Source organism: Conger conger, chromosome 6 (genome assembly GCF_963514075.1).
Source record: "Conger conger chromosome 6, fConCon1.1, whole genome shotgun sequence".
In the NCBI taxonomy this organism is placed as follows: Eukaryota; Metazoa; Chordata; class Actinopteri; order Anguilliformes; family Congridae; genus Conger; species Conger conger.
The window spans coordinates 9046030-9118118 of NC_083765.1; the positions used below are offsets into that span (position 1 = coordinate 9046030).

A 72089-nucleotide genomic window follows, 5' to 3' on the forward strand; every position below is an offset into this window, starting at 1 on the left:
GTGTACTTTACTTTACCCTGGTGCATCTAACCGTCAGGTATGTGGGCTTTATACATTGTTGGCATTTGGCAGACGCTCTTATCCAGAGCAACGTACAGTTGATTAGACTAAGCAGGAGACAATCCTACCCTGGAGCAATGCAGGGTTAAGGGCCTTGCTCAAGGGCCCAACAGCTGTGCGGATCTTATTGTGGCTACACCGGGATTAGAACCACCCACCTTGCGTGTCCCAGTCATTTACCTTAACCACTACGCTACAGGCCGCCCCTTTATCAAACAAAGCCATGCTTATGTGTGGCACGTTCAAGTTTTAAACACTGAGGAAAGCATGTTGTAGCTGAAGAGTTTGCTCTAGTTCTCACGCATACTTTCTCATTTCGTAATATACATTTTTGCTTGGCATTGTCCAATTTCATTCATGTAAAGAACGCTCGGCGCCTGTTATTATCAGCTTTGGCCAGACGCAACCTGCGGCAGCCTTTATTGATTGAGTGCAACAACAATCCCATTTTCCTCATGCTCAAGCTTTACAAATACACCACCCCCGAAGCGTCACTTCAAGGGGACTAGCGGGGCTCTCAAGGCATGCTGGTAATTGACCTTTGACTCATCTTATTAATCAGCTCCCATCAGGGGCGGTCTTCCTCCATTCTGAAACGCGAAAGCTCGCATTTTGCCGATTGGCCAACTTTTCCGGTTCCCATGCGTTGGCGCTGGCTTTAAATGCGATTTTCACGGCTGAGGGTGGGCGGGGCCTCTCAGAGCTCTTGCAGGGTTGTGGGCTGAGCATGAGGGCATCATTCACCACAGGCAGTTGGAATTTCTGGGAACCGAATAAAGAGCTTACAGTCTAAGCTCTAAGAATGGCACCAATATCAGCGCTCCTAAAATGGCCCTGATGTCAGGAAGGGTCCCAGCTATTCTGTAGTGTTACAGCCGGGCTTTCAACCTGTTCTGATCCAGGGACCCCAGCCCAGACTCAAAGGTAAAAAGTGTTATGTTCAAAAAAAGGCTTAATAAAGATGGCTGACTGGGCTGAGGGGTGGGGGGGGAGAGAGATGGAGGTAGTGGATTGGCGGTGCGGGGTTGCAATCACAGACTGAGGGTAGGGAGGTAGCGATTGCAAACCCCCCACAGTACCTTGACGGATCCGCGGATGGAAACCCAGATGCTACACTAAGATGAATAAACGCCCTGTCTGGCTGCGTGGCGACTGCTGAAAGAAGGTCTTCTGGGGTAACGCTCCCAGGAAGTGCCTTCTAGGAAAGAAAAGCAGATTGGACTGATTACCCTGAATTGTTCACAGTGCATAAACACAATAAGGCATTTCTGGCTAAGGCTGAAAAGCTGTTTTGTCAAGAAAATGTACAAAGAAAAATAAAAAATTAAACCGCAGTCTCAAACTGTAAGGGTTTGTAAGGATACCATTAGGATTAAAGTCTGTCCTTAACACTGGCAGACATGCTATGTGGCAGTAGTTTTGTTGGTCATGGCAGCCAAGCTATGTGGCAGTAGCTTCCTTGGTCATGGCATTCATGCTATGTGGCAGTAGTTTTCTTGGTCATCTAAAATGCCAGTAAACTGAACATGAAAAAAAGGAAAAGATAAAAGAAATAAAGAAATAAAACACCATGCGTTGCTCCCTGGCCCAAAATGAAAACTCAGAAAAGCAAATTTCTCATTGGAGCATTGGAGAATTAGAAAAAGAATTGGAGAAAAATCAGGCTATATTAGCCTGTTTTTCCAGCTAACACTGGTTTGCATCTTGCTGTGTAGCCTCTGTATTATGTTTGTGAAGTCCTCTGAGGACCATCATCATTGACACATACCAGTGTATTTCAGATCCGTCGGACGGGTGTTTGGGTGTTTGTGTTTTTCTTCACCATGGTGAAAATTCTTCAGTCAACAATAGAGGCCTGCCTGGACCTACCTTTGCAATTACTGAGCTCACCAGGGCTCTATTTCATCTTGATGATGTTCCAAATTGTTCATTTTGGGAAGCATATTGTTTGACTTTTTCTCATTTCTCAGCCTCATAATGATAACTGTCATTGGCACAACACTGGTCCTCACACGGACAAACGCAAATAACAGGCAATATTGAAATTAAATTAAAGGTGACTGTCTGCACTTTAAACTCACTGTTTAATTTCACATCCAGTGTGGAGTACAGAGTCAAAAGAACATTAACTGTACCACTGTCAAAATTCTTATGGACTGGAAAGTTAGCTTTCATGAACCAAAGTTATTGGTGGAGTAAGAATGAGCTATCAACTGTTGTTGTGTTTTAGCCTATAGTTATCTATGTTGTCTCTCCCACAGCACAACACAATGATTGGTTCAAATCAGTGAGCCACTGAAAATATCCATCCATCCATCCATTATCTTAACCCGCTTATCCTGAACAGGGTCGCAGGATACATTGGGCGAAAGGCAGGAATAAACCCTGGACAGGTCGCCAGTCCATCGCAGGGCACACACACCATTCACTCACACACTCATACCTATGGGCAATTTAGACTCTCCAATCAGCCTAACCTGCATGTCTTTGGACTGTGGGAGGAAACCGGAGTACCCGGAGAAAACCCACGCAGACACGGGGAGAACATGCAAACTCCACACAGAGAGGCCCCGGCCGACGGGGATTCGAACCCAGGACCTCCTTGCTGTGAGGCGGCAGTGCTACCCACTGCGCCATCCGTGCCGCCCACTGAAAATATATATATATATATATATATCTCTTTTGACCTCATTACAAACAGCTGTTGCTTTATTGAATTCCACAACAGCACAAACTTGGAGGAGGTACAGAAGAACAGGAACCTTCAGGGAATGCACAGAAAAATGCTTTAAGAACTCCCTCAGGTCTGTGCCAGCCGCTGATCTCAGTAACAAGGTCGGATTCAAGGACGCCAGTGGAAAGAAGATCCAAGCAATGTGTTCAAGTGTCTAGGAAGGCATGCGGGAAGGTTACTTCGCTATCCCAAGTGTGAAAGAGCACTGTGGGAGCCTGAAGGGAGAAAATAGAGGAGCCATTTTGAGTTGCAAGGGCAGCAGTGCAACCTGACGAAAGTGAGACAAATGTAGCGGGGGAAGATGAAATTAAAGCAGAAAGGCATGCGCAGTGTGGCAGCGCACTGGAAGCCCAGAGAAGGTGTGGCAGCACACTGTAAGCCCAGAGAAGGTGTGGCAGCGCACTGGAAGCCCAGAGAAGGTGTGGCAGCGCAGTGTGGCAGCGCACTGTAAGCCCAGAGAAGTGTTTCTCATGCTGCTGTCCTCACAGGAAACTGTCTTTTCTGAGCCTGCTGGAGGACAAGCAGTGGAGCAGACTGCCGACTGTCAGCTGCAGCACTACCCCAGATAATACCTACACACACACACACACACACACACATGCGCGCACAAACACACACACACACACACACACACACACACAAACGCACGCGCACACACATGTGCGCACACACAAACACATACACACACACACGCACATACACACACACACACGCACACACATGCGCACACACATTCACACACACACGTGACTGTCTGCTGCAGCACTACCCCAGATAACATGACATGGGTTTCTCCAGTCTGAATCTGAGGCCCCAACATGAACACAGGCACACACACATGTGCGCGCACACATATGCACACCCACGCACACACACATGCATGTGCACACACACACACATTCACACACATGTGCACACGCATATACACCATATCGTCATCATATCTTATGATGGTCTTTCATACCTATAGTTGTGGGTATGGTTGTTTAGGTCTGCCCCAAGGGGGTAAACGCACAAGGGTTCGATTCAAACAGACTAAACGAGGCAGGTGCAAAAGTGCCCTTAAATCACTTCACACAGTGTTTGTGTGTGCATGCATGTGTGTCTGTGTGCACACACAAACGCTGTGTATGTTTTTTTGTGGTTTTTGTGAACCTACCTGGATGACTCTCAGCACCCACAAGGCCACCCGGGGGCTGATTAAACAGCCAGACTGAGAGACTCAGACCTGGAGTGCGGCCAGGATGCTCTGGAAAACCCCCTGCTCTTTTTTACGAGCGCCGTGGTGTCTGTCAACCACAACGAACGGGTTTAAGGTCTCATCGGACACGAAGCGTTGAGCGCACGCGGTCTTCACAGACAGAACGGGTAGCAGCAGCACCGCCCGAACCACCTCCACGCCTCAAACCTAAAAAGCGCTCGACGTTCACCCCCTCTTTCTCCCCCTGTCAGGAAAGCGGGGCCTCTGGTGAAAGCCTGCCCTGGGCGGCTCTGACATTTCAGGCGTGAGATGGATGAGCTATGAATTATAGATCGGAGGGAAGGCAGGGATTCATATAAACAACTTTGGCAGAATGCAGCTGATGGGCCACACTGGACCCAACAGTCCCTCACCACCAGCACATCTGATGGTCATTTCCCCCATTAAACCCTCCTGTACATCTGATGGTCATTTCCCCCATTAAACCCTCCTGTACACCTGATGGTCATTTCCCCCATTAAACCCTCCTGTACATCTGATGGTCATTTCCCCCATTAAACCCTCCTGTACATCTGCCGTCCATTACACTGGCCTGTCATTCAATCCTGACAGGGGTCAAAAACCACTGAACAACTTTCTATTAGGAGACAAAATAAAGCCCATGATGAAAGTGAAACAGGAAGGGGACACGAAAGCAAGCACAACGGTCACCGACTTTTCAGTTCTGCAGACAGTGTGGACAACTTGTTGTAACAGATTCTGACTGAACTGAGCTTTGATTTCATAAACAGATCTAAGACAACCATAATGAACACAGGTGGAAGCATATCTACATATCCCAAAATAAAATATTGTCCATTGAGAAAATGGAGGAGGCGTTCCTCAGCCAAGTGCTTTTTAACTGATTTATTTACTCTGTAAATAAGGGAACTGCACTAGACTACTATTTAAATGCTTTTTTTATGAGGAAACAATTAAAGATCCATTGACCATTCTTCAGATACTAAATGCACAATCTTGTGTCATTTTGTGGGATCAAAAATGTAGTTTTTCAAGCTGTACTGAACAAAAATGGAAACCAAATTCAGGCTTTATATTTTATTTTTATTTTTAGTGTCAACAGTTGTGTGAATTGTATTTACAACAACAAAAACAGGAAAGATGGAATACAGATGTGCAGACGTGATAGCTGAAATGAAAAACAAATGCATCAAAAACAGACTGTATCATAGCAGCACGACTGAGAGCACTTTTGCGTTTTGGCTCAAAATGGATTGCACTGCGTGACTTACGAAGGCCCCCGTGGTGAGACCACTGTTTGTAAATGCGCTGTTGGGCGCTAGGAGACCATGTGACGGTTCTAGTTAGCACGGCAGCAACGTGTGGGCACAACCGTCTCCTTGTGCAAACAGTTTACCGAAAGGTCAGCTTGCATTAGCGTTGGTCATAAAAGCGCAGCGTTGGGTGACCTGGCCGCGCACGGCACAGTGTTTAGGACAGACCGGCAGCTGCTCTGCGCGCAGAAGAGGCGGCGGTGTCACGACGTTCGCTTCCCCCTCGAGGAGGCTGTCACGCCACTTAGCATGTGCAGGTGCTGGCACCGTAACAGGCACGCTGATAAATGTATTCATTTTTTTGGCAAAACATAGTTAATTAAGCAGTAAAGGCCAGGTAACAGCGCTCCACCTTTTAACCTTTCAGACTTGTTTACCAATGACTCAGTGTTCACAACAGCCACCAGACATCACGTCCGATCAACACACAGAAAAACAGAAAAAAAAACCTCATACAAGACAACACAAAATCCCAAATGTTTAACATGGCAAACAAAACAGACAGCCAAAACAACCAGTGCTTATTTCCAAAAACAAGGCACAAACCTCTGCTCTGGATATCACTGTTTGCAGCCTCGCTAATCATCTACAAACACGTCCCGGATAATTTTCACATTCATTTCTATGGCTGATTCACAACCTTACAGTCTTACACTGCATAACTTTCTGCAGTTCCTGTCTTTCTGCAAAAGGTGACAAAATGGCTCCCATAAAAGATTTGACGGAAGTTCTGGGTTTGAACTGTTGTCTCATGACCAACGCAGGACTGCAAGGACCAAAATAAACCATGACCAAAATTCACACTTCTGTCATGCGTGCCAGAATCCCAAACCATCCAAACGCAGTCACATTTTCTTCCCCATGGCCAAAAGTGATGGCCACTAAAACCATTCCACCGCACAGCAACCCACATACGCCAGGGCCAATGCACAGCAAACCAAGCTGTCGGCACCCTTCAATTAAAGCCACCTGAGGAAAGCAAACAAACAACGTGCCCCGTGCCTGTCATGATTAGCCCATTGAGTCGTCCTGGAAGGATGAGCGGTGGCATCCAGGGGGCCCTCGGGCTGCGACACGCTAACAGGCGGGTGTGGACGTTCTCCTTACCTGAGCAGATCAGTTTCATCAACATGTGCTCCCTGCCGCAGTCCTTCCTATAGTAGCATTTCAGCCAGTTGACCAGGCAGTGGCCGAACTTCAGCTCCTCCTTCCCGCACAGCAGTGCCAGCTCATCTGCGAGGGGTGAGGGGCGGACAGAGGGATGAGGGTGACAGCCGGAGGGCGGGGCCGCCCGCAGACCAGCGACCCTTCCGCTTGGACAGGCGTTCATTGGCCGCCCCCAGCACGTCGCTCGATGTGGGGGCGCTGGGGTCGAGTGCGGGTCACCGCGGTCGTTTTTCACACGCGTGCGCACCAGACCGGGGGCCGCGGTCTGCCCGCAAGCACTGGCCGCGACAAAATGCTGAACATCATCACCTATTTCAATTTTGAGCGAGGGGAGCGTTCCCCTCGGCCATAGTTCCAATACAACTCATCCCTTAATATTGGCTGTGAGTGCTTCATCCCCAATGTTCCTTCAATTTACTCAGTGAACATATGCTCTGTGAAGACCGATAACTGTTATCTGATAACATTTATGCAGGCAAATGTTTTTTCTTATATATAGCCATATACACAGTATGCACACACAAGCAGATCTACCAATATTGAATTGCAAGTTTTTTTTAAGTTTTCATGTAGACACACACCTCAGATGATGTCTGTGCCACACATATTCCTGCGTTAACACTGCCATTCACTGTGCAGAACTGTTTTTGCTATTTTGGGCTATTCCAATTATAAAGGAGATACTGCTTTTATGCTACCGACTGTTATTTTCAAATGTAACGGCGCGTTAAACAGAAGCAGAAAACAGACGGATTACTCACAAGCTTCCGAGTCGTTCCTGCCAACTTCGATCGGGTTGGAGGTGCCGGGGACCAGGGGTGTGTGCAGAAGAAAAGCTGGAAAGGGACGTAGGAAAAGGATAAATTAATCACGTTTGTGCTCCCGACAGCCGTGCTCTGTTGTGGCGATTTTAGCTCGCCGTCTCCCGACGGCACTGTGAGGTTGGGGTTGCGTTTCTGCAAGCGCCCAATGAAGCGAGTGCACAGATTGGACGATGCTTTCCATTTGACCAAGGCGACAGCCTATCTTGCTTTATTGCCGAGAGAATGTGGACTGTAATGTTCCTGACAGTAAAAGGGCGATGCGAGGCTTTCGATCACAGTAGGCAGCCATGTGCACTGCATGTGTCCAGTCCACAGAGTGAAACAGTGGACAGGACAGGACATCCAGAAAACTATCCATATTCAACCCGAGTGATGCAACAACGACCACCTGTGTACTGTGAACGTCGTGGAGGGTTAGGTGTGTGTGTGTGTGTGTGTGTGTGTGTGTGTGTGTTTGTGTTTTACTTCGGCATGGAGGTAAAATAAATAAATACCTACATAAATGAATAATAATAATAATAATAATAATAATAATAATTTCATTTTCAGTGTCATTTTGGGAAGGAAAGCATATGAATAATATTTGCAATTATTTAGCAAATAAGAAGTGACCTGTATATAGTGGAAGCTGTGGGAAACGTAATTCATGTACAGGCCTAATATTGCGTGGCCTGTGTGGCCTATGTGTCAGGCATGCACTGTGAAGGGTTATAACCGATCGAATGGATTCATATTGTAAAATTGTATCGCTTGTAATTCACTTCACGTTGAAGGGTTCCCCCCGTGGGAACAGTACATTCCCTGTTCTGCGACAGTGAAATCGATCCACTTCGGGGCACTTTATAATTCTGACGTTTCTTGCCTGTTGCAATTAAATTCACTTAAATCTGCGCACCACTCCAAACCGGTCGCGCTACTCCTATACGTGACGCACAAGAACAAACCTGCACACATGAATACAGCGTGGGTTTGGAGAGCAATGTCGTTCTTTTGAAGCACCTACTGTAAGAACTTAAGAGTCCCGTTTCCTTATACTGTAAACTGGTACGGTACAGTTCCGTGCGCATGCTGCCACTGTCCCGAGCGATCTCAAAATCATAAACGAGCCGTGAGCTAGACATTTTAGGCAGCGGTTTCGTGATTTCAATACCAACATACACACTAAGTCGTGTTTGTAACTAAATAAAGTAACCACTGGAATTAATAGGTAACGTTGCACTACGTCATTGACTAGTAGCCTACATACAGTATCGTTAAAGCTTGCACGTGCATGTGTACGGCCAGGAAAGCCCGAATAGCCAGCCTACTCAACATGTGGACCCACTTAGCCTGCACCATCACAATCTAGAAGACGAAACGCTTTAAGAAGGTTAACTAAATGAGGATGATTTTGGTATGAATTCATCTCTGGTTTCAAATACTGGCTGAGCAACAAGACTAACACTTTAACTCTGGCCATTGGCTATACGAGCTACAGTGCAAGCATAGCCTACATAGTATGTACAAATGACCATATATGCAGCCATTCACAAAAAAACTGAGAAATGGTACGTACCCCTCAGGAGGCGTAATGTTATCCCCATGCGAGTCAGGTGTGCTCTTGTCCTTCAGATTTCATCGACAGACTAACTGATGTAGATGCTAAATCATTTTCGTACAAATCATGCTACATTTCACCCAGATGCATTCCGTATTCACGGAGGTTATTCGTTGTACAGACAAGGCATACGAAATAGAAGACCTAAATTGATGCTGCTGCGTTCTGCTGCAGTAGCCCTCGTACACCTTTCGTGAAGCCAGCTCGATTCTCAAGAACCAGTGCCTTAGGACAGCGAGCTAATGCAGTTCTTTCACGGCAAATAGGCGAGATAAACTCTCCCCCGAACGAAGTCTTTTCCACGTACTTTTGATTCGTTCGGACGACATTCAACGACGTTTAAGTTCTTTCCTTTCTAAATATCCCAGTTCCATATTCTGGTCCATAGTGTTCCCCCGCGTGTAATCGCGTCAGTGAAATCCCTTGTCCGTAGATCGCAGAGCTTCTCTGTCCTCCTCGTTGGGAGATCACAGTCTTTCATTCAGCTGACAGGCAAGCTGTCATGTGCTAGGTCCCGCCGTTTGTTTACACTAGCCAAGTAATGACACAACGGTACAACGCTTACTGAGGAAAAACGAGCACACCTTGAGGAACGGATTTTCTCCACCGTCTTTCATTCCCCTGCTATATTTTCTGTATCGAAACAAACGGAATAGCCTATAATAATTCGCTCGAAGACAGCTTGCTTGATATATGTTATGTGGTGCATTAAACTATTCGGCGATAAGGCCATTTTCTGTGATTTAAGGTATATTAGCGCATCATGGCAATAGTGTGCTGTTTGCAAATGATGTGGGGAGCGCGTAGAATGGAGCTCCGTTTCACATTTTGTCAACAGGAGACAAAATCACAACAAAATGACAACGAGTACAAGTCTTGCAGTTAACATATTTAGAGATTAAAAGCTGTTTAACAAACCCACAAAACTGTTGGTTCTTACTTGGACGTAATTTGTTGGTGAAGGTTTGGTTGATGTGTCTATCCTAACATTTGGAACAAGATAAATACGGAAAATGGCATTAGTTATAGCTCTATGCAATGGCAATAGTGAATTATGTAATGACTGAATAATTGAACAGATAATTAAGAATACATTTGTTAAATAATTTGCTATTGCATTTGATGCAATTCCCTGTCATTATTTGACACAGTGGCCTACCTCTTGGTATAGGCCTACTTCAGAGATATTATGAAATGTTATTCGCATCACAGAGAAGACATGTAATTATTGTAACAGAAATTAGTACGGAAGTGAAATGCAATGAAGTTGACCAAGAAAAGTAGGCCCATTTTAATTAATTGACTAATTTGTCTTTATTACTAATTTGTCTGAATTGACTTATTTTGTATCATATAAGCTTATACAAGTTTATGTTAATTGTAAGGTTGATGCCCCGACAGTGTTAAAAAGCTTGCAAAATTACTTTTTTGTCTGAAACTATTTTTTGATTGTATATAATTACAAATAAATAGTAGAAACACTGAAAAACAACAACAATAATAATAATAATAATAATAATAATAATAATAATAATAATAATAATAACGTTTATGTGCCATTTTTGTCACCACGAATCAAATATGAAGGTCGTGGCGCCTCCTGCTGGTCATGTGACGTAATTGTATAAGTATCTGCCAATAACGTATTACGATTTGTTTCTCCCTTTCAATGTAGTCCTTTTCATTAAGCTACCTTTTCATTTGGTTTCTTTCTAGATTTAAAAAACTTCATAAAATCGCATTTGAAACACAAATAATATACAAACAGTGTTAAAACGTGTCTTTCTGAGAGGTGTATGTAAGTGATTCTACCTGCAAAGTAATCCCAATGTTCTAAATGATTCTGCTTTGTATCATTATCGGTAATATCGGAGGCACTGTGGTATTCTTAAAATCATGAATACATTTGATTAAGATAATTATCATCAAGAGGTAAGTCCTCTCTTGATCATTGATTGGCACCTCTGAATTTGTCAGTACTATAAGATCTGTGCATAAGATTACACAGTACGTAAAATAACACATAACCATACATTTATGTTTGAAAAACATTAAAATCAGCGATATGGTGATGATGATTATTATTATTATTATTATTATTATTATTATTATTATTATTAGTAGTAGTAGTAGTAGTAGCAGTAGTAGTAGTAGTAGTTGTAGTAGTAGTAGCAGTAGCAGTAGCAGTAGTAGCATCTCAGCTAAACATTCCCTGTAGAAATGACTTTGATAAGACCCACAAACACACACGAACACACCGTCCCCTTGAGAACTGTAGGTGACAGGTGCTTTGTGAAACTTGTCACAGTGTCCACCCAAGGAAGAGCTTTAATTAACGCTGGTAAATTCAGTGCAGAGAGATAAGATCAATGGCAGGTCACTGTAATGACCCTGTCTGTTTGTAAGTGGAAATTCACCTTACTAGCAGAGCTAGTTGTATTGTGATCATTGGCAGACACGACAAGGAACCTCTGCCATGAATTCTGCTCGACATGCTGTCAAAAATATAATCAGAACCTGTGATCTTGAAGCTGGAAATAAATTTTAAACATACAATAGGTAAGATTTTTGTATTAAAACATTGTTACAAGACCATCCCTTCCTATCATTGAAAAAGGCTCACTGACATGTTGACTCACCCTCTGCCTGTGTTTATAGTCCTTAAATTCGGGTTTCAAAATAAGCAGTTGATGGGCCAGCACTCTGTACCAAAACATTGTGTAGCTGTAATAATTCAAGCTTGTTGGTTGAAAATTGTTTTTGATTGCCACAGCCGATGGTGTTTCAACGTCAGCGAGTTCACAGAGAAGGGGCGGGATAAACAGTGTTGTGGTTTGAGCGTGTTTGTTGCTGCAATTCCTCTCTTGACCGTTAGTAGCCTGAAATTACCCATTGTACCTTTCAGGTGTGTGTGTGTTTGTGTGTCTGCATCTGTGTGTGTCCATGGGTCATTGTGCATGTGTGTGTGTGTCCATGATCATGTTTTTACTGTAATGTAGAAGGCCATGACATATGACGTGAGTCTTTCACTTGGAAGCTGCTGTCTGCATACATGTTCACGTGGCATTCGCCTCGCCTGTGCTGTAGGTTCCGGCATTCCTGGCTCAAGGGACAGCTCTTTCACTTTCAGCGTTTAATTCCTTTCTCAGTTCACCTATGTTCTATTCTGTTCACAAAAACCATGCTGCAGTAGTGCAACACCTCAGGTTTTGTAGTATATTTCCCTTTAAGATGTAAGGTCACGAATATGTGATTATTTGCTGAACATTAATAATGCTGATGTATTAACCGGCGCTGGTATTTGCAGGCTATAGAGTTCTAGAACACTGACTGAGAATTTTGCAAAAGCATTCAAAAAATTCCAAAAAAACGACTCTTCTAAGGGTTAAGGCCACTGTCATTTGCTGCCTCATCTAATGACCTGGTTCAAGGAGACTGACGTGATGTGTGTTAATGTCTGACGGCTTTAGACAGCTGGAGTGTTATAAATATGTTAGAAAAACACGGACTGTGAATGTGCTTCGGGGGGACAACAGCAGCGTCCCGACTCAGATTCAAACCCAGGACCATCTGGGCAAGAGTCTCCAGCCAGGGAGGACACTGCAGTCAGTGATGGCATAACAAAATTATGAGGTCTTGTGAGCAGAACAGGCCGGAATAACCTCCTTTCAATAAGCGCACGGAAGTCTGTGCAGTCATAATGTGATGTGATGACGCTATGTTATTGACTTTTACATTAACCTGTGGTTATGAGCTGTGAAAAATAACTCAGCCTGGACTATAAAAAAACTCACTCTCTCGACACAGAACAAGCAAACCTGTCTATGTCATGTGTCTCAAACAGCGATACACTCTGCAGATTCGTGGTGCACAATGAAACTGCAGTATGGACAAGACGGATTAACAACATACAGGCAGGGGGTGCGGTGGTACGATGACCCAACAAAACAGGAACGCAAAGGTGACCCAGGGCTCTGGCAGCGCCTGCATGCACGCGGTCCATAGGCCAGAACGGGACGGGGCAGGTTCGGATCGGCCCAGCCGAAAGGGGAAGAGGACCCGAGGAGGACGGAGAGGAAGACGATGGAGGAGTGACAGCGAGATGAAGGGGGGGCCTCATCTGACACAGCACACACACACACACACCCACACGCACACAGCACACACACACACGCACACGCACACGCGCACGCACAAGCACACGCACACACACACACACACACACACACACACACACACACACACACACACGCACAGAGCAAAGACTCACCTGACACAGCACACACACACAGAGCAAAGCCTCACCTGACACAGCACACACGCACACAGAGCAAAGCCTCACCTGACACAGCACACACACACAGAGCAAAGCCTCACCTGACACAGCACACACGCACACACACACACGCACAGAGCAAAGCCTTACCTGACACAGCCACACACACACAGAGCAAAGCCTCACCTGACACAGCACACACGCACACACACACACGCACAGAGCAAAGCCTTACCTGACACAGCACACACGCACACACACACACGCACAGAGCAAAGCCTCACCTGACGCAGCCACACACACACAGAGCAAAGCATCACCTGACACAGCACAGACACACAGAGCAAAGCCTCACCTGAAACAGCACACACACACACACACACACGCACAGAGCAAAGCCTCACCTGACACAGCACAGACACACAGAGCAAAGCATCACCTGACACAGCACAGACACACAGAGCAAAGCCTCACCTGACACAGCACAGACACACAGAGCAAAGCCTCACCGGACACAGCACAGACACACAGAGCAAAGCCTCACCTGACACAGCACAGACACACAGAGCAAAGCCTCACCGGACACAGCACAGACACACAGAGCAAAGCCTCACCTGACACAGCACAGACACACAGAGCAAAGCATCACCTGACACAGCACAGACACACAGAGCAAAGCCTCACCTGACACAGCACAGACACACAGAGCAAAGCATCACCTGACACAGCACAGACACACAGAGCAAAGCCTCACCGGACACAGCACACACGCGCACAGAGCAAAGCCTCACCGGACACAGCACACACGCACAGAGCAAAGCAAACAAGACAGCCACCCGTGTTTCCCGTAGCAGGCTGCCGTGGTGATATTAACATCATGCAGTGAGACTGCACAATGGTGACAGGAGCATGAGATGACCAAGCACGGCAATGCGCTCCTTTTGTGGAGAAAAACTCTCATTTTGGAAGCATGTGTGTGTGTGTTTGTGTGCATATATATGCAAAGGAGATGCCATGACAGAAAGTTTTGTATGTATGAATATTAGATGAAAGGCAGTTAAAGGTGTATGTGACAGTGAATGTGAGTTTGGGCTCGAAAGTGTTTGTGTTAATTTATTTTCAATGTATATATGTGTGTGTGTGTGTGTGTGTGTGTGTGTGTGTGCTTTCTTGTGTGTGTGTGTGTGTGTGTGTGTGGGTGTTGGAGGAGAGAGGAGCATGACCACTATCATATGGCCCTTTAGTTTCAACTCTGTGCATGGGTCATTGGATTACTCTGGAAAGGAGAGAAACATAAAATCTTTTTCTTTCAAAGTCACTCAGATTCCTTATATAGAAAATGTGACAAATTATATTCCGCATTGGAGTGGATTTTGTGTGGGCATGCACCTGTGTGTGTCTGCTTGTATGTGTGTGTGTGTGCGTGTGTGTGTGTGTGTGTGTGTGTGTGTGTGAGTGAGTGTGTGTGTGTCCACATGCATGAATTTCTTCATGCGTGCATGCATGTTTTCTTTAGGTAATATGCCTTCTGGCACATTAATTGTAATCAAAGGTGAGAAGAAGCCCTCTCATCTCTCCCAAGATGAAAACCTCAAATCAAAACCTCACAAAGCACGGCCATATATGGAGAGACAACAGAGACAAGCATCTCTCCCATCGCCTTTATTCAAAAACATATACCTGTGCCGGCAAACAAGTGTCTCCAAGGGTCTGCGCATCAAGGTACATAACTTTTAGGAACAAGTACCCAAGTTCCTCTAGTATGTTGGTCATGTTTGTATGTGTCATTTGTGAAAGCAAATGTAAGTAATTGAGGGACTGAGAGAGGGGTGGTAAGGTGGTGAGGGAGTGGGAGAGAGGGGGGGCTGCGCGGGCTGGGAGACCTTCACTTGTCATTTGCTCTTGTCGCCACCTCTTTGGAGAGATTAAATCAAATCAATCCTGTCAAATGGCCGTTTGCTGGCTGCTAATAATTGACAAGAACAAAAGGGGATTTTCGGTTGGCAGCACACACACGCACACACACACACACACACACACACAGACACCACATCATGTTTGTTACACAGCAGAATTGTTACTTTGTGTAAACGAGAGTGTACAGTCTGTCTGTCCTCTGATTTTATGTCACTGTATTCAGACAGGTGGAAGCAGAGTGCGTCACAGGGGGTCACAGTATAGAAAGTGCCATGGTGGTGAATCTAACCCCTGATATCTATAGGAGATTCATATATGGGTTCAGTGGGATTGGGGGGCTCATATATGATCTGAGTGGGATTGAGGAATTTGTACTAGTACCATATATGGAATAGTACATTACATGTTATTTAGCTAACAGACTGTGACACATGGCCATCCAGATGGTTTACTGTTAAATCAATCATAGTGGAGTAAATTCTGGTCTGATACATTTGGCTATATATATATATATTTTTTTTAAATTCCTTATAACATATAAATCTGATGATGATGATATTATTATTATTATTATTATTATTATTATTATTAATATTATTATTATTATTATTATTATTTATTTTATTTTATTTTATTATTATTCCTTGAATTAAACACTCGAAGCGCTTTACAGTCATGAAGGGGAAACTTGCCTCAAACACACCACTGTGTAGTTCACACCTGGTGACATACGACAGACATTTTGCAGAAGCTTTTCTTCTTAGCCATGTTTTAATGCAATTTAACATTTATATAGGTCGTCAAAAGATAATAAGCAGCAAGCATATTGCTAAAAGTAGAGGAAAAACAGCAAATCCAGCGGATGAGAACGGCTGCTTGCGAAGTGAAACCTTCGTATTTCCACCCCGGTTCTTCAATTAAAAACAGTCGTCGATTTGGACATTGTGTAAGTGTTCACACCACGAGGTGGCGTAGTTTGTTGATGAGGCATCTTGACAGTCAAACTGAAATAGCAGCAGTAAAGCCGCGTCTAAGCGAGTCCCTCTGCGGTCTGCTTGTGGTGGCGGGCGACGCCACTGGAGCTCGCAACGGCGCGAGGTGTTAACTCAATCCACACGCCGCGCCTGTGCCATGGAGATTAGCGCTGCCACACGGCGCGCGCGGAACGTGTCGAAGAAACGAGAAGCGTTCGGTGCTGTATAGCCTCCTACTTATTATATTCACAATCCCATTAACAGAACCGCAAACATAACCTAAACAGCTGTACGTTTGTGTGGCAATCACAGGCACAAAGAGAATTTGCCCCATATTAGCTGGCGACAGTCTGTGCAGTGTCTATGAATCGGCTGCGAGTAATTGGCAACAGTGGCTTAACTGCTTGCAGCTTGATTGTCTCGAAATACCCAGTCCAGTTGCAACATTCTATTTTGGTGTAATTTACTGTAAATTATTATATAATGTATTTGTAAAATATTTGTTGTTCTCAGTTAAAAAAACAAATTGACTGAATATTGCACTGTGAAATGCTACAGTAAATGCAGTACTAGGGCATATGCCAAGCTACTTGTATGTGGCCTGCAGTTTAGAACAGATATGAGGTAAATCTATCATTTCTATTGTATTATCATTCATATATGTGTGCATCAGCATTTCAGGCCAAAATGTAACATAATAAAACATATTCTCCCCTGCCTCCTGCTGGCTTTGTGTACAGAACTGGACTAACTGAACTAACATACTTGAACTATTTTGGCAGATCAGTCTGGAAAAAGGATGTTTTCTTTTAACACTGTTTATTTTTTATTCTGGATGTCACTGTTTATGCCGGGATAATTGTTTCTAAGCAGTTTATATTGCAGTTTACATTGTTGGACGTCTGCCTCACCTATTTCCAAATACACGTTCAATGTTATTTATTATTATTTTACAGGATTACTATTCCTTCAAAAATGCATTGTATTTTCTAAAGACTGTTCCATGTAATAAGTATTGTTTTTAATAACTGTATAACAACATGGCTATGGCAACAAGTTATATAAACATGGCTGCAAAAATAAATAACCACAATAAAGAAGACAAACTTAAAGCTGTCATTACTAAAAAAAAAAAAAAGTTAATTGATTACTATCACTAAAATCAGGACTGCCAAGCCCCTTTCTTAGAGATCTACCCTCCTGTAGGTTTTCAACCCAACCCTAACAAAGCACACCTCATTCAACATCTAAAGATCTTATTTAGCTGTTCATTCATTGAATCAGGTGCACCAGATTAGGGATGAAATGAAAAAGAAGGAAAAGAAGATAGTACTCCAGGAAAAGGCAGCTCTGGTTATCATGATAGAAATTATACCAAATTTTGTGCTGTTAGGCTGGGATAAAAAAGCATGAGCGTTAAGCCAGGAAATGTTTGCATCTCAGCCAAACAATTTAGTTAGTTTGTTATTACAGATTATTAGTCAGATTACAAATTCTACATACCAAAACATGTTTTCGCCTGAAGTCAAGTAAAAATAATTCATTTTCAATGATGAATTTATCAAACAAGCATACAAAAGTACCATACTGAAACATATCAGGGAATCATATCACATCAAAGAGAACACATTGTAAAAGCATTGTAAAATAATTTACTTTCATAGCCAATGTTAGCAAGTTAAAAAGCCATTAGATTAATGAGGTAACACAGCCAATAGAATTCCATTATGACTGCAATGGATACCTATGATAATTCACACATTTTGTTTTCACCACAAGGCACACATTTAAAAACATGTCGTTTTACACAAATAAACAAATAAAATGCTGAAAACTAAAGAAGACATACTTCCTAGATCACATTAGGGATTTCCAAGTGGCACCCAGGGACCAGCTTCTGAGAGTTGCTGTCTGCATCACAGACCCGAATTAGCATCTCTCAGCGCAGGAAGTCATATTGGCTCCTCGGGGGGAGCAGTTAAGGACACGCAGAGGCCGAGTTCCCCCCGAAAGCTGCATGAAGATAACGTGGGGAAAGCCATATGAGCTCCTGCTGCTTTCTCCTTTACCCTGTCCGTCTGGGACAGGGACCCAAATGCACCACCTGCTCACCGAATGAGACACGAGTCATACGCTGCCTCGACGCAGGGCGTGAAGCGATGCTCATGGGACCCAGTGCCTCAGAACGGGAGTTGTGGGTTCTGAGAGGCGTGCGGGTCAGCTGGGAGCGGCTGTTTACTCAGACCGGACCGGCGGACATGACATCATTCCCTCAGTAACTGCCCTCGTTATCTCCATTTTTCAGTGCCCTGGGGTGCCAACTGCAGTCAGCGAGACCTTTTTCCTCATTCTCAAGCTTTCGGCCTTGTAAAAGGGCGTTGATGAGCAGTTAGAGTGTCATGCTCTCAGGTGAAATACCCTGCTCAGGTTCAGCACCAGTACTCAAGCCAGAGACCACTGAGCTACAACTTCAGCACAACAAGTGAGTCGCAACAAGGGAGTGCTGAGATATCAACAAGGACCAGGCTTCTACAATGATCATAGACTTACCTTGCTGTAGCTACAAATTGCATTTTCCATCAGACTCCAGTAAAGATGTTTCTGACAGGCTATACCAAAAAACAAAACAAAACAAAACAAAAAACCAGCAAGAACACTGGTTTGATTACAGAAGTACAATTTCTGTGGATAGCAGGTCACACGCGTGGAAAATTCTACGAAATTAAGAAACTATACAGGTGTGATACAGGTATGGTTGGAGTCTAACTCCGTGAATGGAGTCCACTGAAATATTTTGCAGTATGAAATCAAGTTCAAGTCAGTGCCAGTCCCAGCCTTAAAGGGCCCTTGAATAAGATTTTTGGGCTCAACTAAACAGAATGAATAATAAATACACTGTATTGTCAAATACTTAGGGGGCTCCTGATGGTCTTGAGCCCTTGAGAACGTGCTTATTGTCAGTTATTGCATCAGACAGGCTCTGTTTCAAGTTCATTCACAAGTGAAGTGCCCAAAAGGACACTAAACCGTTTGACGTGATGCCAAGTGGATGTGATTTTTTTGTCATGATGAGCTTTGTTTTGCTGTTCATTATCATACTATTGAAGTAGTACACAAAAAAAAGAAACAGTATGTCACTTATAACCAAACCAAAAGGCAAATAAGGTTATGAACACAAAAACTGTCAAAGACAGAAATATGTGGAACAGAAGTAAAATGATCTGCTAGATATTTTTCAGATTAATTGTTTTTTTCTGACAAATAAAGCGATGATCTGGGCCATATACATAGTATTGCTGATGGTAGTAAGAACTATAGGCTATGAGAACTGGGAACGTTTGAAAAGACAGCACTTTAGTTTCACAGCAGTAACTAAAACTGCTCGTGTTGAGATTCTAGTTTGAATGGCACCACACAGCAGAAGAATCAGGACATTATTGATGCCAGCTCTTTACTCATTAATCGGGGGCGACATGGCTCAGGCAGTAAGAGCAGTTGTCTGGCAGTCGGAGGGTTGCCGGTTCGATCCTCCGGCCGGGCTGTGTCGAAGTGTCCCTGAGCAAGACACCTAACCCCCAAGTGCTCCTGGCGAGCTGGCTGGCGCCTTGCATGGCAGCCAATCGCCGTCGGTGTGTGAGTGTGTGTGAGTGTGTGTGAGTGTGTGTGAATGGGTGAATGAGAAGCATCAATTGTACCGCGCTTTGGATAAAGGGGCTATATAAATGCCAACCATTTACCATTTATTTTATTTCTGGGCGGCCTGTAGCGTAGTGTTTAAGGTAAATGACTGGGACACCCAAGGTCAGTGGTTCTAATCCCGGTGTAGCCACAATGAGATCCGCACAGCAAGGCCCTTAACCCTGCATTGCTCCAGGGGAGAATTGTCTCCAGCTTAGTCTAATCAACTGTACGTCAACTGTAATGTAATTACTACATTTCAAATACGATTTAGATACTCAATGTTTTGAGAACATTTTGTGAATTGCAAGCACAGCAAACGAAAACATTTTAACCTAAAATCAAAATCTTTGACACTAATGAAGAATTTTGATTCCTGAACATTTTCAATAATTTCAGGTGTGTTGTTACGTTATTTTGTGTCAGATTAAGATTTCCAGTGTTTAGTTAGGGACACCACATGATAGCATTAGGAATTATTTGTCAATGACTGCAATAAATACTCATAAAGTTTTGTATTCCCATTAAGTGTAAAGTTGACTTTATTATAATCATATAAAACTGTCAATTTTAAAAAACATTTTGTTACACAATAAAAACACTAGGAAAAAAGGTCTTGTCTTGTGAAAATCCTCACAGATGAAGGCACATTTTGATCACCCTTAAGAAATACTTCAGATTCATTCAGATTGTATCCAAGTGTCTCTTCACACTGCCCAATACTGACATCTACTGGAATATATACACATACACAGGCACACATACCTTCCACATATTACAAAATGTTTTTCCCCTAACAAGTCACTTCATACAGCAGACACAATTCAAAATTTTCAAGTATTTGCCACTTGAATACACACAAAAAGGAATGTTACCGTTGAGAAGCAGGCACGTTTTCTATGTACAGAGTGTGGACCAATGGTGTAAAGTGATATTTGCAGTACTCACACATCACAGTGGCCATTACAGCATTTCAGTACAAATACACATAACAGTCAACAACAGAGTTAAGATCATCTCAATATTCAACGGGGAATGTAGTATGGGTGATTGCGTCATAAGAAATTGGCTGTTTGGAATGGTCACCCTCCAGATTATCAATATTTCCGAGCACCATCAGCTTTTGGGTAACTGTGTCATTTTCAACATAGTGCCATCATTAGGACACAGTCTTGGAATGTAATAGCACTGGTATGTCCCCAATAAGTGATTAGATGAACCATACACTATATTAGGAGAACAATACATTTTGTTGGCATCAGGACAGTATTGTGAGCACACCACCAATCACCTGTCCCATTGTGCTGTCGCAATTTAAGACTAAAAAGCATTTCTGGTGATAATGACACATTTAGAAGTATGTGGAAAAGTAGTAAGATAAAGCCATGCCACCAAACAAATATTTTACAAGTCGAGGAGTATATCAAACACACATACAGACAGAGGCACATATTGCAGATTGTCCTAAAATATACCGTTGGTAAAGGCCTTGCAATGTTACATTTCACTCCACAATGCTCTTTCTACACAGTACGTTTCATCCCCCGCCAGGAAAACAGGAAAAGACCCACAATGTGGTGCGTAGTTTAAAAGATAACAGGCCAGGACGAAGGTTTCCTTAAACACAGATGTACAGGAAGTTGGTTCCAGAGCTTTGTTTGGATATTTGGGAAGGGGGCTAGAGGATGGGAGTCTAGGTCTTGGTCTACAGTATATGGTCTGAGAAGGAATTCTTTAAAATAGCTTCCACATATTGTATGAACTGTTTATAAGGCTTGTCTCCAAGCGGGCAAACCATTGGTAAAGGGAAAACTACACACACAATTCATAAAAGTGAAATGTGAATTTATGTTTGTTCAGCTTTGATTAATTTAGAACTTGGAAAGAGAGAGAGGGAGATGGAGAGAGAGAGAGAGAGAGAGAGAGAGAGAGAGAGAGTAAAGGCTAGAGGGAGGGAAGGAGGGACACATTATGAACAAAAGGCAAAGACGGGCACATACTGGAAGAACAGAGGTGAAGAGGTTCATTTCACTGCAGCCGCTGTACAGAATAACATATGATGGGAGAGAAGGAGCTTGTGAGTGAGTGGAGAGTGTTCAGGCTCAGAGCATAAACACTGCAGAATAACTCCCTTTATCCACATCGGAGGGCATAGAACCAAAGGCTCCTGCCAGAGAATCACTCCTCATTCTCTGCACCCACTCATTCAGGCATACATTTGGCGCAAAACTACAGCTTTGTAAATTAACCGGAATTAACTGCGTGCCTGTATTACTGCAATCATTTTCACTGGAAACATTTCAAATTTGTAAAGTATAAAGCATAGATATGTGTTATTGTGTCCCTGATAGAATAGAAAAGTGAACTTAATAATAATGTACATCAGTAGTGGGGTGTGTGTGTGTGTGTGTGTGTGTGGGGGGGGTGGGGGGTGGGGGGGTGGGGGTGGTGTCTTCAATCAAACCAAATCAAAGCCTTTGAGGACAACAGTTCTGTTCACTGATTTAAAAAAAGGAGTCTATAGCTCATTTCATGATCAAATATGATAATTTTATATTTCAAGCTGTTAGTAAAAGTTGTAGACTTTTGCAAATGCAAAATGGGGATACTTATTCCCCTGAGTCAAAATAAAACAATTATTATTTTTTACTCCAATTGTGGTCTGTGTTGGAGTCAAATTTAAGAATGATCATTTTGCTGTTTTTGCATGTTGGGTTCCAGTTGGAATATAACACTAGTGCAGTTCGTTTTATGACATTCCTTTTATCTACAGCCTTAACAATATGTGATGATTCATTCAAATAAAATTGCTCTTCTGAAAGGTTAAAGTTATTCAGAACACAGTTCAGTCGCATATGGACTTCTCTGCTACTTGGTGTTTCCTGAGTTGGCTGTCGTGGTTTGTTATGATGGTCCATAGGGACAGAGGATTTATCCTCCCAAGTTATGTGTTGATGAGTCCTGTCAAATAAAATTTGGATTGACTCTAAGTCTTTCAATACCATGCTGCCACTGTTTCCTGCCAAGATCCCTTGCCTATTGTGTAACCTTCCTGCTGAACTGAAGAACTGATTTTGGTCATCAAACATACAATTCTGAATACAAAGTCACTCCTAAACAATGACAATTAACAATGAGTGGGTCCTATAGTTTTTTCATAAAATCATCTCCGTGTCAATGCAGTCCTTCAAAGGCAACAACAAAACACACCTTTTTGCTTTCACTTCACAGTAGTTTTGAGAAACCATAAATACAAAATACATGATGAAACCTTATTCTCAGGAGTAAAAAAAACAAACAAAATCCATCCATTACTTGTGTATGAAAGAAGGTCATAAAAAGAGGAGTCATCTTTTAGAAGATGAGTTGCTTATGATCCTGCCTGTGGTCTTCACAGACAGCATGTGCACTTAGAAAAGTGTGAAATAACAAACAGCCATCGACTGAATCATGGCAAACACATCTACACCGCAATTATGACAAAATGCCAAAGGGAATATGATTTCAAAACATCTCAGGAACAATTCAGACTCTTTCTTTTCTTTTGGAATGACAGCCACGGCTGATAGGAATGTTGAACATATGGTAGCTACTCCCTTGACGGAATAATTTTTTTGGTGGAAGCCTCTTCGTGGCCTTGCCCCAGAAGAACGAGGCAGATCAGTGAGCGGAAGGGGCGGGGGCTCCGCCGCGCTCTGCCGCACATGCTCAGTACGGGTAGCCGTCGTCCGCCCCGTCCACACCGTACAGCTCGGCCAGGGTCCTGAAGCGCGGGCCCCAGTCGTTGATGAAGTCGTAGTCGAGGCTGGAGTCGTCGGAGGACGTGACCAGCGAGCTGAGGCTGCTGGCCAGCGACTCGGCGCCCTCGTACCCGTAGATGTGCAGGGTGTCGTAGGGGACGCCGTCCCTGTCGTGGTCGGCCTCGTCCTTCCTCACCTCGATCATCACCGCCATGTCGGCGCGGCCCGCCATGTCGGGCGCGGGGCCGAGCGGGGGCTTCTTCACCACGGCGTAGAGGCCCGGCGTCTGCAGGGGCCCGCCCTCGTTCCGCGCGGACGTCAGGATGGACACGTCGTAGCCGTTGGTGTCCATCTCTCCCCCGCCCTCCTCGTCGTAGGTCACCAGCTGCTCGTGGATCTCCCCGCTGCTCTTTCCCAGGACCACCATGTTGTCCTTCTGACACCGCCTCCTCAGGACGATGAGGATCACGATGACTGACAGACAGAAGACAACAGAGGTTCAGCCGGGACCTACCGAATGCCCTCATCGCGTGGATGAGTTAAATAGATCTTAAATTCACACTGCAAGTTTGATTTTATAGTGACCTCTGATAATGTTTGCTTTTGATATGTTGTCTTTTTTGTTTATGCTCATTCCACACTTTACTTTTTCCTAATTGCAATCAACAGTACTAGTGCTGCCATCTCTACAGCCAATAATGGGAGAGCATTCACAATCACATCGCTTCTTACCATGCCCCAGCCAGCTTAAGCAAGCACACAATGTCCTGCTGACTGACCGACCTTCAGGGGTTACTAGTGATGTCTCATGAGATCATAGAGTCATGAGATGTGGACCCTGGCTAACAAAACCTCCCCCTGGGGATTCCAGACCATGGGGCCCAACCCAACCCTGAACCACCCAGCTTCATTTGCTTGGTTTCGATAGAGAACGAGAGAGAAAGATAGTGAGAGAGATGGTGAAAGAGAGAGAGAGAGAGAGATGGTGCAAAGTAACATCATTTCCTGCCTTTTGTCTGCTCTCAGAGATTCCCTTAAACAGAAGACTCACCCAGAATGGTGAGGATGCAGAGCAGGATGGCGATGAGGGCGCTGATGCTGACGCCCGTCTGGATGATAGGGGCGGTGCAGCCCTCCTTGGACATGTCCGGGCCGCAGCGACACATCCGGATGACCAAGGTGGTGGTGCTGCTACGGGGGGGATGGCCCACGTCTTTCGCCACCACCTCCAGCAGGTACTCCCTGTTCTCGTCCGCCTCGAAGTTCCCCTGCTTCACCACGATGCTGGCCGTGCTGTCTGGGGCGTAGACGTGGGAGGGCATGGTGAGCACATCAACACTGATACTATTACATTACATTGCATTCGGCAGACGCTCTTATCCAGAGCGACGTACAGCTGATTAGACTAAGCAGGAGACAATCATGGAGCAATGCAGGGCTGTGCTAACGGCTGGGCATTACATTTACATTTTAGTCATTTGGCAGATGCTTTTAATCCAAAGCGATTTACAACTGCATAGGTTCTTCCGCAGGTTAAAACATCAAATGCATAACCAGTAAAATCACATGAAGGGCTGGTCTAAACAAAATCAGGAGGGAGGACTAAGGTATAGTTTGAAAATACCTGATACCCTGCCTCTCTGGGCTATTTCTGTCAATACTAGTGAACTACTCATGAGACCATAAGGCAGTGGGAAGAAGCCTAAAACGGGTCCTTCACGGAATGACGATGGGAAGCGGTGTTCCTTGATCAAGCTCAGCCGGGAATTTTCATTTGCATAAATCCCGTTAGTAAACTATTCAGTGCTTCGTTTTAAAAATAAACTCTCCCAAGTCTGCACCCTCTCCTCTTGTCAAAAGCTAAACAAGAGGTCTCAATGGCTTTATGATACAGAACTAGAGTGGGCATAACCACAGAGCCTAATCAGCGATAAAAGGGTGTTTTTAAATTACCATTACATTAAGGAATCACACTGATGTTTTCCTTCATGTTCTGCTCATTAATTTGTTTCTCACTCACCCTCATCCCGAGTGAAATGCACAGCGGTATGAGTTACAGTGTGGAATACTAATAGAAGATGAGAATGTGCGACAAACAAGAAATATATCACGCAACGCAGAGCAATTTTCTGCAGTTGTAAACATAAATCCCTTAAGCGTGACATCCCGGAGATGAATAAGAATTTCTAAGAAGTTGCTTGACGTTGGTTATCATTTTCATTTGGAAAGTGAGCCCCATCACATGCAACGGTCAAAAGAGCCCAAAGTTAATATGAAGACTGGTCAATGAACTGACCGTCTCTCAGTCTCTCGGACCGCCACCTCTTTATTTTCAACGGGATTTGCGACTGAGAATTGAAAAAAACAAAATAACACTGTCACTGGAATTTGTTCACGTTACGCTGCTTGTTTGCATGACGTAACAATACCCGGTCTCGAGGGCTTTCATTCTTTGCTGTTTGTTTTTGCGATTAGCTCCTGGTGATGTCATTGTTGTTTTTGCGATTAGCTCCTGGTGATGTCCTGTTGGCAATGCTACTATTGAAACAACTGCACTGGCAACTGGCAAAACTCTATGGTAGATTATAATAGAGGAGTGGCGTGTTCAATAAGCTTCCCACTGTTGTTCTGGCCTGTTGAACCTGAAATGGAGGATCCCTACCTAGGCTGATTATGCATGGGGGTGGAGTTTGCTGAGAGCAGGAGCTGTATGGAATTGCTCCCTTGCCACACGCAGCTGAGAGCATCACTGTCAAACTACAAATGCACAATGAAGGTCTGTTGGTTTTAAAAAGCTTGTACGTCATGAATATTTCAGTCCCTCGTGTGGTTTGTTGGCGTTCGCCTTTCTGCTCGACTAGATAAAGGACGCCCTGCCGTCTGCTTGCTTCCGAGTGCGGCTCGTGAAATCACTGGAGAAGAGCCCGCTCCTCCCCCCACCCGTTCTACCGTCTAACAAATCGAGACTTACATCCACATTCCAGTGTGCTTGAATTTACGGCAAGGTAAGACAACCTCAAAGACTCATTCATTTATATTTTGCTGTAGGATTGCCCCATTCCTGGCCCAGTAACTTACTTCCATTATTGATGAGTGAAAAGTTGGAGCTCTCTTTGGCGAGGGTGAAATAAAACTCCTGTGCGTGTTCATCTTTGTCAACAGCTCCGATTGTCTGCACAACCTGCAAAGGAGGGATGTCAGTTATATTTCATTTTCAGAGGAGAGATGTCAGTTATATTTCATTTTATTCATGCCTGACAACCCCAAGATAAATTCCACATTTTCAACAATTGGCACACATTGCCAGATAAGAAATTACTCAAATTAAGTAGAACAAATCAACTTTACCATGCCAGCTGCTGCATTGTGGCAAACAAAAATGTTTGTGGCATTTGTTAGCTCTGGCTCGTTATCATTTACGTCAACAACCACCAGGTTCACGGTTGCATGGGATTTCAGACCTAAAATAGAGGAGAATATGGGAGGACACAGTGTTTTAGCATCGTCCTCAACATAAGAATGTTCTCTCAGCACTTCAGTCAGCCATGCAAAGTCTTGGTACAATAATGAATAAATTACACCATCTAGCCATTTGTACCTTGGGATCCAATCTCCATAGCAGTCACATAGAAGGTGTGTATGGGAATGAGCTCCCGGTCCAATGTCCTGTCTGTATACATATCACCAGTATGCACATCGATTCTGACTGGGCAGTTTGGGTCATCAATGGAGTATCTGTGGAATTTGATGGGTAAAATGGGAAATACTGAATGCTACAAAAAAAATCTCAAATTAATATGAATTATACCCCTGCGTATAGTACATTAGTCCAGGAATGTAGAGGACTACAGCCACAAGGAAAGTGGGTCCGGACAGAAGTGTTGGGCTTGTTACAACAAAAAGAAAAAAGCTAAGCAGTTTTAATGTTGGAAACAATTTAAAAAATAAAATTACATTCTTTTGCAGAACAAAAATTAGATAGATTCCTAGACAGGTACAGTAAATATGTGAGTAAATATGGTCAACAACATTACACATAGTGTGGTATGCCTTAGGAATCAATGAAATAGCCTCACAAAGTTAAAAAAGATACAGTAGTATCCAATTTTAGGAAACGTCTTCTACATAGTGCCAGCTATTACCAAGCCACTTGCTTTTGCCAAAAAGTGTCAACCAGGATCAGACCTGGATCTGATACTATCAGCAATCTAACTATCTTTAAAGAAAAAAAGGATTTTGAAATCCAAAAACTTACAAAAGGCAAATTTACAAATTCTGTGTATGTCCAAAAAAAAAAGTCTCAAAAAAAGTACCAGTCAAGATTCTTATTTATATGAATATACAGTTTCTTACTGTACTTTGAGCTGAGCTGCATCAGGGTCTCTGGCCGAGACCTGTCCCACTTTGGAGCTGGGCGCGGCATCTTCGCGGAGGCTGAAGTTGTAGACGCCCTGGGTGAAGAGCGGGGGCTCGTCGACGTCCAGCACTTGGATGAAAATGGTGGCTCTTGTGTTCTCCAGTCTGCCGCTGTTATCCGGCGGAGTCACCAGGTTGACCTCCCGCATTTGCACCTCACACGTGTACTTGGTTGTTTTCTCAAAATCGAGGCCCTTTCATGGTAAACGGATGAACAGGGATGAGAGTCACGTACAGTTTTCTCAAGAATTAATTCAGTGCAATAGTTTCTTCAGTCAAATTTTTGATTACATATATTAACTAGCTCTCTTGAAAACACTTGGACCAGTCTTCATTCTGACAACCATTGTTTTTAAGCCTGCCAGGACTCATTAGAATTTTTCAATATGATTTCAAATGGACCTCTCAAATCGAGTTTGTTGTCAAGATACCATTTGGCCTTTTTTGACATTCTCTGTATCTGGCCTGCGATGAATCTTTTGCGACACCTGATTGGCCACACGTCCCATGCATTCCCCACCTAATTTCACTGCTTGTGTCATCACACGAGAGGCAAATGTAGCTGTCAGGAGACCTGCCGAGTTAAATAAATGCATATTTGCTGAACCACCTAGTACTAAGCCTGTTGCTCCAGGAACAGGAGTTGTGCCTGACGTGAGTTGAAGCTGGAAAAGGTTTTTGGTCTCTGTACCTGTTTGAGACTGAGGACAGCGTCCCTTCTTGGGTTCTGCTCCAGCCGAAACATGCTGCTGCAAGCGTCAGGCTTCATGCTGAAGGACGGGTCTTTGTTCTGCGTCTCGTCCTGGTCTTCCACTTCCATGACACCAACTTTGAAAGCCGGCTTTTCATTTTCCTTCACGTCAAAATTAAACGTGCCTGCGGAACGGAACACATTTGATCACACAACACTTTCCCGCTGTGAACCCCACTGCTGACTGCAGAGAATGTAGACGTCCGCGGTTCTCTTCCAGCAGCTGCTTATTTTCACACTGCAGGCAGAGGCTAAGCTTGCAGAGCGGAGTGGAGTCAGAAGACCTTTCATTTGTGGTCCACAGGCGACCGATTGACCTGTGGCAATTGCATGATAGCGATGGACACAGATGCCTAAGCAGCTGAACCCTTCCATAACCTGGGCAGTGCAATCGCTTTTGCGCATCGCCCTTTGGAGTTATCGGGCAGTCAGCACTGGCACGGTCTAAATTAGAACACACAGCCCTTTAAAACCTGCAAAAACCTACAATACCACAACCATTTATCTGGAAGGCTTAGCATGTAAAACAATGTCAAATGAGCATGGTAATATCATTACTAATTGTAAAAATATGCACTAAAATGCACTCTATCTTAATCGTGTGTTAAAGGTACAATGGATAAGAGTTTAATAGTAAAACATTGTTACGAAACCATTGTAAATCCCTTCCTATCGTTGAAAAAGGCTCGCTGACATGTTGACTCACCCACTGCCTGTGTTTATCCTTTAATTCAGGTTTCAAAATATACAGTTCACAGACCGACACTCCGTACCATAACATTGAACAGCTGTGCAATAATTCAAGCTCATTGGTTCACAGAGAAGGGGTGGGATAAGCAGTGTTTGTGGTTCGAGGGTTTGTTGCTGCAATTCCTCTCTTGACCGTTAGGAGTCCAAAATTACCAATTGTACCTTTAAGTATTGTGCTATCATAGCAGCATACTACTACAGATAGATAGATAGATTGATAGATACTTTATTCATCCCGAGGGAAATTTTAGTACATCCATACTACAAGCTGTACTGTACATGTTATATTTTCATACAAGATTGTTGTCAGTAACCAGTGTATGGGGAAAGTTGGAAGTGAAGGACGACCCCACTACCACAATCCTGCTTGCAGTATGTACAGGTAATCCATATGCAGGTAATCCTGTTGACTCATCATAAATCCCTGAACCCACTGAGGATTAAAGGTTCCTGTGGTGTAAAGCTGTTCCGTATACTGTGCTCTGTATTCATACGTTGGAAAATAAATTCTGTATTGTGTACATTTCCTGCATTTGGATTTTGAGGAAAGCTCCACGTTTAATAATGCAATGTCAAAATAAGACCTTCAAGCAGAATGATGACTCAACAGAGCTTTGCTCGTGATAACTGGTGGTAATTGGTTTCATCAAAGATTTAAAAAATGAAAGAATAATTTTAAACTGCAGATAAAGCCCCTCTACTCCTGAGGGTTGCTCCTCTCCTCAGACAGGTATGGGGGGCTTGTAAATTGGTTCAGTGTACCATTCCTAAATGGCACTTCAATTATTATTTAGCCTGATGAACAGACTCTCAGCAGCCAGAACGACTCCCTACCTTCTTTAAAGGACGCCGTGTTGTCGTTGATATCGCCCACGTTGATGGTGACGATCGTGGTGGCAGAGTTACCCAGCACCACGCTTGGCATGTCCTTTGCATGTACCAAAATGGTGTACGTGCTTTGCTTCTCACGGTCCAGGTAATTCACTTTTGTTGTGATGCTCCCTGTAACAGACCGATGTCATAAACGACAGAAGCCAGGGCAGCAACTCAAACTGATGTCTGTGAAGGACAGAATTCCTCCCAATGCTCAGATCAGACTTGGGTCAAATATGTAATTGTTTTGGATTAAAATACATCTTGCCTGGTGCAAATGATCCAACCAAAAGGACTAGAAGGTAGGAATTGCACTTTTTGAGAGTATTACACCAGACAAGCACAGCAAGGCATAGGCAAGTATTTGAATTCAAAACAATTACGTGTTTGACGCAGGTCTGGTTCAGTTTGCTGTAATCTGTGTTACCCATGCTGTTGATGCTGAAGAGATCGGTTCCATTGAGCAGCCGGTAAGCAACTTGTCCGTTGGAAGTGGTTGGATCATCAGCATCAGTGGCAGTGACTTTCAATACTTCTGTCCCTGTAGGGTGGAGAAATAAATTATATCCTGCCATCTGTAAATATAGGACCAGGTGGGTATCCAATCTATGTTCAATGTAGACCAGAGCCTTAAGCCAGGTTAAATATTTACATGCATTATACAGTACCACCTGACTGTATACCCATTCTATACTGTATCTGGGCATAATTAGGGTGTAATGTACAGATTGCTCCCCATGTTAATGCGAATTAGAATAGTTATGTATAAATGGCATTGCGCACATACTAAATTGAGTTTTGTATGGAGAATCTCCATTCAAAATGTAATTTAGTCTAGGACTAGGTTCACCGGAACCTGTTTTTGTGAAACTGGCCTACAGTGTCTTAGTTTGATATAGGTTTCATAATGTGCTGGCATTTAAGCCACAGTCTTGCTGGAATCTCTTTCAGCACCATATCCAAATGTACCTTTAGGTGACCTCTCAGCAATAGATCCTGTGTAGTTTTTTGGAAACTGCGGGCTGTTGTCATTGATGTCAAGGACGCGAATGGTAAACACATCATTTTCTTCGATGGGTTGTTTGGTGTTGATGTCGATCAGGGACGCTGACAGTATGTAAGAGCTCTTTTCCTCTCGGTCGAGCTTCTCGTAGGCCAGAATGTCTCCATGTTGGTCCACCCTGAAAATGGTGTTGACGCCTTCTCCTTCAATGACAAACACTGTGTTCTTGTTGGCCTTGGTGGAATTTAGCTGGGAAGTAAAATTATTCAGGTGGATCAGGTCATGAAGGTAAGGGAATCCACACATTGCCCATTCATAGGCACATTTTAAGCTAGAAGCGAGTCGTGATTACAAGTGAGATGAAAAGGAACTACAACAAGAAGATGAAGAAACAAGTGCAAGATAAAAGTGGTAGAAGATCAAAAAGCGCTCCGTAATTGGCAGTAGCCCTGCAGAGGAGTATGGTGTTAAAGCTAGTTAGCTAGTTACGGTGGAGTCTGAAGAGAGAAAACGGGCAGTGACCGAGCGGTCTATGGAGCGCACGACCGATACCTTTCCCACGTAGAAGGGCAAGGGGCTGGCCTTCTCCTCCTCCACGTACAGAGACTTCCACAGCCACTCCCTCTTCTGTCTCACCAGCGCTGGCCCTGTGGCCGCACTGTCTGCCATGGCCGTCGCTACGGTCAGGGTGAAGGCCCACATCCACGTCCACGTCCACAGCGCCGTCATCTGCCCCTCTGCAGCCCTTCCCATTCTCCAAACTGCACAGAGAGGACATTTCCATATGCTGTCAACTTATCGGCATATAGGATGATATCTGCAGACAGTACACTAGTAGATTGTTAACTGTGGTTAAAATGGCGTTGCGGCAAAATGGTGCTCGTCTTATGCTAGTTATCATGAGCCGAACGCGTTCTTGACAGAAAACTTCACTGCCGGAGGTAAAAAAAGGTAAGTGAGTAATGTTTTCCCACTGTGCTGCTATTTTCTTTTTCATAAAAAGGGAAGGGGCGCTCAGGAAATGGGGACAGTTATAGCCGAGACCCATTGTGTCTGTTCCCCTCTGACCAGCTCCCAGCATTATGAAGACTGACCATTGTGTATGACCTGCTATTCACATGACTAATGGGAATGATTTAGAGGTACATGTTCTACCTTGATTTGATGCTTGGCTTGCCTTTAATTGTTGTGTGGTGTGCTGCTCTGTTTCTATTTTGTGATTCTTACACAATGCTGGTGAAAACCTGGGGCCTTTTTTGGGAGGGGGGCTTTTTATCTGAACCCCCGGTGGCTGAATGTCTGTGCTGTTGGTGGAAATATTGAATCTATACCCTATACACTACTTGGACAATCAATACATTTGTATGATTTTATATGGCCAGTCCAGGAGCTATGTACACTATAGTTTAAGTGCATAATACTGAATCAAAACGGCTGCATGTGTACAGTATGAACTCCCTCTTTCAATTGGGGTAACTGCCAAAATCTGCATGGTATAGCAATCTTTAAAGCCTATTTCAGTATGTACTGAATAGTCAATGATCATTTAGAAAATTGTGGCAGTGTAAGACACATTACTATTGACATAAAAGCAGGATTTGAAAGAAAAAACATCTTAATACTGTAGATTGCCATGAAAGGGCTCCTTTCAAGCTAACATGGACCAGAAGAAGATAATAATAAGTTGGATTGCAATGTCTAGACCTTCCCTAAGTGGTTAATCTCAGCTACAAAAACAGTGCAACATTCAGACTGTTTTTATTTGAAATTTAAATTGCTCCTTTCCCACTCCTTGGCAACAATCGTTTATTGTCGTCCACTGAAATAACAGGAAGGAGGAATTGGCAGGGAGCACATTTACAATCAAGGATCTGGCATGTCCGTCCTGGGTCATTGTCCTCTCACCTCTTTCCTTAAAGTGCGACTTCCGAGGTAAGAAAAAAGTCAAGAGAATAATATTTTGAAAAAGAAATATTCTCTGTTGTGGGTCATTGGCAAATGCTCTATATTGTAGTATCTGACAGCATTGCATTTGTCATTCTGTACAATGCTAACCATCTGGAAACCGTTCCTTTGTTAAAAATTCTCTATAGACTTGCTGCTATATTAATACTTTCTTATTCACAGATGCCTTGTGAAGGTATGTGTAATGTAAAATGATTTATATCATTCTATTAAAAGAAAGGATTCCTGATATTATTGGGGTTGTGTCATTATTGGTCAAAAAACCAAAAACAAACAAACAACGTTCTTATTGGCATGATGGAAAGATTTCTGCCAATGTGATGATGCAGCAGATACGGACCAGAGAGGTGATGCATTTTTTTAGTGCTGTGCTACTAATAATACAAATGAAGTTAAAACGTCATGTTGAAAAAGTTGCCTAATCATCAGCCTCTTTTATTGTTTTTTATTTTATAATTTTACAGAGACCCAGTAGCTCTCTAGATATTGGCTTTATAATAATGTAAGCACAATATTTTGTTTAACTTCTTCCATGATTGTGCAAGCTTGGTGGCATCCTTGCTATAAACCAGAAGGGGAGTACCAGCATCGCTCATATGGATAAACAAATATTGGTTATTGATATTGGCCTCCGAATTTCACACTCCTAACCAACTCCTAAAGTATTAACATGCTTTTGTCAAAGTCTGGGGTTCCAGGTATTGTAGGTACTGTTTGATATAACTTGAACAATCTTTCAACTGATAAAAAACCTCCACTGGTTAACCTCAGTCTTGTATCTACCTTATGTACAGCCTTCATATTAGGGATTACCAGATGTGAAAGTCAGATTGACTTTTTCAGTAGATATAGGGCTTTACTTTGAGATCACCCCAGAACAATCCAGGGTCTTCCGAACATCGAGTATAAACTTTTCATAGAGATATGACCATATCCAAACCGAGTCATGGTTTTCCGCACAAGCCAAAACAGATATTAATCAGGCCCCAGGAGTGCAACAGCTTTTTTGGATGCCAATAAATGAGCTACAGTTTTTTTTTTTCAGAATGACTATATTTCTGGAGCTGTGTAGGCGACACATATCTGCAGGATCGAGATGGGGAGTGGGGTCTCTTATCAGAGAGCGGAAGTGTAAACACAATGCCACTGGGAAATACAGCGCATGCTTCTGATGCGGGGTCATCATTAAGCTAATGCAGCTGTTTGATCACACCCTTCCTGCTATTGAATTCCACCTCCCAGCTCCTTTTCCCCCTCACTCCTATAACCATACAAGGACAAGGGTCGCCACAGAGCAAAGTAGTACGTAAGCTTGTGAAGAATGGATATCCTTCAAAGTGAAAAATCGAAACAAAACAACCAAAACAAAATGGCTGCCCTTCTTTTTAGGGAAAATTTTACAGGAAAGACAGGAAGAAAAAACAAATAATCCTGAGTGTGGTTCAACGTTTGTCTGAATCCAGTCCATATTGATTGGCTCTGTTGTCTGTTAATCTCACATTTATGTGGACCGTGTCCAGATTCAGAGAAGTGTTTTCGTGTAACACCACAGGAATGTGAACATGACTAGACTTTCACTGCTAATCGCTTCCTACTGGAAGCAGGTGGCTTTGAAAACTACACTGTATAGCCGTTGATCGTAAACTCTTCATGGTACAAGACCAATGTGATTAGAATGCTTCTAATGTTCTCAAAAACATCCTAATGCTAATGTAACAAGTACCACTGGTAATTCAGAGCAGTGTGATTCCAGAACACTGACCTAGGCTAAAAATAAAAACAAAAACATCCAAAAAAATGTATAAATTGAATTTCCTCTGGTTTACTCAGTAATATAATATTATCTGTGTGTTATTTTGACAGTATAAGAGATTTGAATTGGGATGGGATGACCCAGGCGGAAAGTCCAGAGGTCAGAAAGTCCTTCCCTGCTTTTCTTCCAGCTGATTTCACTAATTAGCTCAACATCCTGGCTGGAGAATTGTGCTAATTATCAAAACCAGGTGATTGGAACAAATTACTAGGGAGTATATTTACTTTCTGAACCTGGATTTACCACCTGTGCCAAAGACATTTTGGTGTTAAAGCCTGTGTAATTAATATTAACACTCGAAATGGGTTAAATGCATGCTCATGTTTAGGCTGACATTTACTAATTTACTCAAATGTGTATTCGGAGGACAGTGGTCCACCCAAACTAACAATAAGCATATATCCTATAATATCCTAATATATTTTTAGGCTTATTTACATTTGTTAACAAGCGGCCCAAATGTCAAGAGTATTCATTTTATGGCAAATAATCTGATTACTAATGCTTTATTAAACATTTATAACAGAACCATTTCATAGTGTGACCAAAATAAACAAATATTGTACAGTTCCAAAAGATTGGATCATGTAAATTGACTAGGCCATAAGAGAGGTCAAGAAAGGTCACAAAATCTGTGTTTAAAATAATACATTTATATGTATTCAAGTTGGATGCACAATGAACGCACTGGTGAACAAATCCAATTAGTTCACTTTGTAATTCAATTATATTTCCAGCCCTCCCTTGTGCCTTTGTACCTGTGGCTATACATTTGCTGCCACGCATCTAAAACCTCATTTTGCCTGCTTCTGTCATTATCACAGAAACAAATCTTGTTGCTGAGGGGAAACACTGGAATATTTAGGATTATGTACAGCGGTGTGGCGTGAATTATCTTTTGAAAAAAACAAATGTACAAATGTCATCATTGAACATGGGTCCTGGAGAAAGTACTCATTACAGTAGACATGAGTAATGATCTGAATGAAATCTGACAATTTTGGTCTTTTTTACCTCTAAATATTTAAAGGTACAATTGGTAATTTCGGACTTCTAAAGGCCAAGAGAGGAATAGCAGCAACAAACACCTTTGAACCACAACACTGTTTATCCCTCCTCCTTCTCTGTAAATGCCATTGGCTGTGGCAATTAGAACCAATTGTCAACCAATGAGCTTGAATTATTGTACATTTATACAATGTTTTGGTACAGAGTGTTGGGCTGTCAACTGTATATTTTGAAACCCGAATTTAAGGACTATAAACACAGGCAGAGGGCGAGTCAACATGTCAGTGAGCCTTTTTCAATGATAGGAAGGGATTTACAATGGTCTTGTAACAATGTTTTAACACAAAAATATTTCATATTGTATCTTTCATTCTAATTTCTTTGAATATATATTGTATTGCCAGTAAATTTTCATGATAGATTTCTTCACAATATTAATCCCTAACTGCTTTTATGGATATTTGTAATATGAGGATCTTTCCTGAAAAAATGTATAGACATTTGTAGAAAGGTTAAATTATGATCGTACATGTACAGGGGAAAGACCAGTTTAATTTCTCCTAGGATGTGTAGCCTAGAAAGCACCTCTTCCAGATCAAAACCATATGCAAAGCATTTCTAATCCCTATCCTTGACAGGGTGGAGAACATTGCTAAACATCATTGGTGGAAACCTATGAGATTATTTGCAACTGTAAGGCACTATGGAGGCACAGTGATAGTGAAATGATGTTTGAACTTTCTATTTAGCCTGGCTATCATGCCAGACTGTAATGCCACACTGAGGAAGGTGGGGTGACCAATCAAAATAGGGAAAGGATCTATCAATTCAATTAAACCAAATACATACTCCAAAGCAATCGCTTTGTCTCCTGAAAACTGGTACGCGGAAAGAACAGGGCATCTGAGGTTGACATGGCTTCTGACATTATGGCAAGGCCAGCTGAGTCACAGAAACCTGATCCAAACTCTGCATGTACATCTCAGATTAGACTACGGTCAAAATTCACTCACGTCTTTTCTCTTTAGCTGCAATGGGGTTTTAGTTTATATGTAACACCATCATGTCTTTTTCCAATCATTTTTATTACCACCAAATTATTTAGTACACAGCAAAGGCAGCAATTGTTTGAAGCCTTAATTAAAGATCTATAAATGATTTAAGTGAGAAGAAAATAGTAATGTAAACATCATTCAGATGCATGTTTAATACTAAAAATAAAATAAAGTTTTTCCAAACACCTGATAGACATGCAGCATGAGAGTTAATGGTTTATTGGAATATTTCCTCTGGAATGTTCAGAGGTATCTATGGTGATTCTATGGTGATCAAAAAAAAGACTTTAACTGAATTAATAAAATAAAAGCCACATTTTAAAAGCCTGTGTGTTCATGTACGTCTACCAAAGGTTCACATTCAAACATTTATAACACAGTTTCTTACGCAATGAGAATGTCATGATCTGATTATATAAAGATGCAGAATGACACGTAATTTTTTGAAGTACTAATTTGTAAAAATCGTGTGCTTAAAAAAGTGTACGCCGCCCTGACATATTGAAGATCTCCAGCAGAGGCTGACCGCCCTTCTGTTTGAGCAGAGTTAGACAGCTTAAGATCAACCTGCCACAATTATATAACCTGGCAGATGTGTTGGAGGCATTAGGAGGAGAAAAAGAAGCAGAAGTTCAAAGATATTTAAATTGCACCCGCAAATTCTGAAATACAGATCTGCCTTATGAACCGATGCCCTCAGGATATACGGAAATTCAAGAAAATTGAAATTTCACCTCAACCTCCGAATCAAAATTAATGAAAGATTTAGAGATTGACTCAGAAAAACCTCCCAAAAAATAAAGGTTAAATCAGTTATCAATCTAGCACTTATTCCCAAGCTTTCAAATTAAACAGTGCTCAGCCACTCGTTAAAAAACACACATCATTAAATGAAGAGGTTGTGAGTTCAAACGTTTGGCGGGCAAAACAATCTAATGACTTTATTTTCTTACCTACAGCAGTTGTGGATATGGATCCCCTTGTTATTTAGTCCAGAGCGTCAGAGAAAATCTGAGATAAATCCTTGATGGGGGAATATTGCAATCAGCCGCAGCTCAGTGTTTGCACTGGCAACCCCAAAACCTCTATGAACCTGTCTGAGCCTAGAGCAGTGCAGTCAGGATTTCCACAGACCATCGAGATTGAGAGATCAGCCCCCCGCCCCCAGCCCCCCCCCTCATCCTCCGCTGCTGTGGAAGGCTTCCTCTTCCTGGTCTGCTCTACTGGAGTTAAAACTTACCGACCGGGTGGAAGGGATCAGATAAGGGTTGCCTAATTGCTGCTCGAAGCCACTCCTCTCTGTGAGAGCCGGGGGCAGGAACGTGTCTCGGTGCGGCGTGGCGGTGTAGTCCACGGCAACCAGACAGGCAGCGGGCGCGCACGCTAAGCGCGGGGCGAGCCGAGAGTCGTTCACTTCTCTGCTCTCGCCCCCGTGACGCTCCCCATTAAGATACGGGAGGGGACCCCGGAGCTTCATTATTCATACCTATGGGATAAAGATTATGATAAACAGGTTAGAGGACTTAATCCCCCCTGGATTTTCCTCCTGGCAGTATTACATTTTTCAGGAAACAGTGGTGTATCTGATTGAGAAATCTTGTCTAAGCCAGTAAGTGAGATGAGTGGGAGTCGTGCGGTGGCTGAGTGTTGGGGGGGTGGGGGCCCTGTATGTCCCCCGGAGCGTCATCTGTAATTTTGGGAAGTGCCCCAGAGCCTTGTGGCTATTCTGTCCAATCCCCTTAAATTTGCTGTCAATACGAAGGCAGCAGTCAGATTACTCTGAATGTGCGCACCAGAGAGAGTTTATTTGACAGAATGCACCCCGGAGAACAAGTTTGGAGAGTGTCTGCTGTTTGTGTTCTTTTTTCTTTCATTCAACATTATTTTTTTTATACTGTAGCCCCAGACTCCAGACAGCCTTTAGAATAACAAAGCAAGTAGAAGTGCCTCTTTTTTATAAACAACTCTTACTCCTCCCTGCATAGTCGTTGTGTGCTTTCTTTGAAACCATACCTAATTTGTCTCACAGAGGAACACGCAAAAAAAGGCTTTAAAGGTTTAAGACTGAGTATCATATACATGACTGCGGAATTGCAGGCTCAGTGTCACAAAGTGATAAGGTGTGTTTTGGGAAGGACCTTATCCAGGGGTATGCCAGCCTGATTTCCTTCCAGACACTAAAACCAAGGGGATGATTCCAGGTTGCTTTTTCCAGTTTCAGAGATTTTCAGAATTTCTCAATTTTTCAAAACCTACTTTGATATATTCTTTCAGATCACCACCCAGAAGAATACATCAAACGCTACTTTGAAGAAAATTGTACTGGAGAAATCTGCTTTGACACAAAACTGTCACGTTTGAAGTGTAATCATCAGTTTTATTAAGAGCCTGTTCTCCAGCCCTTTGTGTTGATGGACCGGTGTCTGACCATGGCGATTGTGAGGAATAGGACTCGGTTGCGTGCTCTGAGCTTTCTTATCTCCTTTCCTCCAGTAAATCTGCTTTCCATTTTGCTCCCAGACTCAGATACAGGTGTTTCCACTTTCCACCCTGGCTCAAAATGGCCTGGCCCAGATATGGTTACTCATGGTACCTGGCCCAACTATACTGTCTGTAAACAGGCTTCCACTGGAAACACTAAATGAGTGCTGGGCATTTATTAATGAGCCTCATTAAGGCCTCTGTGTGTTGTGTGTCCTTGGGATGTCCAGTGAGCTCTTCTGGGAGGCCATTTCTATTTGATATTTTTTATGAAACTTATGACAGTAGTGTTCCAATTAAATAATAAGCTTGAAACCAGTCCTGCTAGTTAGTTGGGGGTAACCATAACATAGAAATGGTGCCATGTATTCATACCAAAATCCGCAGTTGGCGATTAGTTGGCGATCAGTTGGCATTGCCATTGTAGTAGACCTACAGAATGGCATTGAGATTGGTTTTGAAACGATTGAGATATTTTCAAAGGAAGATTCAACCAACACAAACATATAGTGAGGTAGCGTTCACTACAATATTATAGATTTTGTAGAAATTATAGTATTTGAATAGAGTGGTCCTACAGGAAGCACCCTTCAGGATATTTCACAATAAATACACTGAGCCTTTATAAAATAATGCTGACCTGTTATTCAGCTTGGCCCCAAATGTGACACGAGTTTTTCTCGCATGCCGCACACACCCATGTGACCAGACAGCACAAGAGATATTTCTGCCACTTTCCTCACTCAAGCAGTGCTTTCATTTCACTATTAGAAAGCGAAAGTGTCGGCAAGGTAGTTTCACCCCTTGAAGGGTGCCCAGTGAATTCCTGTTGTTACAAACTTGGCAGCACAAGCTGACCCCCGTGGCCAAAGTATCCATGGCAGCCGTTGCAACAGTGACGATTTTGGAATAATGCTGGGCTAAGAGGCTATTTTTACCCGTGAGGTCAGAATGCAATCAAAGGCTTACGGTGTTGCGAGGGGTGACCCTCCTGATAGCTGCGCCCTTTCATCATTTCACGGAGCCCGCGCGATACGTTCCGCTGGCCCCACTCAACCCACGTCTTAAACAGCCCCGCCCGGAGAGCGCGTCTCCACTGGAGCGCGCCCTGTAAAGATAGCGCCGGCTCATCACGGGCAATCCTCCGTAACTGTGCCACGCCGCTTGGCACAGGAGGAGCCCATATTAACTTGAGTGCTAGCGTCGGGCCCTGGGGGTGTGGGGGGAGGGGTCACATTGAGGCCAGAGACTCCCTGTCACATCCTTGAGGGCTTCCAGTGGGTGAATGGGGGGTAAGGAATCGCCTGCTTGTTGCCATGAGACTCTAAATACCATCCTCTCACCTGCAGCCCTTTGCCATGTCTGTCACTCCAGAGTGACCAATCCAAAGAGGCGATGTTACATTTCATTCAGTTTTTTTTTGTAAGACATCCAACAGTCTGTGTTGCGTGTGTGATACCCCAGAATTTGATTTGAGTGAGCTTGTAGATTCCCTTCTCTTTCCTCAGTTAAAGTTCACTTAAAGCAGTGATTGTTCTGGTGCAGACAGATCTCAAAGCTCTCAAAGTATAAATGGGAGATTTGAGGAGGTCTCATAGGGTGTGCCCGCAGAGTTCTGTCCTAAATTTAGCAGTTTGGAAAAAGTAGGCCCTGGAATTATCAAGGCATTAATCGTTGGACACTAACAACCCAAATGGCTGTACAACTTGCAGGTTCTATTCTGACCAAAGAAATGATCTCTCTCTGATAATGCATACACAAACAAGCACAAAACTCTTTAAATGATTAAAGCAAAATTTTAGAAACTCAGTCGCTTTGAATGGAGTAGACAATGTGAATGAATACATATTGTCATCCTGTCAAAGTGTATTAAGATGAACCCTAGTTGTAAAACATTTTTATAAAACATATATGAAAAATTATTTATAATCCATATATAAAGTTTACTTATATTTTGACATTGTGTTTTAATAAAAAATAAATAAAAACAAGTGGATTGCCCCATTTAGCATGAGCAATAATCCCAATGAATATCACACGCGATCCATTTGGTGTTTACGTTTGAAGTCCACGAAACCTGAGGCAATGCCCAGGAAAAAAAATAAATAAAAGAAACAGAAAAACAAAACAGAGAGAAGAAATAAGTCAGTTGTTTGAGAAAACAGACGCAGGCAGTCCTTTCAAGTGGTTTTCCAAAGTCTGCGTGTAGAAGGCATTGATTCTCAGAGCGCACTCCCCTTGGGTTTCTCCACATCAGAGTTAAAATTGCCAGGGAGTTTCATCATTGCGCCGTTCTTTACCATTCACACCTTCACCCAGTAACACACGGGGGAGGCCTGCTGCATTCTGGGTAATCAAAGAAGAAGGAGCATTTTAGAATAACAAGCGGCAATATAAAAGAGTTGACATTGCCCATACGTAATGTGGCAAAGAGCGGATCGCAATCGAGCAGGAACAGCTGCTTTGAACCACTTCGGATTATTGATTAAGTAAAACCTTCAAAAAAACGCCAACCTATGTATTTTTCATTTTAACTTTTCGGATGAAGACTTAACCATTTTAAAGATGTTTCCCATCCGTCAGTACTGATGTTCAAACCCAACTCCATAATGTCAGTCCATTATCGCGTGCCTTGTAGCAGTGTGCACGGTTGATATCACTGCTGATAGAGCTTCATACTTCTGAAGTGTGGGTTTTCATCTTCACTTAATTTTTAAATATTTTTTATGATTTACAGTCATAATTATAGGCATTCGTTCCCATTGCTGTGACATCCTCTTTAAGTTTGTACTTAACTTATCTGCCAGTGGAGTATGGACAACCCCCCTATAGCTGGATGCCCATCGGGGTGTTTTTTCTTGCCACTGTTTGAGGGTTTTTAGGGAGGCTTGGGGCTCAGGGTTGGTATTTCCCCTTTTTTCTTCCCTTCTGTTTCTCTGTTCAGCGTCTCTGTGACAGTCCGCTGTGAAAAGTGCTGTTCCAATGAAATTGAGTTGAACTGAAGTTTGTGAAAGAAGTGGCCAGTCGCTGGTTCTGATCGCTGAGCTGTAGCTGAGACGCGCAGTCACTGCGATGGAGGACTGTGATGGAGACAGTTTGTACAGGGATATCACCAACACCCGGCTGACCAGAGGAGGCGCCATTTAGCAGCTAGACAGGGTATGCCCTCTCGACTGAACCCCTCCCATCCACAACAATGCACAATGCGCTCATTTTCTATCACCCTGTGTGATTCTCACCTGGGAACCCACTGAACCATTTGTAAATGAAGTAGCTCTCAGTAGAGCGAGTATTTTAGCTACTTTTAGTTGTGTCTGCATTGTATCATAGGAAATCAATGACCCATTTCACATGTTTGATCCAGATTTGTATTATTTAAACAGACAGATAGACAGATAGACTGACAGAAAAATGACACAAAGAGGGAGACAAATGACACATTCCACCTATTGGATGCGTGTGATGATGTCATAGTTCTGTGCCTGCACCTGACCCACCTCCTCTATATAAGGCCATGACTCACTGAGGTACATAACTGTGACTCACAGTGATCCCACTGTTCCAGCAACTATCGACGCAAGCTTCAAAAGGATGTTTTCTCTTTTACTCGTTCCAGAAAATCGGCAAGTCCCGTAATCTAATCAAGTGGCCCCCAGCCCTCTCAGTAATTTCCGTTGCGTCAGCCGTTACATCCGGTCCCAGCCGGAGTAATCCGGTGCTCATGTCCTGCTCGTGACCTTACTGGAAACGGGCGGGGCTACAGCTGTGTGTCTGCATGTGCTGTAATCACAGGCCAGATTCGCACCCTGGCGTCTGATTGCTTACTCAGACCTCAGAAGGGTTACGGTTAATAAACACATTTTGTTCCGTATGTGACAAAACAGGTGGCAGTGACGGTGGGGTGGGCCTGTTTCACCGCACCTCTGAGCAGTGCCAGTAGCTGGTACCAGCCGTCCAAAACAGAGAACGGCATGTCCAGCGATTCGCAATCCTCCATACACCAGCCTAATCACCCCGGCTTCTTGCGCAGTGTAACTTCCCCGCCATCCAGCTGTGCCTACATTCAGGGGATTTTTTCCTTCCCTGGCAGGAAGCAGAAGGTTAAAGGTCGCAGAAGGGGATGTTGCTACCGTTTCAATCGGAGGAAGCTGTGCTTCTCCGGCAGCAAATGCGCTTACTGTTGCGGTCTAAAGCTCTTCCCCAGCTGCAGAGCTCTTAACCCCTTCAGACGTTCCGTCGGGGCGTTCCCACCTGAACGTCCTAATACTGATGTAACAGCCACTGCTGGTCATCGAAAGCAATTTTACTGTGCCGTTCCCAAATCCCTAAATGGATGACCAGGTTCTCACTTCCATGGCTTTATTAATACAAGATAAATTCTAACAAATCAATGGATATCCTGTGTATTTGTATGTATAAATGAAGTCCAAAAGTCGGCTTTTTTTTGTATTTAATGTTAAAGTATGCACAGAGAAACCTTCTCTCCAATGGCTATAACTATACGGCTGTAATTATATATTGTTGAAGGAGAATGTTATGCTCTCTATTGTTTCAACTGTTGCTTCAAAGATAAATGCCCATACATGAGTATTATAGCCACTCATATGTCACAGTCGATATAACAAACAGTGAGATTATTAGACTATTAAGGGCGATCGAATCAAGATTGAGAAGCTTACTCCCATTTCTATCCTGCTGCATGTTGTAGTTTATCTGCTGGGCTTTCATTCGTCGGTTTAGCGTAATCTTCAGGTCTAAGACCCAGTTCTGAGGCCTAGTCACCCATTAAACAGCAGCGAGCGCATGCCCATCTGGGCTTCTGGTGGCAGTAGGTCCCCCCCCCCCGCCCCGCCCCGCCCCGCCCCGCCCCCACATATGCACACAAACACACTTTCACTTGAAACAAATAAATAAAACTGTCCCTGGCTGTGACATGTTATGCCTGAAAGCCAAACATCTTTTGCACCCCCCCATTGTTTTTAAACTGCACCTCTCTCGGCCTGTCTCTTGCATATCAAACTTTGGAGAAAAGAAAAAAAAAACGTAGCTTTGATCACCAAAGCAACATTACACTTTAATCGAACCATTGAGTCATTCAAGATCCGGAGCCCTTGACAGAATGAAAGGACATCTGAATGATATTTCAGCTGGGTGTAGCTACGTTCTCTGTTAAACTTTCCACAGTGTTTTTTGGATGTCAGAATCTTCTCTGAACTCTCTGCAGGCTGTTGCTGGCTGGCTTAGAGAGCCAGAGCACAGCTGAATGACCTGAAGAGCAGGCAGAGGAGGAACTCAAACTGGAACCACACCTTCGCCTCTGCCCCCGCAGTCCCTGGGTCTGCTGTACTTCTGTGTTTTGAGGAAGTCCTCCCCAGATTCATTCACATTCATTCACATTCTGCTCCAGTCAGCATTTCCCAGAAATCACTGCAAAGTCAACACAACTTCAATCAAATTAACTAAATAATTGAATTAATGAATTAATAAATAAATATATTCAATTAGAACAAACCTCAATGTGGCTCAGAGAACATGGGCGGACAGCAGGTGGTGTTTGCGAGAGGGACTCTCTAATCTGAGAGTTGGGTACAGCTGTTTAAAGTGGGAGAGGATCCCACTCATGATCCAGGAGAAAATACTTTGTAAGCCAGTCATTAAAGGAGGAATCCAAAGATGAATATCAGGAGAATTATCCCCCCCCCCCCCCCACTCCAGTGCATTGGCTGCGTTGAGCATTATTAGGAGAATTTAATATTCAAAGATTATGAGCCAGTGCTATAGTATGTGCAATGTGTAAGGGAATTTCGGAAAAACTGAAGATGGGTCCTAGGTGAGGAGTCAGTGAGCATTACCAAACTACAAATTGCTTTTTGTTTGTCCTAGCAGTGAGGTCTAATCTTTTTGTTTTGATATTTGTGTTTTGGGATGATGCAATGCCAGGGACAGCATCTTGTTTGTGTGTGTATTGCTGGGCCAGGCTGGGGGGGGCAGTGAGCTCTCAGCCATTTTGGGCACTCAGGCAGAACAGTGTACAGTATCTCTCAGACGCTGCAGGCGATATTCTTAATTGAATCATAATTCATACATGAAGGTAGCTACTAACTTAATGACTTAATTAACTGAAAATATAACCATTCGGTTCATTTTAATGATGAACTGCAACGACTAATTATTCCTGTTTTCTTTGAAATCAGCCTCACTTGTGGAACATTTCTTGTGATGCACTGAAGCATCTTGTCTGTATGTTCTGCTCTCTGTACATCCAGCCATTGGCAAAGCTGGGAAAACACAACCAATCAAAGCAGACACATCAGTGCACTGGAGTTAATGCATCGCTTGTGTTTGTGCCCTTATATTGTGACAGATGCAGACACAGACTGTAGGAGAACGAGTGCCATTCTGGTCCAGTTTGCCCGCTCCACATGAAGGTGCAGCGGTTGCCTCAGAGAAAGCCATGCATTATGGATGGTGAACACCGGAATATAGCCCAGCGTCCTCTCCATGAGTCCCTGTTTGGAAGCATTAAAGATGAAATGTGTTTGAGAGAAGAAGTGCAGAAACGCCTGGAGCAGGGCTATGCAATTCAGCTGCATGCATTAATATATAAAAATGACAAACAATATTTAAAAAATGTCAAGTTGAGTCTGAAAAAGTGTTGATTAAAGACATTCCCTCTAAACAACAATTATTTCATAACATTAACAGAAAATAGTAAGAGTAACAATACTACTAGTTCTGCTACTACTGCTTACCTCTGCTACGAATACTAGGCTACTACTACTGCGCTACTACTACAACTACTACTATTACTACTACCAATAATATTAAAATAGCATTGTTATTGTTGTTGTTTTGTTGTTGTGTTTTCAGTGCGATTTTGCAATGGATCTCCTGGCCATGGTACAGACTGAAACTTTCTCTAAGAAGGAGCTGATGCTTAAAGATTTGCTCTCATTTGTATCTTTGAGCAGTCCGGCAGGACACAAAAACAGCAAGTGGAGCACTGTGCAGCCAGCCTTGCAGTGGTACGTGCACGCTCCACTAACCCATTCTCCATCAGGCAGCTAGCCTGGCTAGCCCGCGGGCTGCACCATCGCCGCCCTCACGTTCCCAGGCCTCGCTGGCTCATTACGAGAACCACGAAAATAGGAACTGAAAGATGCCAAATTGCACCGTAGAATTTTTAATTGGAGTTCATTTGCGTGCCTTCCGTGTTCGGGGTGGGGAACTATCGGTCGCGCGGCGACTTTCAGGAAAGAAGCGCTGCTAATAAAATGAAGATGTAAATAGCAGAGGGGCCGGGGAACGGCTCCGCAGTTTATGTTCTGGATTATATGAGCTTTGAGGTTTCAATCATATTTCTTAATTTTTCCCTGCTCAAGATTTCCCCCTCGTGCATATTACACGGTATAATATCTTCTCATCATATCAACAGCAACAATAACAATAACAGAACGGGGTGGGAGAACATCACAGCGATTTGGAAATGCAAGATTATCTTTGGCCTTATAATCTCTTTATCTTTTTTCATCTCTTGATTGCTTGGCGAAAGTGACTTCGCCACTTCCCATCCCGCACCCAGCACCTTCCGACCTGTTTATCGGGATTAAGTATGTCCTTTAATCCTATTGAGGGAATCTGATTAAAGCAGCACACGAGTGGCTTCCATGCTAAAGTGATTTTCTTTGTTATGCTTTACTCTGACCCCCAACCCCCCCTCCCATCCACCGCCCTCCCCCACGCCATCCATAGGGACAGAAAATTATTCCTGCTGTCGGGCTGATGCCGAAGCATGTTTATTCAACATAAGAAAAAAAAAAAACTCTAAATGCTCTTTCATAATAACACCAATTAAAATGATAGACTGTTGTTCATCTTTGCTTTTTTCCTAGTTGGTATAGACTTGGAGTATAAGATTGTATAGTAAAATGTACATTGTATTCATTGTGCATCACTCACATTTCCAGTAATCATCTCTGTTATTTTATCCAGGTAAACCTCAAACTCAACAGAACATTTGTTTGAAGGAAGTTTCAGATATTGGATTTGTACTTTACAAACTGTGGCCAATGACGTACCTCAACTCACTGCAATATGTTATCCCAACCAGCAAACCTAGCAGCGTCAACAATGTCCCCATGAAATTCCCATTCCTGTTGGGTCAAACCATTCAAAGTCGACTTCCTGTTTACTTAATGTCATCTTTGAAAAGCAAAAGAATAGTCTGCATGTTTAACGAGCCCAATGATTGGAATATACACCAGCAAACAATACTAATAAAATGTTGTGTATCAAAATAAACCATTTAAAGCAACCCTTAAAATTACTACTCAATCAACAGTCAATCACCACTATAATTATTACAATCAATTAAACACAGAGAAACTCCTGAAAAGTGTCTCCTCTAACGCTGCACCCTGTCCGTGTGAACTCACATCAGTTAGAAGTCCCGACCCAGGTCGCAAAACATCTGGGTGACCCTGATCCGGCTCAGTGAAAGACTCGTAATGTCACTTCTGTGCAGGCCCCACAAGGGAGAATTGGGTCACTCGCACCCTGGTAACACCTCTAAATCGAATTAATTTCACAGCTGTTAGGTCCAGAGAGGAATACAATGTACATTTCACCTTTTGATTATTGAGCCCGAAATACTATAGCTAAGCTCAAACAACTGCAGATTGTGTCTCAACAGACCAGTATTTTCATTTAATTTGTTTGGTCGTTATCTCTGAATAAAAAAATAAAAAAAAACAGATTCTGAAAAAGAAATCAACAAAGGACGTGTCTAAGATAAAGCAAAGTCTGATCTTCATCCTACAAGTGATGCTGGAAATATGAAATTGTTTTATTAGAATTCCAAGCACAAAACATAACAAGATATGTGCTGCCATCCTGTGGTGATTTGTGGCACTGCAGCCTTGTGAATGGCGTCAGTATCCTCTAACAGTCACGAAGAGCATTGTGAAATGTGATCATTGTAATTTGACTTGTAAACTACTAATCAAAAGGCTCCTTGAACAAAGGCTGTGATTGGAATTTGAGTGCCTGATATTTCTTCATCAGTGTCTGGCTTTTGGCTGCCTTTTCTGTGTATTCATGCCCCCTTCCCCACTGGAGATTTTCCAAACGGCAGGCAATCGGCGCTTTATTTGGAGAGGCAGAGCATGCGGCTGTATAATTATTGCTGATATGTTTGTTTTCTCTCGAGTGGCACGCTCAAACTTGGATGCTTTTCAGAGACTCCTCTCACCAGGGTCGCTGTGTGAGGTTAGGAGTCTGAATCCTAGACAGCGCCCCGTATGCTAACCAGCGCTGGAAGATACAACAGGACCCCGTCAAAGATACCCCAATTAAAACAAATGTGGGTGCCAGAAGGGCTGGGAGATTTTCGCCAGAACAATTCTGGTTTTATTCCCAGATATGCCATTGCATTATCATCTAGCCACAAAAGCTTTATAAATGGATAATCTGTTACAAAATAATGTTTTGTATATGATGCAAGTCTGGGGGTATGCCCATAGAAACCAATAGGCCAACTCACTCAGCACTTTATTAGGAACACCTGTACACCCACGTATTCATGTGATTATCAGATCAGCCAACTGTGTGGCAGCAGTTCAATGCATACAATGATGCAGATACGGGTCAGGAGCTTCAGTTAATGTTCACATCAACCATCAGAATGGGGAAAAAATGTGATCTAAGTGACTTTGACTGTGGAACGATTGTTGGTGGCAGACAGGGTGGATTGTGTATCTCAGAAACTGCTGATCTCCTGGGATTTTCTCACACAACAAGCTCTAGAGTTTGCAGAGAATGGTGGGGAAAAAACATACAGTGAGCAACAGCTCTGTGGGCAGAAACACCTTGTTTATGAAAGACGTCAGAGGAGAACCGGAAGGAGACAGTAACACTAATATGAGAGGCATCTCTGCATACATGGTCAATTAATTTCCATAAATGCATTTTCTTTGAGATTTTATCTATTTGAAGATGCCTGATATTGACTTGTGCATAAATGGAGGACACCTTAAAACTATGTGCCTTAGATTTCGATTGTTGCCTCTCTATTATTGAGTAATACATACGGTACACGGTGGATAGCAGATCACAGATACGCTTCTCTGGGAAAGCTGTCAACATTAGATGCCTTGATCTAGTGGGGCTTGTCTTCATCCTCATGAATATGAGAAAGAGTGAAAAAATGAACAGCAGGGTTTGTGAAGCCCGATTACTTGCTTACCCACTGTGTGATAACGCCGTTCTGTCTCCTGGTTCAGGAGCGACTCTGCTCAGAGTACATATCACAGCTAGAATTCACTTACACGTCACACTAATGGAGATAATGATCCCTCCAGTTTAAATGGTTTACATTTCTGAGTGTGCTTCTAAGAAATCAATGAATGAAAAAAAATTGAAATAAATAAAAATAAATAAATAATACAAAACAGAAAATCGTCTTTGTCCTGAGATTTAAAAACAGCAGCATTGTAAAGCACTTTCGTACAGACCCTTGGCTAAATGAACAAGCATAATTCAGAAGAAAATGGAAAACAGATTTTGCAAAGCAGAGTATTGCCGTACAGGAGCAAAAAAATCTTTACCCAATTAATATCCCGTGCATAAGTGAAACACCCCAGGTCTCTAACGCGCGTGTAGAGCGATGCCAAAGGTAGAGCGTGGCGATCTATAATCAGTTAAAGGTGAGTCTGTAATGCTGTGCACTGGGCCTGTGTGGGTCAGCTTGCTGGTGTGAGTAAAGTAGGCCATCAATGTGCCCAGCTTGATGACATCATGCATCTCTGGTAAGACTGCAGATTTCCACCATGCAACCTTTATTGAAGCACAGTAGCTTTGCTGTTGACCTGTAATATTTTGACATTTCATGGCATAGGTAATGCAGCCTGCACCTATATTCTCGCTGCATGCTGCACATTGACGGGACACCTTTTTGCACATTTTCAGGTGGAGTTCTGTACTTCAGAAGGCACGCATGTGAAATTGCTTGCCGTAATGTGTAGAATGCCTTCTTAGTTATATTTCTCTAATGGCGATAACAATGTGCTCCACTACATGAGCATGCCCCACTGACAGAGCCATTATTGTCTGCCACTTTAACAAAAAGCAATGCATGAATGGTACTGGGTAGAGTAGGCGTGATGCTATTGAGGAGATAAAATAATATCTGGGTGCATTAAACATATGACTTGAGGCTTAAATGGAAAAAGTGTTCAGGTAAGAGTGCTGCTAAGAGTGCCCTTTGTAGAAGATGCTCTTTTCCTCACGATGTTCTGCTGCAGCAACGGTAACCATTATCTCCAGAGTGCATTGCAACACAATCATCGTTTATTTATAAATGTTTTTGTGTGGCGACGGCACTGATGACCAGCACCATTAGAATCTTCAGTAACACGGAGCCGTACTTATGGTAATTGTGCTCTCCACATGTTTCAAGAGCACACTTAGCTGTGTGTTAGATGGCAATGATAATGGCATGACTTGACAATCAGAAATAGGGACAAACAGTTTTGTCAGTGCAGTAATAAATTATCAAAACCGGCATTATCATTAAAATACCAATGATCCTTGTCAACAGTAATAACTGGTCAATTTTGTGTTACACAACAGGCTAGCTTTAATATGTACCCCTTCTGTTTCCGAGTACAAAGGGAGAAATATGACACTTGCAGCCTGGTTTTTAGGATGAGTTTAAATGTAAACACATAGTGGTATTATTTTCTGTCACACAATGTAAAAGGCAGCTCTTATGCAATCTGAATGGATAGAAATACATAAAACAACTGTGACATTTCATTCCATTTTTATTTCTTAACCGACAGAGTGCAGTTTTACGAAGCTCTCACAAAGAAAACTAACAGCAGCATTGACAACAGCGGTAAGTAAGGTGGAGCATGTAGCTTTTATTCATGTGCTTGTACAATGAGCAGTTACAATAGATCATGTCATATCACAAAAAGCAAATAATTTCAAAGATGGTGTTCGTCCCAACACCAGGAATGAACATGGTTTTGTTTGACAGAAAAGTCCAATTTTCTGACATAGGTAAAATATGGCTCTAGTGTAACTTCAAGAACTAATATAAATGGCCTAAAATACATAATACAACATTGACATTCTACGGTCAATGTGACAAAGTCAACACCATTCGTTTTTTCTTTGCATCAATAGTCGGTCCAGTCTACTTGTGCTGCAGGTTGGATATTGCAGCATGCCTGTGTGACCCTTCATCACTGTGTACTGCTGAGCTGCTCAATCTGTGCTTCAGCGCAGTGCTGGCTGCAGTCTGCACAGGCGCAGAGCAAATGACATACCCCCCGTTACCCGATGACTTTGAGTCCTGGCCCCTCAATGACACACGACTGCAGTGCCACTACGCTTAAGTACTCTTAAGACAAGGGCTTGAGTTACAGAACATTCTTGTGTTCACTTTGCTAACAGTGCGGCAGGGCCAGATTTCACACCGGAAGGCCAGGGTTTGGGCTGATGGATATCCACTGAACGGTTGGCAGAACTCGATCCCGCGGCTACATTACGCTAATGCACTTCCTTTGTAATTGCACCCCTGCAGTCCGTTATCACTGCCGGATCGATCCCGGCGGATATTCGCTGAAGAAATTTCAGGTTAAGTACCTTGCTCAAGGGCGCTACGTTGTTGTCACATCCAGGATTTGAACTTAAGACCTTCTGGACCCAAGCCCAGTTCCACTGCTCTACACTACTTTCCGGGGCACCTTAAAGCGAACCTCGGCTGGAAAATCATGAATGAGAAGAATACAGAGACTGGTAAATTCAGTTCTCATTTGATCCTTGTTTCAGAATTGCATAGCATACTTCCTGGTATTCACAACTGAAGCATTGAGGCCTTTGTTTATGGAGGAATGGAGGAATGTATTATGGAGTAGTTTTTACATTCAATCATATGATTTGAAAAGGCATTTAAACTGAACGCAAATTCATGAATTCAAATCAATGACCATGACAACCCGAGGCCTAGATATGAACAGCAAGCCGAAAATGAGGTACTTTGAGGTCAGAGAGCCAATACTCCCATCTACTACGCAAGATTTATTTCCTGGCTCTACTCCTTTCTTTACAATCAAAAAATGTCACCTCCCTGTTCCTTTCTCGTTTTCAACCCCTCCTACATCCCAAAGATGACAAAGCTCACCCACCAATTATTCTGGTTAGCGGTGGTAGCTTTCATCGTATTTCAGGCTGCTGGAATCACTTCTCTTTCTCTTTACAGTAGCTCATTCATATCAGCCAAGCAGTGGAAAGTATGCCAAAATGCTCAACTGACATTTCCATAGCAGAAACTCCCACTTTGCTGTCGGGTGCTTTCGTCTATTAGTTCTCAGAGTGCCAGAGCGCACTCAGAGTGCTCTCCGTCCGTCCAGAATTCAAAGCGATCAGAGAGCATTGTGGTTCAGAAACTCAGAGCGTCGCGCTGGAAGCGCTCGGCTCTACAGCTGAAGAGACAGTTGATCCGTGTCTGATCGTTCCAATCTAAAAAATGGCTGAAGAGGTTTTTGTAGTTTGTAAATAGTCAGATTTCTGTGCGCTCTATGGTGTTTTAATAACAGCTGATTTTCAGAGTGAATATAGGAATGCACCCGTCGTGTGCAGCAAAGTTATGGGCTAGGCAACTTTAGCTTAGTAGGTATGGAACAGGCCTATATTGGCCACTGCTAACACAGCACCTGTGTGTTTCAGTCTGTATCTAGCCTGTCGCTGAACAAAATGATGTACACCTTTGTCACCCACCCCATTAACCTCTATCCTGCCCCTGGGATGTTTCCTCGATGAGCTTGACACCCTAATCAGCTTGTTCCCCAAGGACAGCACCTTGCTGAACCTCCTCGACAAATTTAACATCCACCTGGAAGCCTCCCAGCCTGCTGCCTTCCTACCACTACTCCACTCCTTTGACCTCTCCCTGCAGCACTCTCCCCCAACCCACAAGGCAACCTCCTTGACCTGATCTTTGTGAGAAACTGATGCTCGTCTAACCCCTCTACATATGTCTGATCACCACTTTATTTCCTTCTCCATCCCTCTTGCTACCCATATCTCCACCTGCCTGAGAGACATCCAGAGCTGGATGGACAGCCACCATCTAAAGTTCAACCCAGGTAAGATGTCCTCTCTGAGAACATTGTGGTGGTGACCCGGGCATGCAGGTTTTTCCTGTACAACATCCGGAGAATCAGTGCCTTCCTCACCTATTCCTTCTTCAAGCAATGGTCCCGCCTTGACTACTGTGACTCTCTGCTGGCTGGCCTTCCGGAATCTGCTGTCGGATCCCCACCACTGATCCAGAATGCCATGGCTGATTTAAAGATAGCAACAAATTGGGCACAGGTTGCCAGTGCATCACTTTGTACAGTATGTTTGTTTTATAATATGTTCAAGTTGAAAATCTTGCATGCTATATTTTTAAAGTATGCATGAGAAAAAAACATTTCCAGTTTCCTTTTTAAGAATTCATGTTTTTCTGGTAGAAGATCTAGAATGATGCACTTGGTCTTGCTGACCATCTGCTAAAAACAATTCCGGGTGGGTTTTTGCCAAAAGTTTTTTATTATTAATAAACAGAATAGTTCCTTTTCATGTTCATCACCTTTCGAAAGCTTGGCTTTGTTGCAATATAAAAAAAATATGGATACAGTTTACATAGAATACCCTAGGAACAGCAATTCAAATTACTGTCAAAGCTTCTGTCATATCTCTCCTTTGGTTCTGTGAGAAGAGCTGCACTCTACTGCGGAAGACAACGCAGCACGACAAGTCAATTTTGATTCAATTTCTCTTGCTCAACCAACAGACAACAGCTTTACAAAGCTTTCTTCATAAATAGGAACAGCTGTGAACCACAGAGGACAATAATTAGTGACTGCTGTCGGCAGCAGAAAGTGTAACATATAGATTGGTCATGTCACATTAAAAAAAACATACTTCGAAAGATGTGTTTCAATCCAGAAACAAGGAATGCACATAGGTATGTTTAACCAAACTGCCCTGTATCACAGTGTTTTGTGTCATTTTTGTGTATTGCTGTACACAAGAAACTTGCTTTTTTAAGTCCGATCCTTCAATTGATGAGTCTTCTGCAGTCCTTGTAAACACAGCAGTACCATGGTTTCTTAGCCAGGATGACATTCTAAAAAACTGATTGTCACTGACCTCACCTAACCAAATGGTTATGAAGAAGTAGAAGGCATAATGGTGGGGACCATCGCCATGTCTCTGAAGCTTGATTTGACAACAGAAATGATTGTGGCCTTTACGGTTGTCAGGTGTCAGAACTGAACCCGGAAGAAGGCAGAATAAGTGTCTTTATTTTGCAAAAGGCAGGTCAGACAGGCTGTGGTCAAATGTAGGCAAACAGGAACAACAGAGGTAATGAAGTTCGAAATGGGTTAACAGGGTAATCCAAAAAACAGAAGTTGGTACACAAAGGTACAGAGTACAGACAGGCAAATAAACGCAGGGAAGAACAGCCTGGACACATTACAATCTGGAAAAGTAACAAGGCGAACAGTTTAAATACACAGACAAAATTAACTGAAATGATGAACAGGTGCGAATGCAGGGAACAGGTAAAGAGACACAGGTGAAATTAATGACTGAAAAGACGGAAAGAGAGGGACATGAAAACAAGGCAGGACACAGAAAACGCTACAACTGGGGAGCCTGGACTGTAACAGTGGTAGGCTATTTCATTCCAGTTCGGTACTTAACTGCCCCATTTTATTAATCTTTGACTCAATTTAACCAGTTAAGCTTGCCCCTCCAGTAGTGAGTAGGTTAGCTGTTTTTAAGAGAACTCTACAATCTCTTCCACGGCAGCCTATTAGGACTTTAACAGAGCTGGGCAAATACATATGGCATTAAATCTGCAGCAAGCTGCACATAGCTGTTGATGATAGGTAAGCTTTTTGCACTTTACAAGAAGGACGTTGCCGTCTTGCCACGGTCAACATGGTCTTATGGATAAGTGAAGTACAAGAGTGTCAAACATTTTAGTTATTCACCCTCTTGCCAAAGTTCCCCAGACCCTGTCTTAGTACCAGCAGTGCCCCATCAATGGGAAAGAATGCTCTAGTACAGGGGTGTGCAACAAGGGCCGGTCTGTTTATGGATTTTGTGTCAACATCTGCTCTTATTTAGTTGGCCCAATAACATCTTGACTGGATGTTTGTATACGCACCAGTATCCAAAATATTTTACTCAAGTACAGCTTGGAGTGAGCCAGCATAGTGTATAGAGATGTCAGAAAACTAAAACCGAGGTCATTGAACAGAAACGAGCACGCAGACTGGAATTGAGCGCCCTTGATCGAGCATCACAGCCGTGACCCGTCTGCAGTGTAAATACAGATGTTGTGGCGCTGTGATTTGTCTGACGCTCCTTCATGGAGGTAGACCCAGTCGGATGTTTTTTGCCACGGTATTGACACAGGCACTCAGGAGAGCTGCACGACAGCAGTGCAGCCACTGCCTTTAATTGCATCGAAGCAGACCGGTCCCAATTAGCCACCTGGGTATTTAATCCAATCATCTTTTACTCTGGGGCACCCCGTTGGGCGGGATCTCATTCTAGCGCACACCGCTCTCAATAAGGCGTGATGGAAATGAAACGGCGGGTAATATAATTGCACATTAGCAGGCTAAGCTTGCGCCTCCCTATGGGGCTGTTAATTCATGGTAACCAACTTAGATTTCTGCCACTGTCTAATAACGTTAATGAAAGGCTCCTATTACTGACGCCAAACGCCAGATGCGTCTGACTGGGGCTGAAGATGCTTTTCATGAGGATAACTCCTTTCAGAAAGTAACCACTGAGTGCACGATGTCACATGCTCTGCTTCAGAGAAAATAAATATATTCCACAGAATGAGAAACGAATGCTCTCTGAGCACAGTTTCGGCAAAACGGAACGTAGTTCGTCTCACGTTACTTTTGAAAGCCTTCCAAGGCCTTGGAAAAGGTGATATCTTATCTCTTCCACTGCTTGAGGTTTAATTCACCTTAATGGCATCACTGGAATGTCGAATTCTGTAGAATTGCTGAAGTGAACTAATCTATCACTCTTTTTTAATTGATTAATATTCAGCAGCACTGTTTGGGAATCAGCATGAAGAAAGCAGGAGATGGTTCTGCTAGTTTAGGTCCATCTTAACTCAATATGGGTATCTTTGCCTGTCTGTTCCCACACAAAATAATTTCACATGACTACTCTATCTGTCATATACATACATACATACATACATACATACTTAAATACATACATGTGGTACAGTACATACATGTACACAGACCCACACATGGACACACACATGCATATTTTCTTATTTTTCTGGTTATACAGTGTTATCCATCTACCCGCTAGAGGTCAAAGTTGAAGCAAAGGTGTGAGTGGCTACAGTGAGTGGTTTAGTTTTCTTGAGCAAATGATAAACCTCAACTACTGTATCTTTTACCTCCAAGACCAGTTTATTAAAAAGGCAGAGTTAGTCAAAGTATGGCAGCAGTCATGCAACCCTGCAGTGTTCTCATATCGAACACACAAATCTATGGGCGTGGTTATTACTTGGATGGGAGTCCATGTCCTCAGTGGAAGTGGTGCTGGTGGGCCAGTAGGGAACGATCTTGCCTCTGGACCAAGTAAAAGTCAATGCTCCAGTGCAGTAATAGGGCATTGTGCAGCAGAAAGCAAATTAATATTTAATTTGACATTGATTTGGTTTAGAGGCATCACTGTATCCAATTGCTTTGCTGGAGTTCATGCGCTAGCTTCTTTTCTGTGAGGCTGTAGCACTGGCAGGTGGGTACTGTAGTCCGTACTCCACACAGGGGGTTTGGGTGTGTTGCCTGAAAAACCCTGCCCCTTAGAAGCTGGAATTGCCATTGGCTTACATCGCCCACCTATCTGAAGGGGAAAGTGTCGTCCCAAAAGAAACAAAAAGTGCAGGAGGTGCGGACTTGGTTGACAGCTTGTCAACATCCCGATATCCAGGAACAGAAGGTGAGTCACACGTTTCATCACTGGTCCACCGCTCATTGCATCTGGTACATTTTACCACTGGAAAAGCACTAAAAACAATGCTCAAGGCTACACGGGGACAACCATTTTGCAGAATGAAAGAGAAGTAAAGGGAGAAAACATTAAGGGAACTGTAAAAAAAAAAAAAAAAAATTAAACAGGAATTGATTCAGTCTGGAGAATTTAGTCCCTTTGAGCAGCTTCTGGGTCCCTTTACTGGGTGGAGAATGGTGGGGGGGGGGGGGGCGTTAGAGTGGCCAGACGTGACATCTTAGACACTAGAACTGTTTTTATCCTCTGGTTCTAATTGAAGTTTTATGCCCATGAAATGAAAGGGAAAGTGTCAGAAATAAAACAGAGGCTCACACTGGACCGCAGGAGAGCTCGGACGCCGCGGGGAGCCTACGGGACCCTTCCCGCTCCCGCTCTGTGACTGCTGTAAAATGTCACGGGGAAGAGCGACCACCTTGCGTCTCGCAGGGAGTTGAAAAGCTTCCCACACCGACTGGAACATCTGCTGACGGTCAGAGCCGGAATCTAGCCTTTGTTTCACTCCGCAGGTGCACCTCACCAGCAAAGGCTCAAACGAGCACCTGAGCAACAGGACCAGAGCTAAAATGGGCTCTGATTCCAGCTCTCTGTCCTCTTTTCCAACCTGATCACATCTGAAGCAAGGCTTCTTCCTTCTGCAAGGCTTCTTCCTTCTGCAAGGCTTCTTCCTTCTGCAAGGCTTCTTCCTTCTTTTGTTCAAGACAGGGTTCATTTAAAAATAACAAAACATTTTTTTTTGTTAGCATTTATATATTTGTTTAAGTTTTGTGTTCAGTTCTTGTTATTTGGCTGGACTAATGCTTCTGGGAAAGGGGCGTTAAAGTGCTTAGTTTTCATTATCGTTATCAGGAAAGCTCAGAGAGATAATATATCACAGGCACTTACCCTGCAAGCCTGTGAAATGAAATGATGTTGAATTGCGGACAATGGCTTCTTAATGGTGCTGGAGTCCATCCGAAAGCCAAGCTGAGTAGGTCATATAGCGCTAGATGAAATCTTTAGCAAACCATTTATGTGGGCACACGAGGCCTTGATGTCCTAATGGCCCTTTGATAAAGCTCAAAGTAAAAAATAAAAAAAAAGGAAAAAAAATATGTAATTTCAGCTTTAAAAGTCACTGTGTGACTCAGTTGATGTGGAGGACCAAGGAACATTTTCTACCTATTTATAGACTGTTAAAGACACCATCACACACTATGCTGATGTTTATCACAAATGTCAACTTGAGATCTGGCAATTTACTGGTCTGATCTGATTGTGCTTAGTAGGGCTGTTTCCCACCACAAACTTCCACTCAAAGTATGCTGATTGGCTGGACTAGTCTGATTACGCTATTTAAGAATGATTTTCACTCTAAAATGCAGCTCAGAGTGGGCTGATGGACTGGTCTGGTCTGATTGCGGTGTAGCAACAGACCCATAAGACACTGCCACTTAAAAGAGGACACATTGCTCTCGAGGAGGGTTGAGTGTAACTCTTCGGAAAAGAGACTGAGAGCGAGAGAGAAAGAATTTGACCTCTTTCGCTGAACACACATTAGCTTCCAACTGTGCTTTCAGAAGCACTTGCCAAACAAGAACTTCTCTGTGTGTGGTTATGTGATTTATTCTCACACATAACAGCAAAAGAGGCGCACGCAGTGGAAGTCCCAAACGGCTGCACCTTCACAATGACAGCTCACACTCAGAAGCGAATCAGGAGCACGCCGTGTCAACAGGAGTTCTTGCCTAGACACCCAATTCAATGAATCAGTGACTTTACTGTACTTTTCTGCCTTTTAGCAGACGCTCACGACTTACGCTAAAAACACAGGTGCAAAGATCAGCGATTGAAGTGCATTAATTCCCAAGAAGGGGAAAGTGTCGTCCCAAAAGAAACAAAAAGTGCAGGAGGTGCAGACTTGGTTGACAGCTTGTCAACATCCCGATATCCAGGAACAGAAGGTGAGTCACACGTTTCATCACTGGTCCACTGCTCATTGCATCCGGTACATTTTACCATCTGGACTGATCAATAATGAACTGTGATTTTTTTTTATTTTTAGAAAAATAATGCGCCAATCCATATTTAATTTTGACTTAATTTTCTGGCTTTGATACTTAATGGGAATAAATCCCAATAATATTACCCACAAAGCAGTGCCCGGATGATGCAAGTGGAGGCAATCCATTATCTGTGCTGTGGCAGATAGATCAATGAGAAGACTTAAGAGGTTTTCTTTTGGCAGGGCCTGCTTTCAACTCTTCCTCATCAAATAGGAGATGCTTCCTCTCTCCATTTTGATCTTGGTGTTTTCTCTTTATTGAAGGGGTCTGAAGAGTCCTGACACTTGAGTTGCCTCTGACTCTTTCAATTTTCCCTTCGGCAAAGTCAGGAGCTCCTGCCTAGCCCCCATGAGGTCCGCAAACTTTGCCGGGGACGATGCACTCGTGACACAACACCTGCCTCCTTAACTCTCGCTGCACAGGAGGAGCGCTTGGGTTTGAACCTTGGTGTGTCCGTGATATTCATTTTGGCACAACAGAGATAGAATATTTTGCAAAATGACTACGACTCATCTTCGAACAAACACACACAGATAACACATACAGATGTCATCGTTACGGTAACAGTTTGCCACCGAGATGCCGATTGGACGTTCTTGTGCGAGCTCAGAGCTTGGTGGGGGCTCCTTGCTGACATGGCACTAATGAGGCCCCCAGTGGGGCTTGTTCAGAAGAGGGGCTGAAGGCGTGTGCAGGATGCTGTCCGTCAGAGGGGCGACTGTGTCCTTCCCCGGGGAAGGTGCAGGAGGAGGCATCAATCTGACCTTCTTTGGACACCTCAGGAGCCTCCCTATGCACCCAGATACCCCTCACACTCTCCTCTTCTATTAAAAAAACAGCACTGTGGTTTCTTCAGAGGTGTGCCACCTGATTACCCTCCAACTGAAGGGGGGGGGGGGGGGGGGGAGAACCCAATCAAAAGGTGGGAAGTCCAGAGGTCAGAAAATAATGGTCCTTCCATGTGTATGTTCCACCCATAAACTCAGCCAGCAGATTTCTGTAATTAGTTCTGCCTCCTAGCTGGAGAAATGTGCTAATTAGCAAATCCAGGTGATTGGAGCAAAATACTAGGGAGGTATTTTACTTCCTGAATGTGTGTTTTCCACCTCTGCACCAGTCAGCAGCTGATAAATGCGCTCAGGAATCAGTTCTGGACCGTGGGGCATATTGCTGTTCCAAGGGGCCATGCTTTTGCAAGATGTGCCGCACGACAAGGAAAATATTGGCCCTTCATCTCAGTCTGGGATGACGTATAAGCAGAAACAGGCAGGTCCAATCCCGAGCGCTGCTATACATGTTGCACATTGGTCTTTGCTCTCATGTCAGCTGACAAAGAATGCCTTATATCCCCTCTGGCAGGAGGACATTTTGTCTGTGTATCAACGCTGAAAAGATCGCCAAAATCGACAAGCTCGCCAATGCCCCTACGCGACCGGCCAGCCAGAATAAGCCAGAGCAGTGGCATTCCCCATCTCCAATCACACAGGAGTAAACACCACTCCCTGCGACATTCCCAGCAGTCCGTGCGTCCTCAGAGCCCTGCCCGCCCCTGCCGCAGATTGAGGGCTGCGTCGGTTAGCAGACGTGTGAGGGGGCGAGAGAGACGACGGTGGAACGAGGGGACGGCAGTGTTGGCTGATGTGACGCCATCGTGGTTCTGGGTTTGGGTCTCTGGCCCCAGGTGACAAGATGCAGCCCCTGTCAGATGCTGTCAACACCACCACCCCCACCCCCACCCCCACCCCACACACACACGCACACACAAAAGATTATTCTCACTCTGTGATTAAAGCCCACCTCTCCACCCCCACACACACACACACACACACACACACACGCACACACACACTTCTCCCAGGGGGTCCTCCCGCAGGATTGTCAGTATCCGGGCAGCGATCCCTTATCAAGCTGTCCCACCTCCCAGACGGCCCTCTGAGGCAGCCAAGATATTTATGAAGACACGCGGCCCTTTTTTTATTTAATTATTTACTTACTTATTTAAAATCACTCTGACAGGATGTGCACCCCGAGGGGCTGAAGGGTGAAAAAAAAAACCCCCATCTGATTTCCATATGAGCCGGTGGGAGACGGGCAGGGTTCCGGCAAAATCAATCCTGCGGACGTCTGTCACGGCAAACCTGCTGCCGAAATCGATGCATTGCAGATGCCAGGCCTACTTACAGCGCCCGGGGTGCACTGAGCGGCGGCTCGTGAAGAACGCGAGGGATCTTTCTCCCCGGCGTGTTCTCCAGAGACTTAGCCCAACGTTTTTCTGTGGGGGCTCGCACCCCCACCTCCAAAGTTTAAATAACGCCACACCGTTCGGCTGGGGGCTTTGGAATACCTGCTTTCATACAGACTTCTCTTCAGCTGTTAATACACCGGCGTCAAGCGGTACAGGATCCGGCCGAATGGCAGCGAGATGGTTTTTTGCCGGAATTTCTCTGCCTTTAGGAGCTGGGCGCTCGATTTGATCATTAATGACAAAGAAAGAGAAAGTGCCACCGTGAGTCGTTTTAATTAGCACAGAATTCCCAAGCCGGTGGCGCTGTGAAGACACGGAGAATGCTCACGCGATCCGTCCGTCAGCCGGCTGTCAGATTAACCAGCTCTACACGACAGCAGCGTAATAAAGGACCGCTCAGAAATAGCGCCCCTCACCCCCGCCCATACCTAAGCCTGCTAAATTGCTTCATCATGTCTTGATGGGGCAATTAACATGTGTGAAATGATGTTCCATGCATGAACAGGCAAGTTGGTTACACATCACGCTCGCATAATCTATAGTATTATATAGCAAATATTCATTTATTTTAACTTGAGGCAGTTTGCATTGTACATCTGTCTATATGGCAGTGAGTATTTGCTCTGTGTAATAAATAACTGTCACATCATTCCTGCTTAGAATAATTTAAAATATATTATTATTTCAGCACTAACGAGGGCGCACTGTGAGGGGAGAGAGAACAAATTAGCGGGATAGAGGGTTTTAAGCCCTTATTGCTATTTCATGCTCTAGGCTATGGTGCATACTGATGTCACTCCACTCTGACCTGTGTGATTACGGTCCTGCCCTGATCACTGTCCTGATTCAGACACATAATCCGTGAGCATTCTGGTGCAGTTTGGGCTTTTCTGAGAGCAGAGGTCCTGATTCTGTTCCCCACTGTCTGTGACCTGCGAGCCTGTGCCGCTGGCCTGTGTGTGCTGCTAGCCTGCGTTGCGTCTCTGTTTGCAGGGTCCGGGGGGTTCCACAGGCCTCTCCCAGGTCCTTCTGTTTGCGGTGCTAGCAGAATTGTGGAGATCACTGGCATCGAGATAACAACGGCGTTTCCCCCCCACCTGCGCTAAACAGAGGTTACCTTTAATGCCACAGGATTCAAATTTGTCATGTTCTTTGAAAAGCCAATCTCTGCTGTCTCATCTCTGTGGAGCCTGGCAGGTTTTTTGCAATACGTTTATTTTTTTTTTCAGCCCTGGTGAAACATGACATTTAGGAGCAGTGGGAGGTGTCATAGCAACCCAGATAAGTGCCGACTGTGAAACAGCTGGATCCCAATGCCAAATTCAATGAAAACATCAACAGGGACATAACTCACTTCTCCAGCTGCCCTGAAGGTGGCAGCACATCTCCATGGTTGAATTGACTTAATCTTCCTCCAAAACACCCCCCCCCCCACACACACACTTTTTTTCTTTTGTCACCCTAAAATTTCCTTGGGAATGTATGTTATGATGGGGTAATGTTGAGCGATTTATCAATCCGACCGAAAAAGAGCTATTCAAACATGTCTGGCCAGGCCAAACTGCTGGCCAGACATCCTCTCACAACAGCGTGATGGGCCTTGAATCACAATTAATCCTTCCCCGCTCGATTTGCCAATAGTGATTCCACAGCTCAATGAGAAGAGCTGACTGTCTTGGCTGAGGATTGCGCAGGGACTGCAGGGCTGAGAACGTGTGAGAGAGATAGAGCGCGAGAGAGAGAGAGCAAGAGATAGAGGGAGAGACAAAGAGACAGAGAGAGAAAGAGAGATTTAAGACGATGTAACCTGTCATTCAAGACAAAATTATGGTGCTGTTATGGCCTCTGTACAAGGCTGGGCTATTGGTCTTGACACACTTATTTTTTCCTCTGTCGCCATTAGCAACAAATAGAGACTCCTCAGTGGCCAATAAACTAGGTTTATTGCTATTATATTTCCCAGGTAAAGAAAAGGAAATTATTTCTTTTTTGCTGAATCTCACAACTGTATTTTTTGTCCCCTTTTCCCCGAGCAGAATGACTCATATTTTGTCACAGGAGGTAGTTGCACCTTCCTTCAATAATGCAATTCCCCCATCGATGAGAGAATGCCAAGACAAGTGTCACAACTAAGTGACGTGATAATTGAAAAGGTGATTCATCATTTAAATAAATGGACTAAATGCAAATAAACAAACCCAAATTGAAAAACCTAAAAGCATGCATGTCACTGGGCTCCGTTTTTGTAGTGCCCCACACCCTTCTCCTCTTTCTGTCGATGTCCTCCCCTCCCCCCAAACCCCCCTCCCCACAACCCAACCCTCTGTCAGCGATGGCAGCAGTCCGAGGTCATCCAAGCCAAGGGTAAACACAGCGACTGTCCTCCGTAGGTGGGCGGGGCCTAAGGAATGGCCAGCTGAAGAAGCTCCGCCCAGCATCCTCCGTCACCTCTGATTGGCTGCCGCCCTCGCAGCTGACCTTGTCCTGCGGTCACACCGGGAGGGCCACCTGGGCACTCTCCGCAATTAACGACAACGCACAGAAAAGGTCTTGCACTGCATCTGTGGAGAGGAACGGAGAGCAGAATGTGTCTGCCACCCACACACCCTCCAGAGGGCCCCGAATAAAATAAAAAAAACAGCTATGGGAGTTCAGACAAATGGAGAGCCTCTATTCTTTAATCGCAGCCTTTTTGTCAACAACCATGAGGAGTGACTGCTCGCTGGGCTTTTTTTCTGAACACAAATATGTTTAACAGACACATTCAGAGCTGATTGTGCTCTGCTTGTTGTAAATAAACAAGCTGGCACACTTTGCATTTACATCCCTCATTCCTCAATCTGAAATATGTGTGAGTGTGCATGTGGGTGGTGTGTGTGTGTGTGTGTGTGTGTTCAAGTGTGTGCGCTCTTGTTTGTGTGCAAGTGTGTCTGTGCATGTTTTAGTGTGTGTGTATGTGTGTGTGTGTGTGTGTGTGTGTGCAGATATGGATCCTGGGTCAGAGTTGGATATCTCCCCAGCTGAGATTTTGTTGAAAATACCCCCCTCCCTTCAAACCGAAGGTGGCAGGGACTGGTTTCCAGCTTCTGCGGAAGCAATCCGTCGCCTCTCCAATTGTGACTGGCTTGTACCCGCACCCTGCTCACTCAGCCGTACCTGCAGTCCCTGGGTGGCTCTCCTGTCTCAGGTGTTTGTAATTTATGCATCCCTCTGTGCTCTGAACCTCCCTGTCACAGCATCCAAATTAATTATAAGTTTCATAACTCATCAAACTGTGAAGGACAATTACTCAACAAAAATTAACAAATCAGCTTTGTTCATGCCCCCCCCCCCTCTATCTCTCTCTCATTTGCTCAGTCTCTCTGTCAGTCTCTCTCTCTCTTTGTCAGTCTCTCTCTCTCTCTGTCACTGTCTCTCTTGCTCTCTCTCTGTCAGTCTCTCTCTCTGTCACCCTCTCGCTCTCTCTCATTTGCTCTCTCTCTCTCTCTCAGTCTCTCTCTCTCTGTCACTCTCTCTCTTTCTCTCTCTCCGTCTGTGTGTGTGTGTGTGTGTGTGTGTTAAGGTCAAGGACACGACAGCTTTAAAGGATAAAAAGGATCATCAGTGACAAGCGGATGACTTGATGAGCAGAGAATAGCAGGGTACAGTACAGGCTGGAGGCCTGGAGCTCTCAGAGGCCTGCTGATCTGCAGTGGAGAAGTGGAGGATTCTGCACGGCACTGCGGCCTCTGAGGTATGGATGGCCCCTGTTGATCCTGAGAGGGGAGAAGGTTGCTCTTCTTGTGCATGCCATGAAACAGTGCTGCGCATTTCTGTGACATGCCAGAGGTTGAGACATATGTTATGCTTATTAAAAATGGTCTGTTGGCAGCTGGGGGAGCTTTTTGAAATGGCGTGTTTTTTGCTTTCTTCTGGGGGAGTTTTTGGACCAATGTGCGGCTTCCAGCAGTGCTACATGGTAGTACTCGTGAATTTTTTATACGGGCAGGCAAGACCTGTGACTGTGGTCACACACGGGAGTATGCTGTGTGGTGGTGGGGCCACAGATGTCTTGCTCGTGTTTAGGGGTTATGACTGTCTGCCTTAGGCTAGAATTTGAGTATTTTATAATGATGCATGTTATGGGAAATGAATGAACATGATGTCTTAGGGGAGCTATTTGTGTGGTAAATGAAGCAGAGATGGATATATGTTTAGGTTGAGGGGCCAGGCATCATTGTTTTGTTTTCTTTTTCGGTGGAGTGGGTAGAGATGAGAATTTTGGGTTTGTAAATACAGGGTTTGGGTAGGTTTTAAGGAAAATAAGTTTTTTTATGTTTCCATAAAACAAAAACAAAAGTCAAACTCTTTCTCGTTCTTTTTTTCCCTCTCTCTTCATCTCTAGAGGCTGTCTTTGTCCAGATTCAAAATCCTTTTAAAATCCATTTGCATGTGCACACATCTTTCTCCTCTGTCGTTTTTGTGCCAGGCTGAAAAATGGGGTGAGGGATTTGAGGATCGTCAAGTTGTTATCCAGAGCTGTGCGTGTTAAAGCACCTGCCCGTCTCTCAGAGCTGTCTGAAGGGTGGCATGAAGTGGCACTACCCGACCCCCCGGCCTGCCTGTGCAGCTGGGCAGGTGCTTTAAGGGGCACCCCATCCCCTCACAGACGGACCGCCATGAAACAGAGGATTTGGGAGCCAGATTCTTCCCGCAGGGGTCAACCCGGTATCCAGGTTCTATTTGGCAGTGTCCTCCTTGGCTACGCACCTGAGTGCTACTCGAAAGCTCGGACTGCTGGGAAACCTGAGGGGTTGGAGGGGAGGGACCCTGCTCCGTCGTCCAATCACAATGGTGGAATGCGATGTGACTCGGCAGGTCGGCAGGGGAAAGGTCACGGCTCCTCCAGCACTGCTGGCAGCGCAGGGGACGTGGTCACCTGCCCACCTTGCGGAAAGGTCAAAGGTACAGGCGGGACACGGAACCGTGCTGAGACAGAAATGGACTGGACACAAACAGGCCAGAGCAGAGCCGACTGGCTCAGGGAGGAAAGGGGAAGGCCTGGAGAGCACTGGTTAAGGTAAATGACTGGGTGGTGGTTCGATCCCCGATGTAGGCACAATAAGATCCGCACAGCCGTTGGGCCCTTGAGCAAGGCCCTGAACCCTGCATTACTCCAGGGGAGGATTGTCTCCTGCTTAGTCTAATCAACTGTACATCGCTCTGGATAAGAGCGTCTGCCAAATGCCATTAATGTAATGTAATGTAATGTAATGTATCGGAAGGAAGGCGGAAAAGTTAGTCCATCTGAAGAAGTATTCTGCTGAAAGAAGAACACATCTAACATAGAGCTCTTCTGTAAGAAAGCCCAAACGCCTCTGAGATGTCCCCCAAAGGTGTATTCTCTCATTCTTTCAGTGACGTACAGGCTGAGGACAATCCAAAGTCATACAGGTGTGAGAGAATGTGTTGCCCCTCGGAGTACAGCTGAAGTAGTTCCAGAGAGAAATACTTTTGTATACAATACATTCGTATTTGTGCGCATGTTTGTATTTGTATGTGTCTGCACATGTGCATGTGTGTGCGTGTGTATGTGTGTGCATGTCTATGTTTGTGTGTATGTGTGTGTGTGTCTGTGTGCATATTTGTATGTGTAGGTGTATGTGTCTGTCTGTGTGCGTGTGCATGTGTATGTTTGTGTGTGTCTGTGTGTGTATGTGTTTGTGTATGTGTATTTGTATATGTATGTGTACGTGTGTGTATGTGTTTGTGTATATGTATGTGTACGTGTGTGTGTGTATGTGCATGTGTATGTGTATGTGTATGTGTATGTGTACGTGTGTGTGTGTGTGTATGTGTATGTGTATGTGTCTGTGTATATGTATGTGTACGTGTGTGTGTGTGTATGTGTATGTGTGTGCGTGTGCATGTGTATGTTTGTGTGTATGTGTATGTTTGTGTGTATGTGTATGTGTTCGCATGTGTATGTGTGTGTATGTGTATGTTTGTGTGTATGTGTGTGTGTGTGTATGTGTGTGTATGTGTATGTTTGTGTGTATGTGTATGTGTTCGCATGTGTATGTGTGTGTATGTGTATGTGTATGTGTGTGGGTGTGCGTGTGTATGTGTATGTTTGTGTGTATGTGTGTGCGTGTGTATGTGTGTGTGTGTGTGTATGTGTGTGTATGTGTTTGTGTCTGTCTGTGTGTGTGTGTGCGTGTGTATGTGCATGTGTATGTGTATGTGTATGTGTGTGTATGTGTGCGTGTATGTGCATGTGTATGTTTGTGTGTATGTGTCTGTGTGTGTATGTGTATGCGTGTATGTGTGTGTGTATGTGTGTGTATGTGTATGTGTATGTGTTTGTGTTTGTGTTTGTGTTTGTGTTTGTGTTTGTGTTTGTGTTTGTGTCTGTGTGTGTGTGTGTGTGTGCATGTGCATGTGTATGTTTGTGTGTATGTGTTTGTGTATATGTATGTGTACGTGTGTGTGTGTATGTGCATGTGTATGTGTATGTGTATGTGTATGTGTACGTGTGTGTGTGTGTGTATGTGTATGTGTATGTGTCTGTGTATATGTATGTGTACGTGTGTGTGTGTGTATGTGTATGTGTGTGCGTGTGCATGTGTATGTTTGTGTGTATGTGTATGTGTTCGCATGTGTATGTGTGTGTATGTGTATGTGTGTGGGTGTGCGTTTGTATGTGTATGTTTGTGTGTATGTGTGTGTATGTGTGTGTGTGTGTGTATGTGTGTGTATGTGTTTGTGTCTGTCTGTGTGTGTGTGTGCGTGTGTATGTGTATGTGTATGTGTATGTGTGTGTATGTGTGCGTGTGTGTGCATGTGTATGTTTGTGTGTATGTGTCTGTGTGTGTATGTGTATGCGTGTATGTGTGTGTGTATGTGTGTGTATATGTGTGTATGTGTATGTGTATGTGTTTGTGTTTGTGTTTGTGTTTGTGTTTGTGTTTGTGTCTGTGTGTGTGTGTGTGTGTGTGCATGTGCATGTGTATGTTTGTGTGTATGTGTCTGTGTGTGTATGTGTAAGCGTGTATGTGTGTGTGTGTATATGTGTTTGCGTGCGTATGTGCATGTGTGTGTGTGTATGTGTGTGTATGTGTATGTGTGTGTGTGTATGTGTATGTGTGTGTATGTGTATGTGTTTGCGTTTGTGTCTGTGTATATGTGTGGATGTGTGTGTGTGTGTGTGTATGTGTGTGTATGTGTTTGTGTCTGTGTCTGTGTGTGTATGTGTATGCGTGTGTATGTGTGTGTGTGTGTGTGCATGTGTATGTTTGTGTGTGTGTGTGTGTGTGTGTGTGTGTGTATGCGTGGGTGTGGGTGTGTGTGCTGGCGTGTGCATGAGTGAGTATGCAGACCGTATCTGTGTTGGATGCTGCACACTGCTGCCCATGCTTCTTATTACCAGCTCTAATTCCTCCCTCTTATAACTTATTTGAGATTTCTGCAGGTCTCACACAGCGCATACAAAGTACCCTGCAGAAGACTCCATGGGGCTTTGATTGGTATGCATTGTCTGAGGACAAATAGCCATTTACTGACCTGCTAAGTGCAATTTTCTGCAGTAAACACACTCAATTCTTTCACCTGTCTCCACGCACAATTCTTTTGACCTGGGCCCAGGTTGTGACAGCTATCTGCCGTAACCAAACGCTCTGCGTTTACCCCGGCTGCCCCCGAGAGAGCAAACAATGCGCGGAAATGTCTGAAATCGCACCTGAAAATCCCCTCTGACATATCACGGCTCCCTCATTTAAATAGTTTAGCAGGGACAGACAAATGCACCCATGCCATTGAGCTCCCTCACCGAGTTGCGCCGGTCTCCAACGACGCCCGTCGTTCTTAGGGGGTTAACGACGGAGGCCGCGTAACACACAGGCCCAGATTGTGACAAAGAGACATTAAATCCAGTGACAATGCCTCTGCCTTTCCCTCCGCAGCTGGCGGAACAGCCAAATCTCTCGATAATCTCCCCGCGATGTTTGCCGCTCGATCGTCCCGAATCTCTGACGCCCCAGCCTTAGAAGCATCAGCCGATGCCTTTTATCCCGGCGGCTAGGCCGTCTCCAAAGACGCGCTCATGCTCTCCGTGCAGGTGCCAGCGGGCGCGCCCCTCTCAGATTTCTCACCTATCGGACCGCCTCCCTGCAAATGCCAAACCTTTCTCCGGCGGATTGGAATAAAAGCTATGTATCAAAAATACAGAAGAATATGCCAATGGGAGACTGGACAGAAATGTTGATTTTCTGTATCAAGTGGAGATACTCTGTAACTGGATACATGGATAAACCTACGAAAGAAAGAAAATCAATTCGATGAATAAAACATTATTATTCAGGTTTTCGCCAGTGGCCAGGTCCTCACAGGTGATGTTCATCTGACTTCAGCGCGCATGTTGTGTGTGCACCCGCCACGAGGAACCACCCCAGCCTCCCTGCTCATTCCCAGTCTGTGCTATTCCCACCGAGCGAGTGCGTGTCAGGCTTGTGGGAAGTGCACGAGAGAGGCCTCTGCGAGCCTGTTTCCATGGCAGGTATGAGTCCGCGTGTCCACAGTCTGCCCTGAAGGAAAAATAATCATATTTCACCACCGAGGAGACCATTCCCCAGACAGGCCACAGCCGGGAAAGTCACCAGCCGGGCTATTTGAATAACGCAGTCGCTGATAATAAATCTCCTCGATCCGGCATGGGCCTGTGAAGGGCGGGTCTGGGGGGAGGAAGCCCCCGTTACTTTTGGGAAAAGAATGTGAAGTCAGGGCCGCGGACCCCCGTTGTGCGGAGGAAGGACATCCGGCCAGAGTGGGGAGTGGGACAGAAGGTTTTCTCATTTAGATTAATGTGTCAAATGAAGGAATAAATGAACAAGTGAATGGAATGCAGCTTTAAAGTGCCTTTCGTTCCTCCTGACTGGCCTCTGAATTAGAGACAGGCAAAGGAGCTCTTCTCATAGGTGCTGATTGAATGAGCGAATGAAGCGCAATTGTTGAGCACATTTAATAAGCTCCCATTGGCTGATTGTTGAATTATCAGAACTTTGTTTCAGGGAACGGTCTGATAATCCCTTCTTAGGCTCTGGCCTGCTTCATGACAGGGGGGGGGGGGAGGTCGGGGGGGATCATCAATCAATACCTGATGCCTGGAGGGAGACCCTCACAATTCATCTGTGGAGGAGAGGGGGCAGGGACTCATTCAACCAGCTTCAGCCTCTCTGCCCACACTGAACACACCACCACCTGCCTGTATTCTGTCCAGAAGCAACAAATGCACTCCTGTTTGCATTGCAGTAATATCAGTACCATATTAATACTTCTGGCCTTTTTAATAATACTTTTCATTACTCATGATTAACCTCAACGGGGTTGTGTCCTTTACACCGCGTTCGTGTCACATGTGTTTTTGTTTAATTTGTGTGCACGTGTATACACGTGTGTGCACATGCATGCGTGTGTTCAAAATTATTCATAGATGGGGAAGCCTGGAGCCCACTGTGAGGCAAATATACAAATATACAAATGTTTCTGCTTTCAGATATCATTGTACATTATTTATCTTTGCTGCTGTGAAATATACACATGTATCATTATATCTTCAGAAGAAAAGGTCGACGCTAGGCTAACAAACAATGTAGTACTGAGCATTCTATTTCTGTAAGGGAAGGTACAAAGGGTTCCAAGTTTAGAGAAGAGATGTCAACACCGCTGCAACCTTGTTTCTAATTATCGGCGAAGCTGTACACAGAGCTCTATATATAATACCATTTGTACACTAATGGGTTGAAATTTCCTTCATTTTTCTTGTTGCAGGACTTATCGCCCATTTCTGTGTACCAATTTTGTGATGTAAATTAAGATCTTGTGTGGTAAGAGGCATTTCCTGTTTGCCTTTTTCCATTTGCCTGCCATAGAATAATTGCCATTTATCATAATGGTTTAGTATTTTTGCGGAGTGGAAGCCTTGGAATGTAAAATAGCTTTTCGAAGTCTTGCAGACCCCGTAGAAAAACAAGTGTTCTAACCCAACGATCTGTCTGCTCATCCAGTCTGACAAACTGCAATCAATGGTCA

General features: G+C 43.9%; 2 protein-coding genes across 3 annotated transcripts in view; both read right to left on the minus strand.

Moving 5' to 3' along the window:
• bean1 (brain expressed, associated with NEDD4, 1) overlaps positions 1–9315 on the minus strand; it is a 50451-nt gene extending 41136 nt beyond the window's left edge. The window contains exons 1-3 of the mRNA XM_061246650.1: positions 8876–9315; positions 7258–7332; positions 6437–6562 (exon numbers count right to left, since the gene is read on the minus strand). Of these exons, the coding sequence (XP_061102634.1) occupies positions 6437–6562; positions 7258–7332; positions 8876–8903 (229 nt within the window). The 5' untranslated portion in view covers positions 8904–9315. The remainder of the gene's footprint in view (positions 1–6436; positions 6563–7257; positions 7333–8875) is intronic.
• A 13003-nt stretch (positions 9316–22318) lies between these two features.
• LOC133130929 (cadherin-5-like) lies at positions 22319–38258 on the minus strand. 2 transcript variants are annotated; one of them, XM_061245936.1, is made up of 12 exons: positions 38094–38258; positions 31848–32056; positions 31262–31544; positions 30720–30833; positions 30254–30421; positions 28610–28794; positions 27856–28112; positions 27101–27237; positions 26851–26963; positions 26581–26683; positions 24554–24799; positions 22319–23976 (listed from the first exon to the last, which is right to left on the minus strand). In XM_061245936.1, the coding sequence occupies exons 2-12, from the start codon at positions 32046–32048 to the stop codon at positions 23471–23473; spliced, it is 2313 nt and encodes a 770-aa protein (XP_061101920.1). In that variant the 5' UTR covers positions 32049–32056; positions 38094–38258; the 3' UTR covers positions 22319–23470. The 2 variants fall into 2 exon arrangements, with proteins under 2 accessions (XP_061101920.1, XP_061101919.1); XM_061245935.1 differs by having other exon boundaries at positions 38090–38257.
• Between the last annotated feature and the right edge of the window lie 33831 nt (positions 38259–72089).

What these genes read in the sequence shown, in the direction of transcription:
- LOC133130929 (XM_061245936.1), bottom strand. Translation starts at nt 32,048, where the DNA reads ATGGGAAGGGCTGCAGAGGGGCAGATGACGGCGCTGTGGACGTGGACG. An exon ending in TGCTGAGAGGTCACCTAAAG is followed by an intron (nt 30,834 to 31,261) that starts GTACATTTGGAT and finishes TCCACCCTACAG; the next exon opens with GGACAGAAGTATTGAAAGTC. An exon ending in GCAGCTCAGCTCAAAGTACA is followed by an intron (nt 27,238 to 27,855) that starts GTAAGAAACTGT and finishes CAAATTCCACAG; the next exon opens with ATACTCCATTGATGACCCAA.